Here is a 65,304-nt window from a genome sequence, read left to right on the forward strand (position 1 = left end):
AAAGCCGGAAGTTGTGCTATGGCTCAAGTGGCAGAGTGCTAGCCTTGAGCAAAAAGAAGCCAGGGACAGTGCTCAGGCCCTGAGTTCAAGCCCCAGGACTGGCAAAAAAAAAAAAAAAACCCAAAAAAACCCAACTATCCTGAATCAGGAAAGAAACTCTAGTTTGAATATAATTGTTCATAGAGAATCCCTTCCCATTATCCTTTCAGACAACCAGAAATGCCTTCAACCTACACCTTCAAACCAGCAGTTACATATTAATGGAAGAATTCTATTTGCTAAGTATTAAATTAAAACTTTACAATAATTCTTTCTTAGTCCTTTAGAGCTTTAGTCTCGACAATTTTTAATTTCTTATGACTTTGTAAGCTCCAGTGTAAAGATATTCCAACAGTAAACCTATTATCAAACAGATTAGACATTAAATCTATTATTTCAATTTATTGTTCCATAATTCATAACATAAAAAGCAATTTCTCTATAGAAGCTTAAAATACAACATTAATATAGTGAAATTCTAATCTTAGAAAGATGAAGCACTCAGTTTTTTTTCTGAATTCATTTCTCCAGAAGACCAGTCCTTAAAGACTTTTGGAGTCTAGCTATGTTGGCATCCAAAGCTGCCAGGCCATTTCTGAAGTCCTGTTCATCACGAGAGGTGAACGTTGAAAAAGAAGAAATGCTCCAGTCTGACATCAAGTCAGAATGTAAAAAGCTGGCATTGCAGACAGCATTAGCCTTGCCTTTTCCTTGAACGCTGGTGGCATGACAAGCTGCTGGACTGTGATGTGCAGTCTGGTCCTTTGTGTCCTCAGTGGCAACAGGAATCTTATCAATCGCTTCCTTTATTTTCTTGAGGAGCTGTATATCTTCCATATCAGCTGTCCTGGAAAGGTTTGGGTGTACATCTTCTGCTTCATTCTTTGAAGAATCAACTACAGGTGCACACAGTTTATTTTTTGATTCAGAGATAAGTGTACTGTTGCTGACTAGTTGTGTTGTAGCAACACTTATCTTGGGCTGAGGGGAGACTCTTTGAGGAAGTGGTGAATGCTTTTTAGAAGTGCTTCTAGCCAAAGGAATATAAACTGTATTATCCAAATTATACCCTTCTATTAAAGTCATGGTTTCACACTCCGTGTCAGAACCTTGCTGTGATAGGGTACAGAGATTCTCAGGTACAGATATTCCCTCCATGGCTCTAGTGTCACTATGTGGAAGGCCTTTGGGGGGCAGAACATTTTCATAAGGACTGTTTAGGTCTATGGTTTCCTCATTCTTAATTGTAGAAAGTAGTTCTGAGTGTGCAAAACTGTTATTTGTTTCTAATTTATTTAGGTAGCTCATGATGGAAGTGTGAAGAGGGGCTGGATTCTGTTCAAGTTGCTTATCATAAATGTTCAGAAGTGATTTGGTAAGGTTATTCCCAGGCTTGCAACGAGCAGTATCCACACTAAGATCTGAGAGCAGCTTTGCCATGCTATTCTGTAAAGTTCTGCCAAGAAGAATTTAGTGGCATAATTGTTAATATTTTACCTGTTTCTGTCATTTATACATGTGTCCAATCTTAAAAAAACAAAACAAGGATTTAAAACAAGTGTCTGATTCTCAATATGAGCCTAGCTATGAAAAGCACAAAATCAGAGAACATGCTCTGGTAAGAGTAAACTAAAATAACAAGTGGTAAAAGATGTTGGTTTTCAATAAATCTATAAAGGTTCATAATAGTTGTCTTTTGAGGTACGGAAATGATTTATTCTTGAGCAACACTGTAAACAGAATCACTAAGTAAAGACAAAAAAAGAAAACCAACCTAATAGTGGTAAGCTGAGGTACAAAGCAAAATGGAAAATGCACTTATTCATTTGTTCTGGAATTTATTAAAAACTATTTCCCCCTATTCAAAATGCAATGGACACTGGAACAATACTGGAAAAAAGTGGATGGTTAAGAGACAATTATCTGCCATAATTAGGTAATAGCAGTAAGCATCAGAAAAGTATACTAGAAGGAAAATCACCCAGGCTTAGAAGCTAGACAGTATGGAACTAAAGCCTGCTGCCATTAGTAATATATCTTGAACAAGTTATTCTTTCTGAATCTCAGTTTCCTCATGTCAAGCTCCTCTCTGAATTGTTAAAAATCAGACATCTCTTTTCTAAGAGATTTAAACCACAGGTACAAAAAGCAAACATCAATTGTCTAAAGTGACTCTAGGGGTTGGATGATGGCCATGCAGATCTGGCTGTGTTGTCCAGACTACTGTTTTCTCTTCTAATGTTAAAGTGGTTGTACTAGCCCAACTGGCACTTGAGATGTTCCCAACTGATTAAATTGCAGAAGATGCTACCAAACACACCATAAATTACCAGCATGGATGAATTTAGGTACAATTAAGTTCAAAGTTTAAACTTTTAAATTTAAAACACAAAACAAATCTATGAATACACATGGCACTTTGAAACTGTTGCTGAATCTTCAGAAAAATAAGTGCTACTAACAGATTTCTTTGTGAGACTCTATACTAAACCCATCCACCATGATTTCATAGTCATTGAAAGAGTGAAATTAATCATCTGTTAGTTGAGCATGAGGCAGGATTTGTGCCCAACATAAAACAGGTGCTTAATAGAAATGGAAAAGAACTGAAAATTTTTGAGTTGTATAAAAGACCAAAAAGTATGTATCTAACGTTTTGGAAATTATGTTTTCTAAAGGAAGGTAATTTCTAAGACTTGGTTATCTTCTCTTTCTATATTAGGTTAAATGTTAAGAAAAGGAAGGCTACAATCACAAGCAAACTTGTTTTCCTTCCTAATAAACAATGGAAAAGGCAGGCAGATGAGTGTTCCTTTGAAAGAATAAATAAGAACAATTGTGTTATCTACAAAGATAGAAGACTCCCTCAATATTAGATCATCTTCAGAGAGGCAGTCTTTTACAAACGAGGGAAGCAAAGGTGAAGAGAGAATGCAAATTCTCACTCAGGTTCCAGCCCAAGACTCAAACTAGTTGTGAGTTTATTCCCTTAGACTTCCATGTATAGTTATGTCTAGAATAATTATACTACAATTTACTCTGAAAGACTGCTCTTCTTCCTTTTTTGTTATCAAATTCGTTTTAAGTGCTTTTTACATGTGAAGTAAAAGAAACCCGAGATTGATCACTGTACATTCATTGTATGTGTGTATGAAAATAAAACAATTGGGACCCCTTCTTGTGCAATTAATATATGCTAATAAAAACCTTAAATCACACGCACACATAGAATATAACATTTAATAAATGTTTGTTAAATAAACAAGTAAGCAAACAAATCTATCAATTCATCTATCTCAGGTTAAAAATGCTAAGGTTTTCAACATTTTTATACAACTTGTGGGTGGGATGGGAAAAACTTGGGAGTGAGGGAAGACATTACATTGTCCAACAGGAAATGTACTCTGCCTGACTTATATAACTGTAAGCCCTCTGTTTTCAGCATTTTCAAATAAAATAAACAACAAAAAAGAAATGCTGACAGAGAATCAGTCTACTGACACACATCACCATTTCCCTGTGACATCTCCCTAGTCCTACAGCCTGCAAGCTCTTTAATACCACTCTAAAGTAGCATCACTTCTTCACTTTTTTTTTTAAGGTGGAAAAGGGTTTTATTTACCAAGGAGCTTTATTTACAACCTAAAACCCAGAACCAGAACAGCCCTCCACCTCCAAATACTGATGTACAACTACCTTGTCCTGGGTTAATTACCCAGAACCCAGACCAGACCTGACCTCTAAACCTCCACTCCTTAATTTCCAACCTCCAGAGGAGCAAGCTTCTTTCTATACCTCCTTCCTACAGGCCTCACCTCTCCTCAGGCCCCAGGCCTCCCCACAGGCCTCAGGCTTTAGGCTCCTTCAAAGCTCTGCTCCCTCCACTCTGGTAGGCACCACCTTGCTTTCTGCTTTCCTCCCTCCACTTTCTGCTTTCCTGCCTCCTCCCTCCCTCTCCCCCTCTCCTCTCCATAGCATCACTTCATACATGGTGAACACTATATATGGGAAAACTAAGGCTACCTAAGAATTGATAGAAAGTTAATACTTTTTTTTCTTTCGCACACATGACCCTGAATACTGGCAGGCCTGCACACATGCACACAAACACACATAACATCTAAGGCTTAATTAGATTCAATTAGGAAAAAGTTGTCACCAGAAATAAACTATTTATCAAAAACCACGTGTGTGAAAGAAAAAAAGTAGAACTAAGAGATAGGATTTCTAAGCCTAGATCAGGCATTAACTTTCTATCAATTCTTAGCCTTAGTTTTCACATATATGAAAATGCAAATATTAAAATTTTCCCTTCATACACCAGGGCAAATCAAAATAACAAATATGGAAAAGAGAAGGCTTAGAAAAATAATCAAAGCATTTTATAATAAGATATTCATTTTGATTCCGTACGCATCAAAAGGAGGAAAGACAAAACCACGAAACTAATACAGATTCTGCCTGGAATTGAGCACCATGGCATTTGGCAACATTAACTTATTTTCCTTTCCTCCAAGCACAAAGTAATGTGGAATGAGGAGAAAGAATCATTAGCCACCCTCATACGTGGTTCATAGCAATATTATATACATGTACTAAATACACATGTTGAAATACCAAATTATAGGTCATAAATATATTCAACTATTATGTGTTAATCAAAACATTTAAAAATATTTGATATACATGTTAACTATTCTGATTTGATCATAACATTATATTGTATGTACTAATCTGCCATACTATATAAATTTGTATGATTAATAAAAATAATCATAAAATTTTCTGAATGCCTTTTTCAGCCTCTGAATCAGGACTTTTTATTTTAAATGAGTTAATTTGAGTACTGAGCACATTTTCCACTTAGAACAGGTCTATCATAATATAACTCTTCGCAAAGTGAAGGAACTTCTGTATTTCTTTCTTCTGCCAAATTGCTCTGAGTAGGACTTCAATACTACCTTAAGGACTGGTAAGAGTTTGCAATCTTGTCTTGTTCCTCACTCTGAAGGAAGTTTCTAACTTTTCCCCATTAAGTATAATCTTAGCTTGTCATGTATAGCCTTCATTATGATAAAATAATTATTTCTGTATCTAATCTGTTGAGCTATTGTATTAAAATCATGAAAAAGTGTTGAATTTCCCTGTAGCTATTAAGATAATCATATGGCTTTTAATTCTTCATTTTGTTAATGTGTGGTTTATTGCATTTACTGACAGAAATCCTGTCATAAGTTTGAATAAAATTATGCTAGTAAATGTGAAAAAAAGCTATTTCTATATTAACATTATTTTCCTTATTTATTAAACTAAATTAGTAACTAAATATATACATGTGCATATATATTACTGCCTTATCTATGTCCCTCAAGATTATAATTCAAATGGATCTGTAAACAGAATATAAAGTAGAATATTTTATATGTAAGACTTTTATATTCTTTTTCTTTTTATTATCTATTTTTGTCAGTCGTGAGGATTGAGCTCTAGGCCTGGGCCCTGTCCCTGAGCTCTTCAGCTCAAGGCCAGTGCTCTACCACTTGAGCCACAGTGTCACTTCCGGTTTCCTGGTGGTTAATTAGAGGTAAGAGTCTCATGGACTTTCCTTCCTGGGCTGGCTTTGAACCTTGATCCTCTGATCTCAGCCTCCTGAGTACTAGGATTACAGACATGAGCCAGTGGCGCCGGGCATCTTTTTAGATTATTTATATTTGGAATTATGTACTTCTAGGATCATTAAAAGGCAAGCACAGATCTGATGTTTTTCAGGCCTAAACTAACTAACTTCTCAGGGATTTTAAAAAAATTGTTAGAAATCTAATTCTTAACACATTTCAAAAGAAAACTGAACTGTGGAGACAGTATTTTATTTATTTGGAAAAAAGACTGGCTAAAGAATGAAGATATATGAGGGTTTCCTGTCAACACATTTCATTGGTAAAATGAAGAAAACAAGAGTCAAAGAGGTTTGAATGACTGACCCAATATCAAATGCCATGAGGATTTAGAATGCAAAATGCTCTCTTTGAATTATTTCTTAAGTTTCCTCAACAACCTTACATACCTACTTTACAAATGAAGTTTAGGAAAGGTAAAAAAATTTATTCAAAGTTGTGCAGATAATATGCAGCAGAGCTGAGATTCCATCCAGGGATCTCAGAGCAAGAGAGCTTAACCACTTTGTTAAGTAATGTTACCTAAGAGTCACATTTTAAAAAAGCATTCGGACAGGTTTAAAATTTCCAAACTAGATTAATTGGAGCAGGAGAAAGCATAAGCAATTAGCAAAAGAAACCCTGGAAAAATAAGAGAAAAGGATACAGGAAAAAGAATGCAGATTTGACCTTATTTGAGGTTTACAAATACACCTAATGAAAAACCTGGGCTGTTGCAGTCAATTTTACCTGGTTAATTCTCTCAATCGAGTTACCTCGGCATCACGCTGGCGTAGTGTTATTCCCAATATCTGATTTTCTTTTTCAGCAGTTTCTAACTTAAACTGGGAGTTTTTCACATTGACCAAGGCTTCTTCCAATTCTAAAACAACAAAAAAAGTTTCAGTTTTTTTCATTCTTTTTAAAATGTGACTAAAACTGTAGTCCAAATACATACCAATTTTTATCCGTGTCATCTCAATGTCAAATTGCTGTTTATTTTCAAGAAGAGTTTGATCTTTGTCTTTAAATAAACTAGTAAATTTTTTATTTTCATCTTTCTGATTTTCAATCACTTTTAAGAGCTCTTCATTTTTACTCTGTAGTAATTCCTGACTCTTCATTAACTCCTGCAACTGATTTTGTAGTGACATGTTCAACGACTGAAGAGAAAACACTGTAAGACAAAACAGATCAAATAGTAATTTCCAAATGTTAAAAGACTGCAAAAGATTTGTCTTTAGAAAAAGCAAGCCCTAAAATTTATTGATTGTATGTAATCATTATGTGCATGAGCCAGTTCTAAATAAATACTAAATGTATTTTGAAAAGTCATTAGCAGAAGTCATGCTTTTCTCCTCTAATTCATACTTTAGGCATTATTTTCAACTTTCTATTTTTTTTATTTTTTTATTTTTTGGCCAGTCCTGGGGCTTGGACTCAGGGCCTGAGCACTGTCCCTGGCTTCTTCTTGCTCAAGGCTAGCACTCTGCCACTTGAGCCACAGCGCCCCTTCTGGCCATTTTGTGTATATGTGGTGCTGGGGAATCGAACCCAGGGCCTCATGTATACGAGGCAAGCACTCTTGCCACTAGGCCATATCCCCAGCCCCTATTTTCAACTTTTTAAATTAAAGAATAATACATGTGCAAAGCAAATATTTCAAATGTCACAGAATACTAATGACATTCTATGATTCCCTCTCAGTGCCTTGGCTCTCCTTCTAGATGCATTTATTCTGTTATCTTTCTGGAAAACACTTCTATACAGAATATTGTACGTAAAAACTCATATATTTGAACATAAAAGAGTTATACTATACTCACAAGTTCTCACCTTTTTTTTTCCTGTCAGAATGCTAGAGACCTGTTACATTGTTTTCATGGCACCATTTCTGTGTATAAGGCACTGTATTAGAATCTGGTTATACAGAAGTAAACACAGACATGGTTCCAGTTCTCACAGAGCTGGCACTAAACAAGAATGTAAAAATAGTAATAAAAAGGCTAAAATAAGAAGAAAACCAACAGCAATGGAAGTGGATAAGAGAACAAAAAGAGGTATCTCAACTTATATGGGAACTATTTATCCACTCCTTCTTCTCTTGGCCTCCTCTCTCTTACCCTCACTTTGCCTGTATCTTTGGTTTACAGTGGGACCAGAGTGATTTATCAGTAGTTATGAAGTCAACACTTTGCATTCTCTCTGGATACTCATATTTTTCTTATTGCTTTACAAGAGATGTTGGTATTAAGACATTAATTCTCTTGTCATGTATCAAAAAAGAGTTACCCCTTTTAATGCTTTTTGGATGTATTTTACTATTCAGCAATTGACAAAGAAATAGTAGCAACATATTCGATCAATCTGTTCCTTTGTAATATTTTGTTTTTATCAGGCTTAGGAAAAGCTCCTGACAGCTGTCAACTTTTTTAGAATGTGTTATAGTTTTTTATCTGCTAAGTGTTGTGACCCATAAGGACAATTTGGCAGCTGACTTTTGTAGAAAAAGAAAAGATTCTACTAACTGGGGAGGCAAAGGAGAGAGGAAGAGTTGAGCCCAGGAAAAATCAGCCTAGGCAACTACTTGACACCTTGTCTCAAAACCAAAGACAACAGAAAAAGAACACAAAGTCAATCTATCAAAACTGCATACATGTGCCCTTACCTTTGTCTCACAAATTCTAGTACTGTACATAGAGCCTATAAAAATGTTCACATTAGGGCTGGAGGCATGACTCAAGAGGTAGAGTGCCTGATCAGCAACTGTAAGGTCCCGAATTCAAACCCCTGTACCATTAAAGGGGAGCAAAAATGAAAAGGAAAGGAACTAATAGATGTGCACAAGGACATACTGTACAGGGATTTTCATTTCATTGTTTGCATGCATATTGTACTTAAAATTTTCAAAATTACAAAGACTGTAATATCAATCCTTACAGTTCTTTTACCTACATTCAAGATTACATTTCATAGTACTGGATGCCTTCGCAGTTATTTCTTGTTCTTTGAGTCGCTGATTCAAAATTTTCAATTGCCTAAATGAAATAACAAAGAACTATGAATGCAAGAATATCAAGTCCATTTAAGTGTACATTTGACAGTCTATCAAAAAAGACAAAATGAAAGTACACAAAGCTACCTAGTAGATCAGAAGAAATCCACTCAATACCCAAAACACTACCTTAAATTTTAATACAGAATATTATTCTAATTTTTAAGTTACTATTTTTAAAAAAGAAAATCCACTTAGACAAAAGAATTAGGAATACCATTCTTTATTAATATTTTTCAAAGATTGCTTACTTTGAATGATTTGTAGTATTATCCTTTTGGCACAAAATATGCCAAAATACAAATAAGCTAGTCTCTAGTTGCTAAGGGAGACAGTATACCTTCTACAAATTAGGATTTTGTGGTCTAAAATCAAATGGCCTTGGAGTTGACTCTGCAGTTTTTAGATGTAAGACCTAGTACAAAGTATTTAACTTTGCCAAGACTTTCATGGAACTGTCAGAGGAGTATTTAAAAACAAAACATGTATAAAGAACAAAATAAGCATTCAGTAAATGTTTGCACTGTATACTTTACCATCAATTATTTTGTTTCTTTTCCTTGCACTATTGAGATTTGAATTCAAGTTCTCATGTTTGTAAGGCAAGCACCTTGCCATTTGAGCTATACTTCTAGCCCTACACTAATAATCTCCAGAAAAATAATCCTAAATGAATAAATCTTACTGTCATGCTTTTGTAAGCTGCTGGTCTGTAAATTTAAGCTATTTTACAACTTGGAATACTATTTTCTTCTTGAAAATCCTTTCAGGTCCCTGGTAAGTACCATCTCTGACAGTGTCTATAGCTCATGCAACAGAAACACTTTCTCAGGGCACATTCACAATGCAGTGTAGAAGTACCTGAAAATATCCTCCAATTCCCTGCCAAGTACAATGATGAACAGACAAGGGAGTCATCACTGAAACACTCAAAGATAACATTAACAATATAGTTGCAATTTCTTTTAGATTTCAAGATTAGATCACTGGTTTAAATCTCTCTTAAACAAATTAAGAGTATTATTACAAGACAGCAAAAAAAAGAAAAGTATATAAAAATTTAAGTGAGCTATTTCCTACTTCTAATTGTGGTGGTGCTACTAGTAATTAGCTACTAGTAGGGGGAAACTGTGTCACAGGCTCTTATATTAGGAAGGCTAGGTGTCTTATTTTATACAACAAAATAATAAGAAGACAATCAGTTCTGGTCTAAAGCATATGAATGCACTAATGTTAATCTACACTTTCTTTTTCCCAGATATTGGACAGTGGATTCATGAAGTAAAAGGAGCCTGTATCCTCAGACAGATAGAAAGACACAGACATAAACACACACACACACACACACACACACACACACACACACACACTAGACAAGTTAGGGAAAATCTCTGGAAAATGGTGAAAAGTAGAATAAAGTAAAACTAAAAGTTTTCTGAGAAAGCTCATTTGAAATCTTGTTCTGGTTATGAGATCTTTGCCTACAGACTAAATAAACTTATAAATTCTTACCGTTGCAAGTGAGCATTTTCACTTTTTAATGGTTGCATGGCTAGTGCTATTTCAATTTGAGTATTTGTGTTTCCACTTTTTGCTAGAAGTCCAGATATGCATGCTTCTAATTCTGCTACCAACCTCTGAATTTCTGAATCCTCTATAAAAGGCAGAGATTAATAAAATCAGTATTTTAAATTGATTTTAGACAAGATTATTAGAATTATTACTAAAGGAGAAAATATAGTGTGCATACTTGCTATATACTTCAGTTATTTATGATTTAGTAAATCAGATTTTTCTTTCCTGTTTGCATTTGCTTACTCAGAACAGTTCTAAGAAAATTAAATTCCATAAAATAAAGATGAATCTTAAATCACAGTATTATTATATTTAGGATTTCTTTTTCAGTTAAGTCAACTAGTGATTGATTTAACCATCAAAAGTGGTTTAGACATGTTTCTTAGTTCAGACTTATCAAAGGTCTATAGTAAATTCCTATAAGTTACACTATTTAATTTTTGATTCTGGTACAAAAATAATTTACTTTAGATTATATGCCAAAATATTAAGTGAGGGTTCCGTAAAAGTTTCGTTTGATTTTATAAAATAGACTCAATATAATTGACCATACCTTTACAATTCTTAAAAAAATTAATTTGAAGAAGCAAACAAACACAAATAGAAGGTAAGTATTAAATATTTAGAATTAGGTATTAACTGATATAAAAAGTTGAAAGTATATTAAAGTTGTAATATTTTATTCAATTCTGAAAGTATTTGTAAAATCTTGATGAAAAGTACATGCACACATTAAATAAGATGCCCAATCACTGAGCAAACTCCTCAGAATTTGTAGAATGCTTTTTCTCATAGGCTGTGAGAGCAGGAACCTGTACTTTTTAAGAGCTACAATCTTAGTCAAATCATTTAACTTAAAAAAAAGTTTTTTAAAAAAGTGTTCACTTGGGGCTGGGAGTATGGCCTAGTGGCAAGAGTGCTTGCCTCCTAACACATGAAGCTCTCAGTTCGATTCCCCAGCACCACATATATGGAAAATGGCCAGAGGGGGCGCTGTGGCTCAAGTGGCAGAGTGCTAGCCTTGAGCAAGAAGAGGCCAGGGACAGTGCTCAGGCCCTGAGTCCAAGGCCCAGGACTGCCCCCCCCCCAAAAAAAAAGTGTTCACTTAAATTGCCACATACTTATTAAGTGTATTAAGTATAACATGCTGTTCTGACACTCTATGTATTTCTTGTAGTGAAAATACTGAAAATCCACTCCCAGAAAATTAGAATACATTGCTATAGCTATAGTTACCATATTGTACAATATTATCTCTTGAACTTATCCTTCCTATCTAGCTAAAATTTTTATCTTTTGTTTGACCCAAGCCTAGGGTTCTTCATGCTTATAGGAAGATAATAACAATATCACACTGTGTTGCTGAGAAGATGAAATAGGATGTTTTTCTCCAAGCCTCACTTTCCTTATCTGTGAAATGGAGAAAATTATAGTACTTCATAAGGTTTCCATGAGGATCAAATAAGATAATACAAAGAAAACAGAACAGTGCCAAGTACATGGTTAAGTATTCAATAAGTAAAACCCAATACTGTTACTACTATTATTGTTGTTGTCATGATTAAATATCTGATTAAGAGGATAGTAACATTTTTTTTATTAAGTAGTTGCATAAAAGGAGTTACAATTCCCTAAGTTGGTAGTCATAATTTGAAGGTTTAAAAACAAGGAGATTTGAACACACTAAACCTGTGGCTTACTATTCCCATAGTACTATCTGCAAATAAGTATTCACAGTGAGTGTTTTCAAAAGCAAGTCTGGAAAATACATAACTCATTCCAAGTAAAACTCATTAATTTTATGTGTTATGTTTGCATGTTATATATAAGAATATATAAGGGTGGAAAGTGGGAAAGAGAATAGGAGAGTGATAGAGGGGATGAGATTGAACATATTGTAAACATGTGTGGGAATGTTAACAATGAAATCGTCCTCTGTATTACTAATATAAGCTAATATTTTTATAAAGTATATACATATTATACGAAAGTATATAAATATTATAAAATGAAAGTGATTAGAGTCTGGCTCACTCAAGAAAATCTTTAAGAGGAAAACCCTAAAAGTAAACTAAGAAAGGCACACAAATGTTTGGGTTACTTCTCAAAATGCTATCTGTCAAATAATATAGTTGTTGGTTATTAAAGAAATGATGGAAAAAGGAATTTGAGGGGTTCCCCCCCCACCTGCATTTTCTTTATTTTGTCCATTGTGGGTCTTGAACTTGAGGCCTGGGGAGTCACTGAGCTCTTTTTACTCAAGGTTAATGCTCTACCAACTTTGAGCCAAAGAGACACTTCTGGGCTTTTTGTTGTTGTTGTTTGGTTGGTTGGTTTTTGTTTTTTGAGTAGTTAGTTGGAGATAAGAGTTCTCATGGGGACTTTTCTGCCCAGGCTGGCTTCAAACTGCACTCCTCAGATCTCAGCCTCCTGAGTAGTTAGGATTAGAGGCATCACCTGGCACCGGCTTTCCCCTGCATTTTAAAAATATAAATGAATAAGCCTATTGTAGGACATTACTCATCTTTAGGAATCATCTGAGCACTATAATTTTATCTCTACAAATTCTCTTTGACAAAATCCATTTGGATCAAACAGAATGAATACACTCTTGTGAGCAAGTCTGAAAGCCTGATATTTTCCAGTATATTTCAAATCCTCAGGAAGGGATAAAACCTAAAAATTAAAAATATGACCAACAGAAGTAATTTCCTTATCAGCTAGAAACATGGAAAAGCACAATAAATTCTATGTCAATTATTCAACATTTGAATGATGGCTTGATCATGCCATTGCTATTTAGCTTAACATCATGTTAGAGAAAATTACAAAGAAAAATACTCATCTACCTTGTTCTGATACCAGGGCCTTGAGCTCTCCCAACAAATAGTTTATAGTTCTAACTTTTTCAGCAGTCTGGTTCACATTTTTTGCCTTCTGTACATCCTTGACTATTTTTGCGTCTTGTACATGTATGTTTAAATACTTTCCTTCATTTGTGGCCTCTCCAACTTGTTCTCTGGCACATCTTTCTTCACTAGTGGCCAAGAAAGCTGGCTGTGAATGAGTGAGGCTTCCACATGTCTGAATGTCCGGGACAGATTCTTTTCCACAAGATGGAAACAGAGACATATGTGTTTGAAAACACTTTAGTAGGTCTGCTTCTTCAGAAACTGTTGGTTGTGGCAGAATCCAATTAGCAAGATTCAGCTGCTGGAATGTTGCAATATCTGCCTTTTCATTTTGGGGCAAGCTACATTGAACTCCACGATGGTTATTAAATGAATTCCTTGGAATATCCGGGTAATTCACAGAGGCTGTTTTATCTTGTGGTGCAAACTTATTATTATCATCTGTTTGAACTTCCTAAAGCAAGCAAGTTTAAAAAAAAAGCCTTCAAACATGTAAGCACTCACTTTCAGGTACTATTTATAACAAACTAGAACAGAAGTAAAATTTTTTCTAAAATTAGAAGCTGATTTTTAGCTTAAAAATAGCTATATTTCTCCCCAGACCAATAAAGAACTAGTATTTTAAAGTTTAATTACACTCTGCAATATGGGGATATTATAAGACCATAACTAAAATAGTGTTTACAAATAACACTCATACTTGAAATGCATTAACAATTAATCCACTTTTGTACTAAAACATTTCCATTTCAGAAATTGCCTTCTAAGAAAACAAGTTCAAGCTTACAAAAATCTTTCGCAAAAACATATTGGACTGGAGATGTAACTCAGTTGTAGTATAGCTACTATAGTTGTAGTATTGCTTGCCTGAAGAAAGCTCTGAGTTCAATCTCCAGCATTAGGAGAAAAAATAATCCACACATCCCCTTTTAAATGTTAGAGTGGTAGAAACCTGTCTGTTACTGAAATAGCTAGACTAAAGACAGACTATGGTATACTCATTAAATACAGAATTAATACTTACTAGTAAGATATATATTAAAAGAAATATAAGTAAAAAGCAAGATATGAAACTATAAAATTATAAGTCTTACATTAAAATGAAAGCAAGCTTAAAATTAAACAAAATAAAATGTATATAGAGAATAAAATGACTGAGAAACATTCTATATCAGAGTACAAGTATGGGTGGTAGGATGGCTGATATTTTCTACAGAGCTCTTCTTCTCTTACTCCCTAATATTTGTCCTTAATAATCACATAAATATTTTCTTTCTTTCTCTATTTTTTTTCCTGTCAGTTGTGGGGCTTGAACTCAGGGACTGAGCACTGTCCCTTAGTTTTTGCTCAAAGCTAGCCCCCTCCCACTCTGAGCCACAGCGCCAATTTCAGTTTTCTGGTGGTTAATTAGAGATAAGAGTCTCATGGACATTCCTGCCCAGGCTGGCTTAGAACCATGATCCTCAGATCTCAGTCTCATGAGTCGCCAGGATTATAGGCTTGAGCCACTGGGACCCAGCTCAGATAAGCACTTTCTAATAAAAAAAAAAAAAACCTGAAAGATTAAAGTCTTTATACTCTAGTACATTAAAATCCAATCAGTAAACTCAATATTCTCCTCCTACAGTGATGTTTACTCATAATATATGAAATACCCACAGAATGAACCATTGGAAGGCAGGATGGCCGCTGGGGTGACCGGGTTGGAGTGGAGGTACACAAGCCACAATTAGAGAGTGGTGTTGCCTGAGATTCTAAAGGTAAGAAGGTGGAAAAAAAAATCATTCACATCTCACATTGCTTATATGATCACAAAGCAATTTAATTATAGCTTATATTCAATTTTCTTAAAAGTATCATTCATACTAACCAGGACCACATACAGCAGGAGTCCCATTAGGGCTCTTCTTTGAAGCCAAGTTATTCATCAGAGACATCTGAGTCTGTACATGCTCACAGAGGGCTTGGTATATTATTGGTGAGTACATTCGATAATGATCTTGTAACGACCAATTTTGCACCATGTCTGATGTGTCTTTTTCACTTCTAGTCAAAGCATCTTTAGGTATCTGTTTCTTATTATCAGAAGATACTAATGTAGAAGAAAGAATTTCAAAAACTTTTACCATAAGATCTTAAGAGGAAAAGCATCACTGTCAGACATAGATTAATTCATCATACACTTCACAGAAGGGCTTTACCAATATCACTCTGTAAAGAAAAGCAACCCAAATACCCAAATTCTTTTAAGGGTAGATAAGGAATTAATTTTCCTTAGTCAAAATCATCTATATTAACTTAAAAAATCCTTAGTATATTAAAAATAATAATGTAACACCACTTGTTTTCATATCTTGGGGTTCATTTTGCTTAGCATCATCTTATATGATCATATGTACATAGTCATTGAACTACTGTGATCCTCTGCTAGAACTATCCTAGACATATGCTAATTATCACCAATGAGGGAAAACATAGAGTCTATATTTCTTTAGGTCTGGCTCACTTCACTTAGTATGATTTTTTTCCAAGTCTTTCCATTCCCTTACAAATGGAGCAATGCCATTCTTTCTGACAGAAGCATAGAATTTCATTGTGAATATATACCACATTTATACGTTTATCTGAATTAGGGAAGGGATGGAGAACATCAAAATGGTGAGACAAAGGATAAAAGATGAACCAATTCAATAGCGATATTTACAAGACAATATGTTGTAAAACCAACTTTACAACTGGAGGGGGGGTACTGTAAAGGAGGGAAGGTGGGAGAAAAATGAGAGAAGAGCTAACAAGTTTGACAAGAAATACACTCACTACCTTACATATGTAACTGTAGCCCCTCTGTATATCACCTTGACAATTAAATTTTTTAAAATCCTTATTAAATGCTCCCTCCCAAAAGTCCAGTGAAATTTTCACCTGCTCCCTTGCCCACTTCATTCTTTCATGGGAAACTTGAACCAGAAAGAAAGAACATTCTGTAACATCTTTATGTTTTGACAGTCTATAAAATACAAAACAAAAAAGTCAGAGCTTTGAGATAAGTCAGTAAAAAAGAGCACAATTTATATACTGGGCCACTGAAATAAACATCTTAACTTGGCATTGAAATTTCTCAAAGCCTGACCCAAACTTGTTTTTCTGTCTTTTCATCACCCTTACCTCAAAATTTTCATTCTAGTCATGCCAACTTAGATACCAAACAAGCCTTTTTTGCTTTTCTGTAACATTACTCACCATGAATCACTTATTTCTATTCACTCGCCAAAGCCTGAAAGTTTCCATCTTCCTTTAAGTTTGTTCCAATTTAACCACACTCCAATCTAGTAATTGCACTTCACTATCCAAAAGCATATACTGTCCAGTTAAATTGTGTATACCATTCACATATTATCCTATGCTGCTTAACGTCTTCTCTGTGGCTGAACTAGCTTCTCTAAACAGCACAGTATTTTACACTTTATTTCCCTCACTAATCTTCATACAAAACACAAATATGTTGTTAATTAACCAATGAGTGAAAAATTTTCTATATAGCATTGTTCTATAGATTAGAATAGCCATGTGTTGATGGTTCACACCCGTAATCCTAGCTACTCAGGAGGCTGAGATCTGAGGATTGCAGTTCAAAGCCAGACAGGGCAGGAAAGTCTGTAAGACACTTTATCTCCAATTAACCACATATAAAAAGCTGGAAGTGGAGCTGTGGCTCAAGTGGTAGAGGATCTAGCCTTGAGGGGAGGAAAAAACAAAAAAAAAGCTCAGGGACAGTTCCCAGGCACTGAATTCAAGCCCTAGGACTGGCAAAAAAATAAAAATAATAAAAATATATATGAGAATAAAAATACAAAAATATATTTTCTTGCCTTACTAGATTCCTCCTCCAAATGAGGTCTCAACACTATTAATAGAAATGAGTGCTCTGATAGTTCATAGGTCATCAAAGTAAATAATAACTAGAAAAATATATAGTGTATAGTAGTACCTATCAAAGCCAAGCATACTGGTAATCTATGACACTCCCACAAATATGAAATGAATGCTTATGTCTCTTAAAATATGTGTACTAGCTGAGACCTTGAGCAAATTTTCATCTTAATCTCTCTTTCCACTAGAAAAAAGTGGCAATAAATAAAAGGAATAGCACTTCCCCAGATCACAGTGATTTGGGTCCTGGCTGGGAGATTTCTAAAGTCTGCCACTGCCAAAAGTAGAGGCCTGGCCTCTAAGCTGACTTCATGTTGTTACTTCTGAGCCACTATTTCTGAGATCACAGACATACCCATAAGTCTTCCAAAAAGAACCCACTTGCTCTGTCTACCTAGACTACCTTATAGATTCAGTCACCACAGGCTGTGGGCATAGCTTATGCAGCCCTGTCTCTGTCTATGCTGGAAAGAAGTCCAATTCCTGCTTGTAGCCTACTATATAAGAAACGTCACAGCAGAGACTTCAAAACCAATTCTCTGCAGAATTTGATGTCTTTTACCAGGTGATGCCTGAGCTCTGGGGAACAGAGTATGACCCAAAGGTATGACCCAAAAGGAGACATTAAAGATCTGTGAAGAGGACGAGGACTTGTTCTATTTGCTCTCCTTCAACTCTCAGGAGCACTAGGATCACAACCACTGAGGAGTGTGGGGCGAAGCTCTTAAAGGAACGATCATTATGGGAAATTTTTCTCAATAATACAACAGGAAATCACAACATCATGCTATTTGAGGATGCTATTTAGACATGACCATAGATGCATCCTTGAATTCTCAGATAGAATTCTTTTGCTATATGGGGAACCCAACCCCGGGCTTCACCTCAAGGGAACATTACTGGAAATTGGATATGAACAACTCTTGGGGTTGGCACTCCATAAGTCTATAGAGATTCTGGGATAAGGAAGAATCCACACTGATTGAATGGGAGGACATATTCCATCTTATGAGAAGCAGGATAATCATTACATTTCTTGACTACTTCTCTCACTACTTTCCTCATTAGATAGAGAAATCTCTGGGATAGATTGATTTGTTCCTTGATTATGAGAATAGGAGCTTTTGCATATTGTCAGGAGTTCCTTTATATTGAGGTACCCTGCTGGATCCTTCAATTTCCTTGTCAGGCCTTCTCCTCCCAGCCCACACCCCAGTTAAATGTAATAAATAGTATCAATAATCTAACGGTATGTCTGGTAACTGTATATCTGAAAGAACCCTTCACAGTTGAAGAATAATACTTTATTCAACTGCCATTTTAATGTAACCTTATTTTGTTAAGTATGAAAAACAGAGTAAAATGAAACAAAAAAGAATGACTGCTTCATAACACTACAATAACGTGCAGCACATAGTAAAACCTCAATACAATTGATCACCACATAGTTACAGATTCAGGGTAGACAAATAAATTTTTTACATTCATAAATCTTGCTATTTGGCAATATAGCCTCAAATATGTTCCCCCCAAAGTAATTAAAACCCAAAGCAGGAATAATTATTTTTACTATCTTAACAGATATAGATGAACTACAACAAAATGGGTTAATAAATCTTGGTAAGCAAATAGTCACTCGTATTGGGAAGACAATTTTGAAATAAAATGGAAAAGCAACTCTAAAATATTATAACTGTGAAACTTATAATGTGTGTGTGTCGGGTGGGGGGGGGGGGGAGTCATATCCTTTGGCTGTCAGCACACTGCTAGCCCAGATCTTAGATCTCCTTCTATTCCTGGATTTCCTTTGGTCCCTTAGATAAGAATAGTTTAATTTGAGGAATTCTCTAATTTCATACGCAGTCCCAGGTAATGTTTCTCATTCACCTTCTTTCCAAGTAATAGTTTTTACAACATCTCATCAAACTGTCATGTACCATATTATGTCTGCCAGCAGATGTCATAATCTAACATAAAATAATAAAATCTAACAATATTTCTTAAAATTCAAAGCCTCTGAAAAAAACCCAAAGTCCTTTGTAAACTTAGTTCATATGAAACTCTACTGATGTTGAATTTTCTACTTCAGGTATAAAGTCTTAAATAATCCAAGTTAAACTGAATAACCATAAAGTGCACATAAAACAAAGACTGCATTTACATTACTACAACATTTTAGAACATACATATATACGTACACGTATCAAACATTAACAAAATATATCTGCTAATACACCAACACAAATAACACAAATGAAATACATGTTCTTGCTCTCATTAATTAATGATACCAAAGCACTTTCCATGAAAGTTTTACCTAACAGACCAGGATCACAGTATGTTTCATTGGTATTGACTAGAATTAATGAAAGGGAGTCAGTCCATGAAACCTTTCTGGTCTATGAATTCTAGATGTCATACAAGCAGTGGCTACTGAATGGATGTATAAATATCATTTGACACATTAAGTCCTGCCATATAAAAAGCAAATATTTAGTGTAGATAGTGTAAAGAAGAGCTTTGGAAGCCTGCTTTGGTTTGAAGTATATAACCATTACTTTCTGGCCTTAGTGGGCCTTTTTTCAATGTCATTCTGAGTTTGAACGTTTTCTCTGGAAAATCCAGATACTTTTCTGCTTAGAAAAATGACAGTATAAACCAGATATCTACTTAGTAATTAAAAGCTGGATAGTGAAAACAAAGCATAAATGTACATATACAACTAAAATTAAAAAAACAAAATTTTAAATGAAAGACAACATCATAATCCTGGCAATTTATCAACATCTCCAGAATTAAAGATTACCTTCAAATAAACAAGAATAAAATGCTTACGTATTTCTTTCCGAACTACTGAAGGAACATATTTTTCACGCCTTTTCTGTTTAGAATCACATTTTTTGCTTTCTAAAGGTCTTGAATTACATCTGTTTTCTGAATATACTGCTTCTGAACCTTTAATAATGAAAATAAAAATTTAGTAATATTAAAAAGAACTATTTCACTGAGAAAAGATGATCGAAGAAACATTAAAAAAAAAAAAAAAGACCTGAATCTTCATTTTTCAAAATGTCTCGCAGCAAAGAAGCACAACCATCAAGCCCCCGTACAGGTTCAATCTGTGAGGAAAACATCAATTAGAATACATTTGTATGTAAAATCATAATGCAAGGAAAAAAACAGATATTACAAAGATTAATTGCATTATTTGTAAATAATTTTGTCTTGATAAACACTTAAAACGAGATTTTTCTACTTCCACAGGGCAACTACAGACTAATAGTGTGTATTCTACCTATTTTAATCTTACCTGTCCTTCTGAATCAGAATAAACAGGATGGCCAGAATCTGCATTAAGATGTGATACTTTCCTTAAATGGGTTCTAGAAAACAAGATGAATATTCTTAAGAAACACAGTTTTTTTTTCGCTACATGTTAGTATGCAGTCATTGGCTTTTCAGCAAAATCTTATCAAACTATATTTAGAATGGCAAGGATAGTATGAAGATAGAACAACGGCTAAACACTCAAATGACTGATATAGGTAGATATGAAAAGCTACTCCCTAGAACTTCTGAAGGCAGAGGACCATTTAATTTTCTGGGGTTGGTAAAATGTAATCCAGCCCAAAGACCTAACAGTTCCTGAGTTGTGCTAGTATCATAATCTTCTTGAATTACTTACCCCTTTTTCCCATGTGTTATTCTGGCAGATCCAGGGGGCCTTCCTGAAGACAACACCTATGAAATATATAATATTACAGTGGATCTAAATATTAACTTGTTATATTTTCAAGTGCCATCTTGACAAACTCTGAACTGTCATTCCCGCTTTCCCCCACCTTCCTAAACTAGAATAGTGTACCTATCAAACAGTAACCTCCCATCTTCTCTCCCCATTGCCAATGACCATTCTATTTCTATCAATTTAACCACTATATAGTCCTCATATAAACAAAATAAAGTGTATGTCTTTTTGTGACTAGCATGTGTTCATGATTCATTGATATAACATGTATCAAAAGTTCTCTTTGTACAATCGAATACAATTCTATTGCATGTTTATAGCATGTCATTCTTTTTTATGAGATATATCCTAAAAATCCAAATTTTCAACTTAACCTTTATGTAATAAATGTGAAACAGGAAGCAAGGAACACACATATTTCATTCATTGTTTATTTCTTAAATCTGAAAACTAGTATAATTTGAAACCAGAAGTATCTACCATTGTTGAGTTTAACTATACAAACCTCCAAACATGTATGTAATCCTAAACTACATGAGTCCAATACTGAGAAGGTCAAAGTTCCAGGCAGTAAAAACAAGTCTTCAAGACTTCATCTCAATGGGAAGAAGCTGGGCATGGTGGTACATGTCTGTCATGCTAGCTATGACAGGAAGCAATCTTCTCATTTTATAATAGGGGAATTGCAGTTCAGTATACACCCAAGCAAGAAGTGAGACTCTAGCTCAAAAATAACAAGTGCAGAAAAAGGGTTAGAAGTGTAGCTCAGCAGCAAAGGACCTGCCTAGCAAGCACAAGGAAATGAGTTCCATAGTATTGGAGGAAATCTCATAGCAATATTGTAAGCAAGGCACAGGTGGCTCATGCCTGTAATCCTAGCTACTCAGGAGGCTGAGATCTGAAGATCGCAGTTTGAAGTCAGCCGGAGCAGGAAAGCCCATAAGACTTATATCTAATTAACCACAAAAAAGCTGAAGTGAAGCTGTGGCTCAAGTGGTAAAGTGCTAGGCATAAGCAGAAAGCTTAGGCATGAGCAAAAAGGTCAGAGACAGTGCGCAGGCCCTGAGTTTAAGCCCTAGAACAAGCAATGCTGTTTTGTCTTTTTATTTTTCCCAAAGAAAGGCTGATTTTAAAAGTAACATAGACGAGCTATCTTTCATGTATTAAAAAGAAAAATATATGTATTTCCTTTACATGTATCTTATGTCTTGGAATACTAGAAATAGTTATAGTTGTCTCTGGGCAGGGAAACTACAGTATGCATCAGACAGACCAATAAGAGGTTTTCTATGGTATAGCTTTTAATACTTTAATAATTTTGTATCCAATAAATACAATCACCAAACTGTCATTTTAAGATTTCAAAGTCCCTAATCCTTCCATCTCTGTATATAGTCACTGTCACAGTTTCATTCATATTTTGTCATGTTTACATTTTCTCACAATGCAGCTTTAAGCAATAATTACCAAACTTCCTTAAGTTATATGATATTCTATCATTTGCTTAATTATGTACTCGTCATTCTAGAAATGCTACCAAGGACACATTGGTGTGCGTGTGTGTGTATGCCAATCCTTAAACTCAGATGCAGTCCCTAAGCTTTTGTGCTCAAAGCTAGTGCTCTACCACTTGGGCCACAGCTTCACTTCCAGCTTTTTTGGTGCTTAATTGAAGAGTCTCATGGACTTTACTGCCCAGACTGGCTTTGAACTGTGATTCTCAGATCTCAGTCTCCTGAGTAGCTAGGATTACAGGCATGAGCCACCAACATCAGACTGAGAATATATGTGTGCGTGTGTGTATACATATATACATATACATATATATATATTTTTAAAGCTGAGTTGGGAAGAGTTATGATCCTTGAGACAATTTGGGATATCAAGCATCATAAAGCCAGCAGTGAGAATCAACTTTGTAGGAAATAAGGCTCCACTAACCTCTGTGTCACATTTTCAGAGGCTTTTCCTTTGTTATAGCTATATTTATATCCTGGTTGGAATCAAAATAAAAATTTAAGATATAGTACAAGATCAAGTCCCAAAACAAAACCTTTCAATAGATAGTTTTCTTTTAAAATAAAAGGAAAAAAGGCAGATACTGGTGGCTTACACCTATAAACATAGCTACTCAGTAGATGAGATTAGGAATGTCACAGTTCAAAGTCAGTCCAAGCAAAAAGTTTGCAAGAGCTCATCTCAACCAATAGTTGGGCACAGTGGTTAAGCACTTGTTATCCCAGCTATAGAGAAAAGTATAGAGGATCACAGTCCAGGCCAGCTCAAGCAAAAAATAAGATCCCATCTCAAAAATAACCAGAGCAAAAAAGGGCTGTAGTCATTACTCAAGAGGTAGTACCAGGAAAAAAATATACTGAGATAATTTATAGCCTAATTGTTAGTTAATAGTTTTTCTTTCCCTCCCTCTCTCCATTTGGTTAAAAAAAATGCTTGATAAAAGTACTCTGAAACAATTTCCTTCCATTTTGGGGGTTATTTTTTACTTTGAATAAGTAGCACAAAGGAATTTCTGTATATGCTTCAGCCAGAATCCACAATTCTGGACATTGTACATTTGCCCTATTTTCTCTGAATATAGACAAAATATTGTGGGCTTTTATTTGGGGTGGGGGGAAGGTCTGGCCATTACAGTTAAGGAAGAGACAAAATATCCTTAAACACTACATAAGAACAGACTATTATTTACCATAATCATCAAAATCAGGAAATCAACATTTAGTTTTATATTTTAATCTAGAGGCCTTAAGTTTCCCAATACTGACTTTTTTTTTTTGCCAGTCCTGGAGCTTGAACTCGGGGCCTGAACACTGTCCCTGGCTTCTTTTTGCTCAAGGCTAGCACTCTGCCACTAGAGCCACAGGGCCACTTCTGGTCTTTTCTATATATGTGGTGCTGAGGAATCGAACCCAGGGCTTCATGTAAACGAGGCAAGCACTCTTACCACTAGGCCATATTCCCAGCCCCCAATACTCTCCTTTATAGGAAAAGAATGATCACAAACTGCAATAAAACTCCCATAGACCTTAAGTCTCTTTAGTATCTTCTGATCTGGAATAGCTCCTTGAACTGCTGCTCATTGTCTTATAATAACCTTGACATATTTAAAGAGCCAGTTCATTTGTAAAATGTTCCTCTGGACATTTAGATGTGTCTGATGTTTCCTTCTGATCAAACTCAGGTTATATATTTCTGGCAGAAATAGATGTGTCATTTCAATACAGTGTAAGTAGACATATGTCAGCTTGTCCTGTAACTGGTGATATAAACTGCTATTAAGATGGTATCTGCCAGGTTTTCTTTCCTACAAATACTCAGAAGTGGAGCTGACTGGTCCACATGAGTACTATTTTTACGTTTTGTTTCATTTTATTTTTTGACCCATGGTATCACAACATTTATCCAAGCTAGTCTTAAACTTATAATCTCTTGACTCAGCCTCCTAAGTGCTATATCTGGCTCACTTTTAACTTTTTAAAAAATTGTTATTATAAAGGTGATGTTACTGTTTCTTAAGTCAGGCACTCATGTACTCAGTACATTTCTTTTAGGACAATGTTACCCCTTCCTTTTTTTCCCAGTTTTTCTTTCCTGTTCCTGTCCCTTTTAACTTCTTGAGGAAATCTCAAACTGTTTTCCATAGCAGTTGTGTAAATGCTAACAGCATGGTTTGTGGAGTGCTTACCTAGTAAGCTCAAGGCCATGAGTTTTAACCCTTATACCACAGCAGTTACACTTTTTATGTTTCTACCTAAAGGGTTCAATTTCTCAATATCCTTAACAACACCTTTTGTTAGGTAATATCTGTGGTTTTAATTTGCATTTTCCTGATTATCAGTGAGGTTGAGCATCTTTTCATATGCCTGTGGGCTAAGTACACATCTCTGGAGAAAGGTATATTCAATTCCTTTGTTCATTATTAGATTCTTTTTAATTTTTATGCTTTGGGGTTGTATTTTGGATATTAACTCTCTTCCAGATATGTGACTTGGAAATACATATATGATGGTCCTGGGGCTTGAACTCAGGGCCTGGGAGCTGTCCCTGAGCTTCTATTGCTCAAGGCTAGTGCTCTACCACTTGAACAGCAGCTCCAATTCCAGATTCTTTAGCAATTAATTGGAGATAAGAGCCTCATGGCCTTTCCTGTCCAGGCTGACTTCAAATGGAGGCCTTCAGATCTCAGACTCCTGAATAGCTAGGATTACAGGCGAGAGCCACTAGAGCCTGGTGACTTGCTTTTATTTTATCTCTATCTATAGGTTGTCTTTTCTTTGTTGTGTGATATCACTGGTGTACCTAGGCCCATCTTACAACACTTCTGCCTCATACCTATGGTTAGCCATTCCTCCAGAAACTATGGTTCCTTTAATGGACAATAGTCTTTAGGAAACAAGATCTACAAACTAGATGCAGACTTTGCTACTAGGGTTTTCTATCTTTGTTCACACGATTAAAAAAAAAAAACTTGGTTGAAATCTGGATAATGGTAACTTTTAATCTTGTGAGTTCTTTTTTAATTTTGGAATTTTCCTATATTAATATTCAACAAAACGTAATGGTTTTGTTTCCTTGTGTGTAAGTAACATGTTTGGCTTGCTTTCGCCATTAAGCAAACCAATAGACTTAGAGCCATCCTTTCTAGATAGTGAAAAATGTCTTTTTCATATTTAGGATTAAAAGCACAATTATCTGGTTAAAGGATTATTGGCATCTTACTGGTCTTTGCTACAGGCTATAAAACTTTCTGTGACAATGTCTTTCTCCCAAGGGAAAGACCTTAATTGGGAGACTTAAAAAGGCATCACGCTTAAAAGAGCATTCGGGGCAAGCCTGGGAAGGGCCGAGACGGGCTGGCTAACATGCGAGGCCATTCTCAAGCTAGGGGAGATTGTCACTAGCCAGGGGTGAGGCGGGACTGGAACCCAGCCTGACTTCCTAGCCTGCGTCCCGGAGGACAGCGACGACTTCGGACATGGAGCCTCCAGCGTCCCGGAGGGCCGCGACGACCGACACACGGAGCACAGCGACCCGCAGGCAGCCGCGCGAGGCGGGAGGCCCAGGGCCCCCCGCCCAGCCCACGCCTTCTCAGGGCCTACGCCAACGCCTCGCGTCCCCGGCCTGAAAACCAACTCAGGTCCCTCACCACCCCCATCCTACCACGGCAGACTTTTCCAGGTCCGCAGCCCTCACCTGGCCCGGTCGAGATCCGGACCTGACCATTGCTCGCAGTCTCAGAAAAACACAGACGGAGAGAAGAAAAGCTGCCCTGTAAATGGAATTAACCGCCGTGGACTTCCGATCCCCTTTGGCCCGCCCCCTCTTCTTCCGCTTCCGGTAAGGTGCCCGCCGTGCGGCGCGCTTCATGGCTTCTCTCACACTGTCATTTTTTTTTCTGACTCGGGATCCCGGGCGACTGGAACGTGCGCAGCTATCGACTCCTCCCCTCTTCTCGGCTCGTCGCATTCCGGTAAGAGAAACCAACAGAATTCACATGGGAGGGGCGGGGGCTTAGGAGGGGCGGAGCTTTGGAGGGGGGGTGCTAGGAGCACAGAAAGAAGGGAGGGCGGGGCCTGGTGAAAGGGGCGGGGCCACACACAAAGACGTGCGTAAAGGGGCGGGGCTGAGAGTGTAGATATTGCGCTGGGCGGAGCTGACTCCTGTAACACTTGAGTAGGTTCTCTTTTCCCAAAGGCTTTCTGTGAAGTCGCGCATCATCTTCATCTCCTGAGAGAAGTATGGACGAGGGACAGTCGGCGCTTCCAGAAGGGATTTGGAAGCTGGCACAGAGTGGCTCAAGTGCCAGACAGTCTGCCCAGCACTATTGTGAGGCCGAGTTTCAAACTCCCTTAGGGCCAAGATAGTGATAATTGGGGTAGAGAACCAAGTTTCAGAAGGAATTGGGCTCTGCCTTTTGGTTTTAGTTTGCAGTTTTATGTGCTGTGATAATTTCACTCTTTTTTTTTTTTTTTTTTTGGCCAGTCCTGGGCCTTGGACTCCGGGCCTGAGCACTGTCCCTGGCTTCTTCCCGCTCAAGGCTAGCACTCCGCCACTTGAGCCACAGCGCCGCTTCTGGCCGTTTTCTGTATATGTGGTGCTGGGGAATCGAACCTAGGGCCTCGTGTATCCGAGGCAGGCACTCTTGCCACTAGGCTATATCCCCAGCCCATAATTTCACTCTTGATATTCAAAAGTCAAAAATCAAATATCTTTATGTAATTCTGATGGTAACTTCAGAATTATTCATTATCCCACTGACCTAGAAAGGTGCTCAATAGTTAGGGTTTAGGATTTCTTTCCATATTTGGTTTTCTACCTTCTGACCAGGTGACTGTTGCCAATGACATGCTACACTAATTGTTATAGGGATTAGTCATTGGTTTTTAAGTCATTATAAATGGGGTTCATGTTTTCAACTTGGGAAAAATTAAGTAATTCAGTTGATTCCTATTATGTGAAAACAAGCTACCTTTAAAAAAAAGAACAGTGCTGCAACTAATATTAAAATCCAAGAAGTAACTTACACTTCTTCTTAACCAATATATTATATACTCTTAATTGAGGGGTTTTAGCAAATGGATATTTGGCAAAATTTCTTTTGAATTCGATTGGGCTGTGAAACCTTTACCTCAGCTAAAACCTTTGTAAATGTTTTTACTATATTCACTTGAGATTCCAGACAAAGATTCCAAATCAAGTTTTTATTTTTAAATAGATTTTTCTTAATGAGATAGATATTTTAGATACAGATAAGAAAAAAGAACATTCAATCCTACTACATAGAGACTACCACTTTTTAAAACTTTGGTGCATTTCTATTATTTTTCCACCTACATATGTGTGTGTTTCAAGTTAATATAATACAAATTGCCATAATTTGAGTGTTTTAACAGCTCACCAACATTGTTTTCTCATTAATTACAAAATGGCTGTATAAAGTTCTCTTATCCATTTCTCTGTCATTTGTAATCTTCCTTATCTAGAGGTTGGAGTATTATTTGCTATTAATAAACAGTGAGCTGAGATCTGAAGGTGAATTTGATGAAGAACTTGAAGAATATATTATACACATACAGGGCCAGGACAGCCTGATCAATGGTGAATAAGAGAGACTGAGTGAATATAGACAGTGGGGATGGAGATGCAGGGCAATGTGAACTGATGTTTCACAAAGATGGCTAACTGCAGCATATAGTAGGTATCCCCAGAATGCCTGTGAAAAAATTCAGTCAGTATTTTTGTTGTCGTTGAGTGGTTTTAGAATAGTTTGTATTTTTTTTAATCGAGAGAATATTTCATGTTACATGAAAATCTTGTCACAACGTTTTATTGAATTTCTTGTAGATCATAATCCTGAAACACAATCTCCAAATACCAAAATTTGGAAAGGTCAAAATCTTGTTTAAAATCCCCAAAAATCACAATGTGAAAAGATTGATCCCAAATGTTGAAATCTTGAAAGCTCAAATACCGAGAATGGCAATTCCCACTGAATAAGGAGGTATGGGTGGAGGCCATGCAAGAAAGGTACAAAGGGGATAGAAAGACAAAATTTAGGGGTAAATACATGTGGATTACATACGGTTGTATTCTGTTAGCAGCAGTAAATATCTAGAAACCTTACAGAACATTATTTTGGGGAGTTTGTAAGGGTGCTCCCAGAGTTTGTTTGAGTGGACTAGATGGGAACTATCCACCCTCAATGTAAGAAAGCATCGTCTATTACTGCAGCAGTCACATTCATTTTTTGTCCAGCTGTTTTTGTGCCACAATGGCAGAAATGTGTAGTTGTCACAGAGACCCTAATGGGCCTGAAAAGCTGAAACTCTTTCCTATCTGGACCTTTACAATGCAGAGACCATTTGGAGGGAAGACAAGCATGGATGTTAAGTCCCCACCCCACCACATCTTGTCTCTGACCTTCTCCTGTCCCAACGATTGGCCTATAAGGATAAGGATGACATCCAGATTTGTCTTATAGCTTTAAAAAAAAAATAGGTAACTTCCCCCAAAAAGCCGTTTTTTTCACCTTATTCCCGAAAACTAGATTTTGTGCCCATAGTCTGTGATGGAATGGCACCATTTCTCACAGTTATAAGTAGTTATGTGATATGTCTTCCAAAGCAGAATTTAACCTCTACAAATGCAAAGACCTTGCTTTATTCATTGTTGTGTTCCAAGATTGTTACAATGCCTTGTACATAGGAATTTTAAAAATACTTAGGACTATTGTTTAGACTTAAATGGAACACTGAGGCTGATAGCTACTTGAATGCCCAAGACTCAGGATTATCCAGTCAGTCCTGTAAACCTGATCTAGAAGTTTAGACTCTAGTATCTTGAAGTTTAGTCTCCTTGGTATCTTGAGGCTTAGTCTCTTTGGTATCTTGAGATTTACTCTCTTTAGTATCTTGGATGCACAACTCTACTTGTCTATCTAGTCTTTTATAACTGAGCACATTGGACCAATGACTTTTCCAACTGGCTCACCTCTGAATTGTGAAAGACTGTTCATTTTTTATCATATTCCAGATTATAGTAAAGAGCCAAAGTTACAAGTACATGAAGATCTAAAGTATAAACACAGATTTATATCCAGGATGTGAGTTTCAAAATTAAAAGGCTGAAGATAATTCACATGTTGGGAGCACGAGCTCAGTTCTGTACAGAAGGATCTGGAACTATTCTGTTATCTTTCCTTAAGATATTTGTTCCAAAGGTTTTCAACCTTTAGAGAGCATATAAAACGGTGAGAATATACTTAACGCTTTGTAATTTTCTCAGAAAAATGCTAATGTGCACATTTCTGAAGCATTGGTATGTAATATCATCAGAAATGTGCAGGAGTTGCTCCAAGGGTTTCAGGCTAAGATACCTCTTTTAACCTAATTCAAAATTGGCCATTCATACTGAAGTAATTGGTTAATTAGGGTTGGTAGGTCCCTGGTTGAATGGCCTAAAGAGAAGGGCATGAAAATGCAATTGAATCATGATGTTTGCATTTTCACCAAAGCTTTAAATGTATCTGCAGCCTTCACTTTAATCAAAATAGCTTAATTTAGGAAAGAGAGAGCCCACTTCTTTTTCTTTATAAAATCCTACTTTTATTGCTTCCTGAATATTTTTTCCCTTTTTTAAGGGAGAAATACAGACCATCTGTTCCTAGGTTCTCCATTTGACAGGTTAACTAGGGTCATGCTAGGATTCAGATATCGTTGGGCATGATAGGAAGGAATGGGTCTAGAAGGGTATGTTGGAAGCAAGGATCAAGAGAGCCCTTGGAATGCTCTCATCATGAGGAAGAAATAGTTGGGAACAATGAGGTTTGTAGGTCATGTGTGAATTTTGATACATCACCATGTCAATCACTTATTGCCCGAAAGCCCCTACGGACTTGTAGCTGAACCAAGGGCAGAAGCAATAATGATAAAAAATAAATAAATATTCAAGCAGTTTAGCCAGGTGCTGATGGCTCCTGCTTGTAATTCTACCTACTCAGGAGTCTAAGATCTGAGGATCACAGTTCTAAGCCATCCTGGGCAAAGAAGTCTGTGAGACTCATCTCCAATAAACTACTCAGAAAAAGCCAGATGTGGCACTGTGGTTCAAGTGGTAGAATGCCGGGCTTGAGTCGCCTCCCCTGGCGCGGGGATCAAGGCTCTGCTATGTTTCTAACAGCTCCCTTTTTCACCCTCTCCCCTGGTCACCTGACCCACAGGCAAGGCCAGGGTGGAGTCGGGGGCTCAGGAAAGATCTCAGGTGCATGGGGCCCTACGAGATTGCTTTACCTCCTTTCTTACCTGTGAAGAAAGCCAGGCATACTCCGACCTCGGAGAGCTTCGTGAGCAATCTGATTTACTAGGGCGGGGGCAAAAGCTAATGGTAGGAAGGGATGAAAGAAGGCTGATCGGCCAGCACGCTGATAGGCTGGCAAGCTTGCCATAGGACCCGCCCATGAGCTAACGTCACTCGGAAAGCGCCAGGCCAGGGGGAGACTGGGCGCATGGGCTGGCAAGAAAGTTCGGGGGCTGTTCGCAAAGCCGGTTCTTCTCGTTCTGGACCCAGAGAATTGTGGCCTGCTTCCGCATTCCCCAGGGCTGGGGGAAGGGCAGCGTCTTGGGCGCGCTCTCCAATGCCCATCCCCTGAAGGCCAAGGGTGAATGAACCCCAACAGTAGAACACTAGCCATGAGCACAAAGAGGCTCAGGGGTAGCACCTAGGTCCTGAGCTTGAACTCCAGGACTGACTTTGTGTATGTGTGTGGTCTCTGTAAGGCATAATGGCAAATGCTGACAGCTCCTTATCATATATACTCATGACTTCCTGCCTGAGACCATTTTCTGGAAAAAGGAGCAAAAGGAGCAAGCCAAACAAACAAACAAATACAGAAGGGTTAGATATTGATGGATGGAACTTCCTCACCTGTCAGACTGGGGTAACTATGAGACTAGTTCTACTCTGTCTCCAAGAGTTCCTCAGCAGTAATGGGGATTACAGGCATAAGCCACCAGCACCCAGCTCAGATACTTTTTTTTTTCCTGGTTGGTCATGGGGCTTGAACTCTGGGTCTGGGCACTGTCCCTGAGGCTCTTCAGCTCAAGGCTAGCACTATACCACTTGAGCCACAGCTCCACTGGAGATAAGAGTCTCACAGACTTTCCTGCCCCAGCTGGCTTTGAACTGCAATCCTCAGATCTCAGCCTCCTGAGTAGCTAGGATTATAGGCATGAGCCACCAGTGCCCAGCTATTTTTTTTTTTTTTAACCAGTGACATTCAATGACAATTTCTCTAAGATGGTTTTTTCCTTCTGTAAACCAGGGATAAAAGCACTAACGTCATAAGATCTACTTGTAAAAAACTTGAAAATGACACAGTGTTTTATATAATGGCTTGCACAGAGCAGATGCTTAATAACTATTGGCCATGAACATGAACTTAGCATTTATAGATCATTGTCCCAGTGGAGGGCAAAGCCACTCTTTTACCTTTGAGTGACTGACTGCTGAAGCCGATTGATTTGTCAAGTGTGCTGTGCAGACTGAAATTCTGGTGAGGACCAGTGACTTAGAAATGCCAGTAGCATGAAGGAAGCATTGCCATGGGAAGGCAAATGGTGACATGTTGCCTTAGAAGATTGAGGCGATGCCACAATGGGTTGTTTAGTCTCCACTGTGGTTACAGACATTTAAAAGAAGAAAAGAAGAAGGTGTGACATTGGCACACCTGATGCTAACAACAATAGTCGTTTAGCTGAGTAGCAATACTTTCATTGGATTCCTTTTCCTTCTGTTAGAATTCGTTCAGCTTTTTGTGTGAAGTCCATAAATTCCTCTATTAAGTTTTGGTTAGCCTCATCACGCTCAAGTATAGCTGTATGCAGGCTTTCAGTCGTTTCATTATGTTTACCAGTAATGTTTGTAGGGTATTTTGAGGACTATGGTCTAGGTTCTTCATTGATGGCTCTGTTGCCTGTTTATTTTGAGTGGGAGTTAGAGGTTTCTTGGCTTGCCATTTTTCTTGTTTCTATGGATTGTTCTGCCCATTTGGAAAGCAAATCCAATAGCACACCAGAACACAATTTTAAGACACGAACCAAACCAATCCCAGAGCCCTGTAGTTGAAGAGGATCACAATAGCTCAGTAGCTATTTACATATGATCACATAAGATGATGATAAGCGAAATGAACTCCAAGATATGGAAACAGGAGGGTTTTCATTGTTGCTGTCATTTTTAAGGTACTATATGAAATTATTTCTTTTTTCTTTCCTATGGTTTATCCCTTGCGGTCACTGTATTTGATTTTGGTGCCCTGGGTATTGATTATATGTTTATCTGAATTAGGGAAGGAGAAGGCAACAACAAAATGGTGAGACAAAGGACAAAGGGTGAAGCAATGCAACAGTGAAATTCACAAGACAAAATGTTGGAAAATTAACTGTACAACTTGGGGGGAACTGAGGGGAAGGAAAGTGGGAGAAAAATGAGGGCATGGGTAACAAGTTTGACAAGAAATATAATCACTACCTTACTATGTAACTGTAACCCCTCTGCACATCATCTTGAAAATAAAATTAAATTAAGGAAAAAACAATAATCGTGGTCTGTTCAACTCATCTGCTTCCTTTGAGAAAGAAAATTCCTTAAGACCTTGTACACGTACTTGTACTCATATTCAAGGGATTTTCCCCAGAAGGTCCCTTTACGTATTTGAAATTTCAGAAAAATCTGTTGGAATACTGATGCCTGGAACATTCTATTAGTACTTCTCAGAGCCACTAACATTAAAGCCATTTGTTTCTTACTTAGGGTCAAACTAACATTCCTTTAGGGAAGAATTCAGATATAACTTACCAGTATAGGCCCAAAAGTCAGCTTAGTTCCTGGCTAATGTTGCTGGGTTTAGCAAAATGAACCACTAAAATTTTTATTATTCATCTGAAATTCCGGTTCAGTTGACTGTTCTGTATTTTGTCTGGCAACTCTATTTTTGGCATATGACTAACCTAAATAAATATTGATGAGTAAGTGAATGAATGAGTGACTAGCATAGTATGAACAAATAGAGCACTAAACTATTAAAAACTTGACTGCTCAGATAAGAGATACTTGTCTAAATTACAACTAATAGTCACAAAAGATTAAAAAAAAAAGTCTCCCCTCTTAAAAGCACTCTCCTTTTTACAGCCCTTAAGTCTGGCTCTGGCCTGAAATGCAGCCATTCTGTGTACTTGCTGTTACTTCAAATCTACGTGGGATGAATTCTAACCTTCCAGTAACATAGGTTCCTTGTCCCACAATTTATCATCTTCATTCCACACATTTTTGGTTTCCTATTTTTGCCTAATTGTTTATTACTGTGTACCAGTTGTACAAGAAAATTGACTTTGGATGGTGTGTGGTTTCAGCCATTCTGAAGTACAATCATCTCTGTATCTTCCTGTAAAATTGCCCAAACTGTGCTTTTATTCCAGCCGAACCCTGGGGTTTTGGGTAAAGTCATTCACCTTGATCAAACCATCAGGACCAATTCTGTTTGGAAAAATAAATATGTGAGATTAGTTTGGTTAACAAGTAATCTTAAGTAAAACACTATGTAAAGAACTTGTTCACTCCAAATTAGTTCTACTGCTGCTTATTTATTGATTTGTGATGATACTGGGGTTTGAATTCAAGATTGAGCCATGTTTGCAGCCCTTTATGCTTTAATTTTTACATACTGTCTCACTTTTTGTCTTGGCCACAGTGGAACCATAATCCTTTATATCTAGGATCACAGGTGTGCCTCAACATGCCCAGCTTGTTTGTTGAAATAAGATCTCACTTTTTGCCTAGGCTGGCCTCAAACTGCGATTCTTCTGATTTCTGCCTCTCAAGTATCTGGGATTACCTGGCCTTTTAACTTTTTCCTCTTAATTCTTGATATCTTACTCCTCGTCATATTCCATGTTCTCACCATTTTTATGTTCTTAGAACAGTAAAACATAGCGACGGGGTAGTGTCTAGATACACAACTTGAAAATACAAGTTGAAAATGCATTTCCTATACCTAATATACTAAATGTCCTAGGTTAGAGTAGGAAGTGTGTTTCTCTGCTGAAATCAGCATCTCAAGACATTAGTGAGCTGTATATCACTGGCACAGAAAATGATCAAATTAAAAATTGGAGCCCAGCATTGGTGGCTCACGCCTTTAATCCTGGCTACTCAGAAGGCTGAGAACTGAGGCTGAGATCACAGTTTGAAAACAATCCAGGCAGGAAAGACTGTGAGACTCTCATCTCTAATAGCCTACTCAGTAAACGCTGGAATGGTGCTGTGGCTCAAGTGGTAGAGTGCTAGTCTTGAGAGAAAAAGCCTAGGGAAAATGCCCAGGCCCTGAGTTCAAGCCCCAGGACCGGCGCTCGCGCTCGCGCGCGCACACACACACACACACACACACATACACACACACACAATTGGAAACTTAATTTCTACTGAAAAGATAATGGTTTTGTACCACTATAAAACTGGAAAGTTGTAGATCAAAATCATTGTAAGCTGGGGATTGCCTGTAGTATACTTAACCCCCAATGGAGAAAAGTTGACTTACACTTCATGTTCGATGTAGTTTAGCATTCTGCTGACATGGGATGCAGAGATTTCCCCATCCACTTCTGCAATGTATGTGTAGAGAAACTGGAAGGTACTGAAAGGGATCCGGGGAGGTCCTCCATCATGGTCACAGGACAAAACTTCACACACTATCTTGAGAGTTTTAGCAATGGTCTATAAACCATAAGATAAAATGAGTAGAAAGTCACTCGTGTAAGCTAGGTGCTTGAAATCAGTTTAGAGAAAAGAATGAAAACAGAAATATTGCCCTTATAAAATGCATCAGGAATGATTTAAAATTCTAGGAAGTACAAATATTTTACACTCAAATGCTAATTGATTTTAAAAATATTGACTATGAGCTATCATTTTTCTTTATTGAAGAGCTCAAAGAGATATCTTGTGGGCTGGGGATATAGCCTAGCGGCAAGAGTGCCTGCCTTGGATACACGAGGCCCTAGGTTCGATTCCCCAGCACCACATATACAGAAAATGGCCAGAAGCGGCGCTGTGGCTCAAGTGGCAGAGTGCTAGCCTTGAGCGGGAAGAAGCCAGGGACAGTGCTCAGGCCCTGAGTCCAAGGCCCAGGACTGGACAAAAAAAAAAAAAAAAAAAAGAGATATCTTGTTTCTGGACATGAGCTTGAACTCAGGACCTAGGTGTTGTCCCTGAGCTTTTTTTGCTCAAGGCTAGCACTCTACCACTTGAGTTGCAGCTCCATTTCTGGAGCTTTTTTGTAGTTATTTGGAGATAAGCGTTTCATGGACTTTTCTGCCCAAGCCAGCTTAAACTATGATCCTCAGAGCTCAGCCTCCTGAATACCTAGGAGTACAACTATGAGCCACTGATGCCTGGCTTAAATAGATATATTTATATTTTTGAGGCCTTAGAGAATTATCCTTAGGTAGTTGTACAAAGGAGTTTCAGTTAAATATAACAGTTTGTCAGTACAATGCATCTTTAAAAATATTTTATTTTTAAGTAGTTGTACAAAGGAGTTTCAATTCCACAAGGCAGATGATGAGAGCAATGCATCTTAATCAATGTCACCTTTTTCATTATTCCTCCTTACCTTTCCTAATAAGGACATACATTTATAAACTGCTAGGTATTTTTATTAGTTTTTTCCTAAATATTTTGGCTATTTATTACTTTAACCAGAGTAGCCTCAATAAAGAATTGACCTTACATTAATATAAAATTATAATCATATAAAATTCTTATTAAAATGATTATTTCTATGAAATTAAAATTAGTGCCCACCAAGCTTATCTCTAAAGAGTTGAGGTTATTCATCTAGTCTGTATATTCCAGCAAGGTAGTTCAGGCAAAGCAGTAGGGGAAAGGAGAGTAAGAGAAGGAAAATTCCAGTCCCAGATGCTAGAAAAATGATATCAAACATGAAGATAAACCCATTCTTGAAGGGTGCCAGTAATCATGCCTGTAATCCTACATACTCAGGAGGCTGAAATGGTTGGATGGTACCTGGGAAAGAAAGCCTGTGAGACTCTTAGCTCAAATTAACTACCAAAAGCCAGAAGTAGAGCTGTGACTCAAGTGGTAGAGCACTAGCCTTGAGTAAAAAGTTGAGACACAGTATCCAAGCCCTGGGTTTAAGCTACAGGACCAGCAAAAACAAACAAAACAAAAATTCTTCTGTGTGAGGATGCACCTAAGTAAAATCATTTAGTACTTCTTGTTGCATAACACTAACCCTGTTGCTGGGGGGAAAGATTAGATGAGTGTCACAAAGTTTTGATAATAGAAGGGATGATCAAAGGGGCTGTGCAGACCATGTTCTTAGCTTAAAGAAACCCTGAGTCAATCCCCAGCTTCAGAAAGAGAGAGAAGGAAGGGGGAAGAGGGGAGAGGAAGGGAGGGAAGGGGGGATGGAGAGAGGGAAGGAGGGAGGGAGGAAGGAAGGAAAGAATGGAGGAAGGAAAGAGAGGAGAAGAAGAAGAAGAAGAAGAAGAAGAAGAAGAAGAAGAAGAAGAAGAAGAAGAAGAAGAAGAAGAAGAAGAAGAAGAAAGGAGAAAGGAAGGGAAAAAGAGAGGGAAGGGAGGGTAAGTGGGAAGGAGGGAGAAGAGGAGGAAGGCTTGTTACAGAAGCAAAAGTTCTTTCCAATGAAACCTGAACATCAGTGGTGTTCAGAACTGATCCTGTCTTTAAATATAAGACCTTTGCATAAATTTCACAGGTGAAATGGTTGTGAATGATAGACTAAAGAAAAAGAATAATTCAAGGAAAAGACTGGTTCTGAATTAGCAGACAGGTCAGCATGTAGTTCTTCATGGTTTGCTGAAACTGACAATGTACAGATTGCACACACACCCTCCAGGGAGCTATGGAAAGAGTCCTGAGTGGCAAGCTAGGTGTGACTAGGTGGCTGAACAAGCAGCTGTGCATCCCACAAATGACTGGCCAGAGGCTGGTCCATGTTCCCTGACAGGTGATCACTGTTCTGCTGTCATCATCTCCCTGAGTCTAATGAGTGTCTATGGGGAGTGTGCTGCTTTCTTTCACTGTGGTACGTGTCATACAGCACTGGAAGTCTGTGTGTCAGGAGGCATATGAAGATGTGAATAAACCTGGCCCAGCATCTTCCTGAAGTAACTACTTTACTTGATGGCAGTGAATTTAAACATCACTTGCATCCATTAATAGTTACTGAGTTATTTCCACTTAGCATTGCTATTTTATGAAATAGAATCTTGGCAATCATTTTCAAATGATAAAGCAAGCTGGGCACTGGTGGCTCACACTTATAATCCTCGCTACTTAGAAAGCTGAAACTCAGAATTACAGTCAATTCAAAGCCAGTCCAGACAGGAAAGTCTATGAGACTCTTATCGCCAATTAACTATCAAAAAATAAAAGTGAAGCCACAGCTTCACTTCCAGAGTTTTGTTTTTTTTTTTTAAACTTGTTTGTTTTGGTAGTTTAATGGAAATAAAGACTCTTACTGACTTTCCTGACCCAGGCTAGCTTTGAACCACAATCCTCAGGTCTCAGCCTCCTGAGTAGCTAGGATTACAGTTGTGAGCCACTGGCACCTGGCAAGACAAGATCATTTTAAAAGCTAAATTGAAACGAAGGCATCAGGGTGTGATCTAATCCAGCATAACTGGTGTGCCTATTGGAAGAATAGGATAGAGAATATGACAGGAATCACATGGACTCAGAGGGACACAGGAGAAGATGGGCCTTTATAAGCTAAGGAGACAAGAAATCAACTCTGCTGACACCTTGATCTTGATCATCTGTCTCCAGAACTGAGACATGGGTGCTTTGCTTAAATAGCTGTCTTTGTAAGTGAGTATGCACTTGGAACATTTGGCCCCAAATGCTATCACCTATTGATTGATTATTCAAGCAGCACACCTTCAAATCCTAAAGCGCTCATAAGATTAGAAAATATTTTTACCAAGTGTGGGTTCAAACCTGTAATCTTAGCTACTTGGGAGGCAGAGATCAAGGGATCATGGTTCAAGGTCAGCCTGGGCACAGAAGTTCTAGGGACTCCATCTCAACCCAATAGCTGGGCACACTGGTGTGAACCTGTTGCACCAAGCTGTAGGAAAACACAATGGGTGTAGTGGTATGTATCTGTCATCCTAGTAACAAAGCACAAATAGGAGGCTCACAGTCCAGGTTAGGGCATAAAGGGATACTCTATCTGTAAAGTAACTAATACAAAGATGAGCTGGTGGCATGGCTGATATGGTAAAGCAGCTGCCTAGCAAGCATGAGGCTCTGAGTTCAAATCCCACTATTGCCCAAAAAGAAAAAAAAGCATTATGAAATACTTTTAAAGATTTACTAACTAGGGCTGGGAATATGGCCTAGTGGCAAGAGTGCTTGCCTCATATACATGAAGACCTGGGTTCGATTCCTCAGCACCACATATATACAAAAACGCCAGAAGTGGTGCTGTGGCTCAAGTGGTATAGTGCTAACCTTGAGCAAAAAGAAGCCTGGGACAGTCCTCAGGCCTTGAGTCCAAGCCCCAGGACTGGCAAAAAAAAAAAAAGATTTACTAAATAGATGAATGGGTAAAGAACTCTTAAGAATTGGAGGGTTTTTGGGGGGTTTGGCTCACTTCACTTAGTATAATTTTTTCCAAGTCCTTCCATTTCCTTATGAATGGGGCAATGTCATTCTTTCTGACAGAGGCATAAAATTCCATTGTGTATATGTACCACATTTTCCCGATCCATTCGTCTACTGAGGAGCATCTGGGTTGGTTCCATATTTTAGCTATGACAAATTGTGCTGCAAGGAACATTGTTGTGCTGGTGGCTTTAGTGTGTTCTTCTTTGTGGTCTTTTGGGTAGTTGTCCAAAAGTGGGGCTGCTAGGTAATAGGGGAGCTCAATGTTTAGCCTTCTAAGGAATCTTCATACCGCTTGCCAGAGTGGCTGAACCAGTTTACATTTCCACCAACAATGAAGTAGGGTTCCCTTTTGGCCACATCCCCTCCAACATTTATTATTGTTAGTTTTCTTGATATAGGACATTCTTACTGGGGTGAGGTAGAATCTAAATGTTGTTTTGATTTGCATTTCTTTTATGGCCAGTGATATAGAGCACTTTTCCATATGTCTCTTGGCCATTCTCATTTCCTCATTAGAGAAGTCTCTTTTTAAGTCTTTAGCCCACTTGTTGAGGGGGCTGTTGGTTCTTTGTGGTTTTGTTTTGGAGGAATTTAATTTTTTTAGTTTTGCATATATTTTAGATATGAGGCCTTTCCTCATAGGGAATAATTAGCCCAGGTTTAGGCTAGTCACAGCAGAGGCTCACAAGAGCCTAATAGCTATGCCCCTATGAATGCATAAGATAATGCTAAGTGAAATGAACTCCATGTTATGGAAACAAGTGATATATCACTGTTGTAATTACTTTCAACATGCCATGTAAAACCGTAGCTTCTATTGTTGATGATCCTCTTGTATCCCCTTCCTGTGGTTGTACCTGCACTATCACTGTATATTATCTGAGTACATTGGAAATTGTATATACTGGTATTAGAACTAGGAAAGTGAAAGGGAATACCAAAATCGAGAGACACAGGATAAAACAACAAACGACTACAAAAGCAATACTTACAAAACTGTTTGGTGTAAACCAACTGAACAACTCATGGGGGGAGAGGGAAAGAGGGAGGGAGAAGGGGGGAATGAGGGATGAGGTAACAAACAGTACAAGAAATGTATCCAATGCCTAATGTATGAAACTGTAACGTCTCTGTACATCACTTTGACAATAAATAAGAAAAAAAAAAGAATTGGAGCGTTTTGATAAACTCAAACAAATCTAAAGTGAACTGATCTTCATTTCTTCCCCTAGATTTTTTTTTGTCAGATGAAGATCCACATTATAGAGGTAGCCTCTGACATCTTACAAACCTCATCTTCAACTTCAGAGGTGAAAGGTTCAAAAAGTGAACTGTGTGCTGGGTGTAATGGTACATACTTATAATCCCAGCAACCCAGGAGGCTGAGGTAGGAGAATCATAAATTCTAGGCTAGCATAGGTTAAGTGATGAGACCCTGGCTCATTAAAACAATATTAACCCAAAGGAGGTTACTCTCCTTAGGAGAGCAACACAAAGACACAATGCCTATGTGCCTCAGATCATATAAAATAATATTTATAAGAATGAACTCCAGGAAATGGATACAAGAGGTTTTTTTTCTTTGTTATTTTTCTTTTCTTTTCTTTTCATCTTGTTTGTTCATCCACCTGTCTTTGGGAGTGTAAGGGGGATACAGAAATGGAGGGAGAAAGGGTGAACAAATGCAGCAATGGTACTCAAATGCAGCAATGGTACTCACTAGTCAGGATATTGAAAATGAACTATACAACTTGAGAGAAAACTGGGAAAGAGTGAGGTAAAGGGTGACAGTATCTAAAAAGGAATGTACTGATTACTTGACTAATGAAAGTGTAACCCTTATGTATATTACCTTTATAATAACAATAAAAATATTTTAGAACAACATTAACAATGAGAATAAAGGTGAAAATGTTTGCTAACAAGATATTTATCAATCTTTTAAGTAAACACAATTGTTTATCCAATATATGCTCTTTTCAGTTTTATAACTAGTTTCAGTGGGAAAGGAGATGACAAGGACAGTCTGGAGAATGAAAAGCTGAAAGGAGAGATCACAGGTCCACCATTACATTCAGAACTACACCTTAGATCCAGAGGGCTCAAGACTGGAGACAAATGCTCCTGTTACTGGAACTAGGCTCTTCTACAAGAAGCAAAATGCTTTTCTAGATATCAAACGATCACGGTTTGCTTGTAAAAGAGGGAGAAAAGCCCGGGCTTGTCTTTAAGGACATATGGCCATCAGTAAATGTTGATGCCTTGTCTCTATTAGCTTGTTTGGGCTGCTAGAACAAAATATCATAGACTCAACAATTTATGAATAGAGATTTATTGCTCACAGTTCTGGAGGTTGGGAAATCTAGGGTTATGGTACTTAGCAGGCTGGCCAGGACCCTTCATCATAAATAGTGATGCCCTCTCTGTGTGTCCTCTCAATGGAAGGGGTAACCAGGTTCCCTTAGTCCTATATGAGAATTTAGAAGGGCTCTACCCTCATGACTTCATCATTTCTCCAAGACACCACCTCCCAATATTGTCACCTTGAAGTCAGGTTCCAATATGTGGATTTGGAGGAGACATGATTTTTAGGTCATAATACCAAACAACCCCATATTCAGGCTCTCAGAAACAATGTGACATGATGCTCCCCACTGGCTCATCTCTGGTCTTACTGGCACAGGGCCCCCAGGAGTCTGGGCTGCACTGTCATCTGCTCCCTAGCTTTGGTGGTTCACCTCATAGCCCGTCACTACTTTTGAGTAGTTTGAGATGCCTGAAGTTATCTCTTTGTCCCATAGCCCAGAGTTACTCCAAGTGTGACTTTCGTAAGTCAAACTGCCTCTCTCATACTGTTTTCTAGCTTTTTTTTAAAAAGCAGAGTAGATAGCCAGGCTGACTTGACCTCTGGGTGTTCTTTGCCCAGGAGAGTAAGGGGAAAGTCAGTGATCTCAGGATATCACAGAATTGGATCTCTGCAATGGTAGACATGAGGGTGTCTCAGAAGCAGAGACCACATGGAAAGAACCACATGGAACATTTGATCTCATCTTCTTAGTTTAGCTCATATCATGGTTGGTCTCTCCAGCCTGGAAAACAAGCATAGCAGAACAAACCCAGCCACAGCGTTCTGAGCACACGGAGTCGGCTGTTTGGCTTTCCAAAATCACACTTGGCAACTGTGAGCTATGGGGCAAATAACTCGGACATCTATTTCAAACACCTCAAAAGTGGTAAGGGGCTGTAAAGCCAGAGAGCAAATGACAGTGTAGCCAAGATTCCTTGAGGCCCAGTACCATTGAGACCAGAGATGAGCCAGTGAGAAGCATACTTTGATCACCTGTTAGATCTGTTGGGAGATTCAGCACTTGTTGGGAGATTCATCACCTCTCCTGTGGTTTCCTGTTCTCTTTGGAGGACAGCAATTTACTTATTATACAATGCAGTTATCAAAATGAAGAAACAAAATTACCACAAACTAAATTTCTTCTTTCCTTCTCATTAACAAAAAAAAGGTTATTGTGGTTGCAGGAGAACTCATAGGAAAAACCATAATCCCATAAAAATCACACCATTTATTCTAAATTTACTCAGAAACAAAAAATTCCAAATTTGTGTCCCAAGACACAAATTTTTTCTTGTGTTGAAGAACATATTTGGATATGCTGAATAATTCAAGCTCCCCTTTCATAGCCTGTACTTTGAACACAGGCAATGATTTGTCCTCAGTAATTGTTAAACTCATTTGAATGTTAGAGATTTTTTAATGCCATTTCTGATGATGTCCATATAAGTTATTATAACAGTGATACATATATATATAACAAGAGAGAGTCCACATAATACACAACAATGTTTTAAGCATATGTAAAAGCAGCTTTCAGCAGCTTTCTCTTCAAAACAGACAAATGGTTCTTCCAGTTGTCAAATAAGATACACTTGGGAAAGGCATGAATTTGTATGAACATCCTGCAGCCATAGTGATCTCATGACTGTAATTCTAGAAATAGCTTCATCTGTCTTCTTGCTTTTCTATTATCTCTGTTTTTGCATCCAATTATGTTTATCAGTTTTCTATAAGGCTGAACTTTTTTTCAAAGTCTCTATTAGTATATCTTGTAGGTGTCTGGAATCCCAAATCTAGCAAGCTTTGTTCTATAATTGGCTCTTGGTTATCTCTGGGCATTAATAAGAAAAGAGTTGGGCGCTGGTGGCTCATGGCTGTAATCCTAGCTACTAAAGAGGCCGAGATCTGAGGATCACGGTTCAAAGCTAGACTGGGCTGGAAAGTCTGTGAGACTTGTATCTCCAATTAACCACCAGAAAACAGGAAGTGGCACTGTGGCTCAAAGGTAGAGCACTAGCCTTGAGCTATAGAGTTCAGGGACAGTGCCTAGGCCCAGTGCCTAGGGCCAGTTCAAGACCCATGACTGACAAAAGATGGAGGAGGAGAACGAGGACGAGGACGACAACAGTTGGGTAAAGTGAAAATAAGTCTGAGGGCAATGGTTGAAATTCATAAATAATCCAAAATCCATACTTTGGCCAACTCTCCCTAGAGCCTGGTGATAATTCTCATTCTCTCTCTCGCTTCCTAGTTCCTACTTTCAGCTGATGAGCACAGAAATGTCATTAATTCGGAAAGGAGAAGATTGGAAGAAGACTTATCCTTGACTGTGTATGCAGGTAGAGTGCCCTTTCTAGGCCTAGAGACAAGTTTTCTCCTAAGGAAATAAATGCATTTTTTTAAGTCATAACTTTTTTACTTACAACTCCAAGAGAGCTACAAGCAAGGGCCAAAAACTTCAGCCACTCGATCTCCTCTGTGAAGCGACCCACGTTCATCACACTGTTGAATAAGTCTGTTGGGAGATTCAGCACCTTCCACATCTGGGCCAGCTCATCTGCATGGATGATCAGTCTGCCAGCAACCTGCAGACAGGGAACAGACACGGCACAGGAGATGGGGAGGACAAGAGATGTCCCGGTTCTTCCAGCACAAACAGAGGAGTGGGAAGGTATTGGGGGAATCAGAAGACACTGTTTGGCAGTTTTTTCAAGGTCTAGTGATAGTTTAGTAATTTTTAATTCCAGATGTCATAATTGAGGGAAATACATGTTTATACTATATTAATTTTACTTTATTCAGTGCTGGTACTGGGGCTTGAACTTAGGGCTTTCTACTTTTTTTTTTCTTTTTCTCTGCCTAAGGCTAACACTTGGCTACTTGATCCATACTGTCATCCACTTCTGGCTTTAGGGTGGTTTAGCGATAAGAGTCTCTTAAACTTTTCTGCTCTGGCTGGCTTCAAAACTCAATCCTCAGATCTCAGGGTCTCCTGAGTAGCTAGGATTATGGGTATGAACCACCACTGCCCAGCTTATGTTACATCTAAGTTGTTTGGTTTGTTTGTTTTACTGATAGACATATGATCTCTGGGTTTAGTCCTTGCTTCTCTGCATAATACAGACAGGATGGCCTGAAAACAGAACCAGCAGGCAGAAGACTTTCCTGAGACCAATAATGGGTAGTGGAATGAGATCAAGACATTGCTATTGTGCCTCCACACTAGACTTCAAGTCCATCCCTGCCATTTATGTGGAGTGCTTGGCTGACCCACAGGAGTTTAGGATGCACACCTAATGTTTAGAACTCTGGCATGACCTTGAAAAGGGGACACTTGATAGATCAGAGGAGGAACTGGTTGCAGGTCAATGATTCAGCGAGGGTATAGATTCTCCAGTGGAGCTCCCCCAACACCCTCCCTAGCTATCTAATTCTGTGTGTGCACCCCAGTACTGGAGTTGAACTCAGGACCTGGGCACTGTCCCTTAGCTTTTATCTTCAAGCCAGTGTTCTCCACATAAGCCATAGCTGCACTGCCAACATTTTAGTGGTTAATTAGACTTTCCTGCCCATGCTGGCTTCAAACCTTGATCCTCAGGTCTCACTCTTCTGAGTATCTAGGATTAAAGATATGAGCGACAGGCACCTACTCCCTCTAGTTCTAATGAAATGATATGCCTCTAGACTGAGGTAGTTAGGAAATGCAAGTCCCAAATCAACCCCAAAGTCCCTCTGTCCAAATTCAGGAAATGGTGTTACTCATCTGTTTCCTGGGACTTGACCAAACCACAGATATCTGAAGCCAGCCCCTCCTCTTCCATCCACAGGGAAACTCCTAGGATGGTGTAGGCTGGGGATAGAGGAAACTAGGCTGTGTCTGTACCTGGAGAACTACAGTGGGGGAGCTACAATGTATTCCCCCTGAACTGCAGTTGGCCTCATCTCAGGGTCTTGATGCATCAAGAAGATGCTGTCACACTGGAGAGACAGCAGACCACACCTTTCAGGGGAGAAGACACCAGCATCTCACTGAACCCCTGCATATCCTGCAGGTCTGAGGGATCTGTGGTCACCTGGTGGCACTTCCAAAATGATTCCTCAATCTCCCTGACTGTCAGAGTGACAGACGATGACGATCTTTGTACCCCACCGGGGTGAGGTACAGTGATGCCCCCACATGTCTCTTACCCGAGAATGCAAGACCTTTAAGAGCTCAGGTGTTAGCTCTGCCCAGTTGGACAAAGTGACTCGCTCAGATCTCTCTCTCACAGGAGGAATCTCTCCACGGGACATGGCCCCAAAGTACCTGCAAGAAAAAAGTCTGAAGGTAGGAGATTGTCCCATACTTCAGTGGCTTCCGGCAGCTGCTTTAAGGATTCCCCCCCGCCCCCTTTTTAAAGGAGCAAAGAGAGGAAAGAACATTTGTCAAGTGATTCGTTACTGTGTTTAGTTTCCTTTGCATATGGGAAAAGTTCTGATTGCGTTACTTTCTAATTAAGGAACAAAGAATACTTAAGGGATAAAGTTATTCTTCTCTAAGGAGGAGGAACAACCAACAGAAGTTTGGTTTGCACTTACACTTTTCCTGGGGCATATTTGGCTAGGTTTTGTTTTCTTCCCCCCGCCCCCCAGCCATCCTTCCTAAGTAATATGTATATATACATATACAGAAAGACATATATCCTAAGCTATAAATAAGATATATACATATGTATGTGTGTGCTTGGTATTAGGCAGTGGGTGAGAAAGAGAAGCTGGGAGAGAATTAAAATGACTTGCAGGAGAAGGGGAGGGGTGGAAGGGTTCCTGGCTTGAGGTAGTGAGTCCTGGGGCTTCAGCAAGGAAGACTGAAGGCTGTCAGGACACTACGGGAAGCTCAGGAATGAAGACAAACCAACAAAGGTTGGAAACAACTTTATGTGATACATATGAATCAAAACCTTGCTCTTCCCTCAAAAATTTTCAACAAACCATGCCTGCTCCCCATTTTGTGGAGTGAGTTGTTTCAGCGCAATGTCCAAGAAAATCTTACTTCAGGACTGGCATGAAATGCAGAGGCTGCCTGGAGCAGGGGACAGACGTAAGCACTGGCTTGAGGGTGGTCAGGGGTGTGTGACAGGGTCTCTTTCCATCAAAGGCCTTGCAACTATATCTGAATCACAAACTTCTGCCTCTCTCTAAACACACACAGGGCTGGGATGTAGCTTAGTGGCAAAGTGCTTGCCTAGCAAATGCAACGTCCTGGGTTCGATCCCCAGTACCAAAAACGAAAAGACAAAAAAAAAAAAAGTACAGGGCTGGGAATATGGCTTAATGGCAAGAGTGCTTGCCTTGTGTACATGAAGACGGGGGTTCAATTCCCCAGCACCACATATATAGAAAACGGCCAGAAGTGGCGCTGTGACTTAAGTGGCAGAGTGCTAGCCTTGAGTAAAAAGAAGCCAAGGATAGTGCTCAGGCCCTGAGGCAAGCTCCAGGGATGGGAAAAAAAAAAAAAAAAAAAAAGTAGTTTAACCCACACACCATTACTTTCTCTAGATCCAAACAGTATAAAAAGAATATGAGTTAAAAAAATAGATTTTCACAGTAGAACTAATTATTGCCTAAGACAAAGTAATCAGATCAAATCAGTATATTCCAGTTTCCCCGTGGAAGTGAATCAGCAAGGCAGGCAGAGGAACTAATGTAAGGACACCTTTGACAATGTGCATAAGAAATCTCTACAGATAGGTCCATTGGGGTGGGGGTGGGGCAGTGTGATCACTGGAGGGGGTGTGGCCTCAGGCTTTGTAACCCAATGTGGGCCATTATAAATAGGTGGGACAGTGATACCATAGCCCTCTCATTCTACCAAACTGACTGCCCAGGTGAAGAGACACACTCAGCACTTTCAAAATGCATTCGGACTTTTTAGTAGAATTGGTTAGAAAACACAAAATTGAAGTTATTGTCATGGATTCAGTCTTTGAGCACCCTTGGCAGTGAGCAATTACATGGCATGAACAATAATAAATTTCTGATGTCACACGTATCTACTTGCAGAACAAATAGGTCTACGTCCTGCTGATGCCTGGAAGGGGCTTTCTCTGTTGAAAGGATCTGTGTGGGAAAATTCTTGCTTTCAATTAAATACACATTTTGCCTTGGCTATGTGGAGTTTTATTCTCTGAAATGCTAAAAGTTTGTAAGTCACATAAAACAATCCGATAAGTGCTTTTGATGTCTCCAATGGACTAGAGAGTGTTCTTAGGTCACACTCTTTTTCATTGTAGTTAAAAGTACAAACTGATCTTTCATGGATGTCTGAAAAATTTATAGCACATCATACAATATGGAGCAAGTAGGCTCCAATAATGGAATGTTTTTTTTCCATAAATGTCAAGGACAATATGAATAAATGCCATTTTTCTTACTATAAATGCAGTAGCACAAGAACAATAAAACAGAGCTGTAAACTATGCTCTAGCATAAGACAAAGTTTGTCTGAATATGCCAAAAGAAATTAGTCTTTTGATGTTTCCAATCTTAGAGGTAATGTATGAAACTTAGAATGGAAAACTGTGGGGCTGGGGATATGGCCTAGTGGCAAGAGAGCTTGCCTCGTATACATGAGGCCCTGGGTTCGATTCCCCAGCACCACATACACAGAAAACGGCCAGAAGTGGCGCTGTGGCTCAAGTGGCAGAGTGCTAGCCTTGAGCAAAAGAAGCCAGGCCCTGAGTCCAAGCCCCAGGACCGGCCAAAAAAAAAGAATGGAAAACTGCACAGGAATCATGATTAGGCAAAGCAACTACATTTATGCCTTTCTTCATAGCTTACCCTCCTTCCATTTGTAGCAAGGTTTTTGTTTTTTTTTTGTTTTGTTTTTTTCTGGCACAGAAACACCAGACCACAGAAGTGCCAGAGCCTTGATCTAGAGACTGTAAACTCTACTTTGATGGCATTTTGTGTCCTCTGAAAAGTTTTAACAGCTTCTCCCTACTTACACCTCAGGCTGAGGTCACCTCCTTCCCCCAACCTTTATCTCTCTCCCCACCAAACTTCCTTCCCCTTCTCCTCCAAGCACTGCTAAAAGGGTAATCAGCAAACCCTAAGAACATCCCTCAAAAGGTTCAGGAGAGAGGTCTACTCAGCTCCCAACTCCTGTCCCAAGCCTGCTTCCCCAGTTTTAAGTCACTAGCATGTCTAAGAAGCAATTTCATAACGGAGGGGCTTTCGGTATGAAGCTACTGCAATGCAGGTCAGCAGCTGGTTGCAAGTCCATCCATAGCTAGCGCAGCCTGCACGTGTCTCTGGAAAGCAGCACGATGCGGGAGGCAGGCAGCTTCTTCAGGCCTGACCTCCTCACTTTACTCCGCCTCCTTGTCCAGGGTAACCATGTGACTGAACATCTTTATGTTCAGAACCATTCCAAGAAACACTGAGGCAAACAATAGTTTGTTTCCCCAAAGGCAAGAAATGAAGTGTGTTTGGTCAGAGGGAAGTATGAGTGTTCCACAGCCTTGAAGGAAGAGGTGTCTCCTTAAAGCAGAGAGCCAGCTTGCTGGGGTGATGCCACCCCTCCCATCCCAAGGGCTGCCCCATGGCCACCCTCCAGGTGCACTGCTGCCATCTGGCGGTGAGATGGGAGAATGAGGTGTGTATGTATAAACCTGGAAAAGCTGCTGTCCCAGACAGGACTGGGGACCAGGTGGTAGGGGTGTGTGTGTATGTGTGTGTTTGTGTGTGTGTGTGTGTGTGTGTGTGTGTGTGTGTGTGTGTGTGCTGATGTGACATGGTAATATACCCTGGACTCAAGACACTTGGCCCATTGCCCTGGTGACTTGCTACTCAGTCTGGCTCACTTAGGGTAGGACATGGCTTCCTGGCTCTGTCTCATCAAAAAGCTGAACATCACAAAGATGATGCTAATCAGCCTGAGCTTTGTGCAGCCCTGTGAGGACCTCTCAGTTTTCCATGAGCCCCCCTTTTCCTCACCCCTGCCCTCCCAGACGCCTGGAGGTGAAGGAACACCTACTCGGCCGCCCATTGGATGAGATCCTGCGGCTGGGTCCGGATCGCAGCTTTGGTAAACTGCTTCAGCAGTTCGGGCAGCTCCGGCGGGATGCATATTTGCTTGTCTGTCTGAGGCATTGATTGCTTGGCCTATGTGTAGGAGAAAAAAAAGGAAAAGAAAATTGGAGTCCTTGAATCCTAATGTGACAACAGTCCTGAACAGAAGGTGGCCCATTCTCTGTTTGACACTTCTCACTTGGGGAAAAATGTATTCAAACGATAGACAGGTCAGTTCTAAGACATGTATTGCCATTCCCTTTTTTGTTGTTGCAAATAATTCTGACCTTAAGAAAACACACAGCACTTTAAAAAAAAGTAAAAATCAACACAAGTAAACAAAAATACTCCCTTGTCATACCACCCCAAAATACTGGATGGCTTTGTCTAGAATTTTATCAATCTAAACATGTGTGTTTGTATAAATAAAAGATGGGGCTTCAGAGAGCAGCTTATTTAGGCAAAGCTGTGTTATGCAGGTCTTTCCAATGTCACTTCATCTCGTATTAGGTGGATAAGAGTTATAGCAAAATTGACTCCAAAACATTTCCAAAGAAAAATAATTAAACAGCTGTCTTTTTTTCTGTGTATCACTATCTACTCTAATTGTAAGAGAGTGAACATTGTCATGTGGAAAATGCCAAGATGTACAAAAACAAAACATGACAACGTACAGATGGCATACAATTCTACATATAAATAAGCCACAGGTTAAACAATGCTGTTTGTGTTTTATTGTTGTTTCGTTTTGCCACTGCTATGACTTAAACTCAAGGCCTATTCAGCTTTTCCCTGCAAGGCTGGCACTCTACCACTTGAGCCACACCTCCACTTCTACCTTTTTGGCTGGTTAACTGGAGATAAGAGTCTCATAGAGTTGTCTGCTCAGTGACTCTGAATGGAGATCCTCAGATCTCAGCTTCCTGAGTAGCTAGGAATACAGGCATAAGCCACTGGCATAAAAATTTCTGTTTTTATTAGAGAAAGAGACAGATGCAAATGCAGCTCTCAACCCTCCGACTTCAAACATCCCTAAATGCCAGGCAGATCTCAGTAACATCCTCAATTTGCCCACACTTGCACCAAAGTGAAAGGAATAATAAAAGACCAGGTAAAGTAAGTTGAAGCACATTTTGGAAGAGTGAGCACAGAAAAAGGTTAGGGCTGACCTGGGAGGGAATGAAGGGGGCAGAATCTAGAATCTTAGGAGACCAATATCTAGGCAAGGAGGGAAAAGACAAGAGCTTGGCTCATAAGTCAGTGACTGAACTAAATGACACCTTTTCTGGCCTAACCTTGAACCTCTCTAAGGGGACCCTCAGTGTGAAAAGGTGGACTGTAAACATCTGCTATAGCAGGGTTAATAACAGAGTTGGCTCCATCATTCACAGCTTCTGGCTAGAGGAGAAATAACCACAGACTACATCTAAGTTTAGATCTATAGCAACAACAGTCTAGTTGAAAAGCCCAAGACAAAACACTAAAATGGCCTTAAACTATTTGGTGCTCTATTTCCTCTAACTTTATGTTCTTTTATCCAAGAGAGGAGTGCAATGCTAATAACTAATTTAAGGTTTTATTTTTTTTAAAAACCCAAATTTGTACCCAGTGCAGTGGCTCACACCTATAACTGCTGCTACTCGGGAGATGGAAATGGAAGGATCATTGTTCAAAGGCCTCTCTGAGCAAGAAGTTAGGGAGACCTACATTATAACAAACTATGAGGTGTGGAGGTTCACACCTGTGATCTCAGTTATGAAAGAGACAGAGGTAGGCAGATTGCAGTCCCCAGCAAAAAGAAAAGTGAGACCCTAACAAAGGAAAAAGGGCCTGGGGGGCATGGCTCAAGGAGTAGAGCACCTGTCCAGCAAACAAGAGGCCGAATTCACACTCCAAAGATGAAAACATAAAAATCATGTATGCAAACGTTTTACTCTGCACACATGGCTTATGGTTCCTGTTTTCCTCAGCACTGCTGCTCTGCTCCTTCCGCCCCTCTTCCTGCCCCCTGCCCAGCACTTGGTCCTCACACCGGAGTTCAGTTTTTCTGTCACTGCTTTTGGAGAGCTCACATTCGTGAGTTTTTGTTTGTTTGTTTTTGTGCTGGTCCTGGGACTTGAACTCAGGGCCTAGGCACTGTCCTGGAGCTTTTCTGCTCAAAGTTAGCATTCTACCAGTTGAACCACAGCTCCACTTTTGGCTTTTTTGGGACATTCTGTCCAAGCTGGCTCCAAACCTCGTTCCTCAGATCTCAGCTTCCTGAGTAGCTAGGATGACAGTCATGCGCCACCAGTGCCACCTCCCTCTGCTTCTTATTGCGCTCCATAGCTAAGCACCCTACGCTGCTCATGGGAGAATGGGTTACAGCTGTGCCATGAGAATGGATGGCGGTTAAGCATTTCATAGTGACATGAAATTTACTACTCTACAATTCACCAACTTACAACATTTAAAATTGTATTTGGATACTGTTTGGCACACTCCATAAGCTACCAGATTTCAGCAGTTGTTTTTATGCTGAAGGTTTTATGTGTAACACCTGCCACCCAAGATTCTTGTATAGGGCTTTCCCCTTCTTCCGCCCCGTTCAGGGTTTTTTGTTTTGTTTTGCCAGTCGTGAAGCTTGAACTCAGGGCCTGAGCACTGTCCCTGGCTTCTTTTTGCTCAAAGCTAGTACTCTACCACTTGAGCCACAGCACCACTTCTGGCTTTTTCCATATATGTGGTGCTGAGGAATCGAACCCAGGTCTTCATGTATAGAGACAAGCATTCTACCACTAGGCCACATTCCCAGCCCTTCCATCACTTTCAAACCAACTCAGAAGTCTGATGATTGTTTCCACTGCAATACATTATCAGTGATAATCTTTGGGCATACATGTTGCAAATACCTACCTTTCCTTTGGATTGGCTTGCATTTTTTATATTGCTTTCCCCTAATTGTTTTCATCATCATCACTTGTCTCTAATAAGACCATTTTATTCATATTTGTTCATGTTTTTATTTTTGCACCCCTTCCCTTCCCTTCCTCTCTCCCTCCCTCCTTTTCTTTGGTGCTGAAATCAGAATGGAGCCTTATTCACACTAGGTAGGAAAGCTACTGCTGAACTTCATCTGTGCCCCCTCCCCCCCCCCCCTTTTTTGAGACAGCCTTGTTGTGCAACTCAGGATGGCCTGGAGCTTTTGATCCTCCTGCCTCTCTCTCTGGTGAGGTGAGATTACAGGTATGTGTCACTACACTGGGGTATTCTGGGGTTTCACTATTCTTGGGTTTTAATATTTGTTAATATTATCTCTCGTTAGAATCACTGGAGAGAAATACTTGGCAGAATGTGAACTGTCCTGCCCCAAAAGTACCTAAACAAGCTACTTATGACGCAGTAATTAGTAACAGTTTAAAACAAATAAGATGTTTGGAATTCCGGATTGGGGAATGTGGGTGGCAGGAGGTGGGGGTGGGCTCCTCCTCTTCTCCGCTTGGAGGCCTGAGGTGTTTCACCCCTTAGGTTGACCTTAGGTTGATCACATAGACACTGTTGTCCCAACTTGTGGATGCCAAGTCCACCTTAGGATGGTAATGATAAAGCCAGGCCACTGTGGATCCGTCTGTTTTTAGCGGAATGTTTTTTGTTTTGCCAGTCCTGGGCCTTGGACTCAGGGCCTGAGCCCTGTCCCTGGCTTCCTTTTGCTCAAGGCTAGCACTCTGCCACTTGAGCCACAGCGCCACTTCTGACCGTTTTCCATATATGTGGTACTGGGGAATTGAACCCAGGGCTTACATGTATGCGAGGCAGGCTCTCTTGCCACTAGGCCATATTCCCAGCCCAAGAGGAGCTGAAAGAGGAATTTTTTTTTTTGGCCAGTCCTGGGGCTTGGACTCAGGGCCTGAGCACTGTCCCTGGCTTCTTCTTGCTCAAGGCTAGCACTCTGCCACTTGAGCCACAGCGCCACTTCTGGCCATTTTCTGTATATGTGGTGCTGGGGAATCGAACCTAGGGCCTCATGTATAGGAGGCAAGCACTCTAGCCACTAGACCATATCCCCAGCCCCTGAAAGAGGAATTTTTAAAGATGCCAATTATCTTTTACAGGGCAAATGGAACAAGCCAGGCTTTTATTCCGGGAACATTGGACCTGCCTTTCTCAAGGCCTGGGGTTCAGCTGGTTCAGGGTATTCCTGTAATCTTGAGTCATGTACACATGCACTGCTTTAGGTACCACTGTGCGTAGCCTTGAGATTGGGTGCACATGCTCTGTCTGCTTTGTGGGACCATCCTTAGCCAAGCGCTACTTCTGTCTAGAGGAGATATAAACAGGCACCATTGGAAGGCACCATTGCAGCCACGTTGGGCAGTGTGTGGTAATGTTCTGGGCTCAGCTGTTGTCACTGTTAGTGATGAAACGATGGGCAGAATACTGTGAATAAACATGACCTCCATCCTCACCTTGTCTGGCATCTTCCTGTGGCCTGACTGAATCCAAGAACCTGCAGCACCCTAACTCTAAAAGCTAAATCGAAAAACATGATAGTGTCTCGTTACTTAGAAATTCTTGATGTAATAAAGTTCAATCATACTGTAAATGTTTTATATTACTGTGAACATTTAAATGAAAGAAAATGAAGTCAATTATATGAATTCTAGTTAGTAAAGAGAAGAGTTTGACAGTGAGAGAGGAAAAAGCATGTCCTTTTACAGTAGGATAAGAATATGGATTAAAAAAATTTTAATCTGAAATTTTAACACAAAACTTGTGCTGGAGTGGTAGAACACTGTCCCAGTAGGTGTGAGGCCCTGAGTTCAAACTTCAGTCTTGCAAAAAAGCAAAACAAAACCCACCAAATATATAACCAAACTCACGAAAAGCTGTAAGCTTGATATCTCTTCTAAAAGAAAATGTGTATTTGGAAATTTTATTCAAATTAATCATTTAATATCTCCATGCTTCTCTACACTTTACTTTAAAAAAAATCAAAACAGGGGCTGGGGATATAGCCTAGCGGCAAGAGTGCCTGCCTCGGATACACGAGGCCCTAGGTTCGATTCCCCAGCACCACATATACAGAAAACGGCCAGAAGCGGCGCTATGGCTCAAGTGGCAGAGTGCTAGCCTTGAGCGGGAAGAAGCCAGGGACAGTGCTCAGGCCCTGAGTCCAAGGCCCAGGACTGGAAAAAAAAAAAAATCAAAACAGTGGAATAAGAATACACTAGATTTTTTTCCTATGGCCAGTGTAAATCATCCAAGGCTTCAACATCTTAGCCCAGTGTGCTTTACACATTTTTATCTATGTGTGCAAAAAAGGCAAGAGAAATTCTGCTCATAAATCTATTATAAGGTATTTCTGCTTAAAAACTTGTAAATTTTGCTTTGGTGTTTTAAGATGTGTTATAGAAGAGATTCTGGTGGTTATTTAAATTGACTTCTGGAAATGACTAAGATTTATATAATATAAAAATAACATTCATTACAAAGTAAGCCATAAAATAATAGTGGCTGTTAAAGGAACAATTAGCTTCTAATTCTAATTTCCATCACTCAACTAAAGCTTTGATTAGAAGCTAGGAAGAAAGTGAGAGACAAATTAGCAATGTAGATAAACTTCTTTTGATTGCAAGGAAATAAAGTTCATACCTGGCTAAAATGACACCTAGTACTTTCTAAAGAAAACAGGAACCAGGAGAAAGAACTAGGAATGTTTTGGCAGAAATTCCCTTACTGAAAGAAGCTTTGTAAAACTTAACAATTTTGCATTACTTTATAAATAGCAAGGATGCTCCGGTAAGAACTGAAGTTGTAGGCAATGAGATTTTTAATGTTTTAAGCACCTATTGGTTTTATTAAAGCAGGAAAGCATCAAGAAATTTTGAGGTGGTCATTTTGAGATAAACTGAATGAGTCTGAAAGAACTAATATAAGCCAGGTGCCAGTGGCTCATGCCTGTAATCCTAGCTACTCAAGAGGCTGAGATCTGAGGATCAAGATTCAAAGACAGCCTGGGCAGGAAAGTCAATGAGACTCTTATTTCCAATTAACCACCAAAAATCTGGAAGTGGTGCTGTGGCTCAAAGTGGTAGAGCACTAGCGTTGAGCAAAAATGTTCCCAGGCCCTGAGTTCAAGCCCCGTGACTGATGATGAAGAAGAAAAAAGCTAGTATAAGCCTACTTCTTATACTCTTAACATATGAAGTAGGGTGTGCTGGCTCTTTTAACTTCTTATATCTAATAAGTTGACATCAAACTAGGCTTAATATAACTGGTAACCACATTTTGACCCAGATTGTTCTTTAAGCTTCGTTCTTGACTTTCAATAAAATAGTCACAATATATTACTTCTACTATTTAGTGCCTTCCTTCCAGCTTTTCCACTGACAGCTAACCTTCCTGAACAAGACTTAATTCTGTTTCTTATTTACACCCCAGTCTTCTTCTCCAACCATTATCCTCACTATTCTCAGTAGATGAAGTCATTTCATACATGAGTGATTTCACCAGTCAGAATGAATTAGCACTGGCAGTGGATTCCAACCTCAAGCTCTTTGATCCTGTATTTCTTCCTCTATAACTGAGACTTCTTATTCTGTTTAGACCTAAGAAACAACACTATGACATTTATCCCTCTACATTCTCCAGAGAGTGTTTTTTGCCATCTTCGTGGTTCCTTGTCTTCCATCAAGAAGTACAATCTTCCCTTCTTTTTCCTCTTCCTCTTCTTCCTCCTCTTCCTGCTTTTCCTTTTCCTCTTCCCCTCCTTCCCTTTTCCTTTATTTTGGTGGTGCTAGAGTTTAAACTCAGGCCTTTGTGCTTGCTGGACCACTGAGCCATGACACTAGGCCTTTTTTGTGTGCCAGTTATTTTTGGAATGAGGATTCACTTCCTGGCCAAGTGCATGCTTGGACTACAGTCCACCTATTTTAGGCTCCCATCATAGCTGAGGTGACAGGTGCACACCCAACTTCTTCTGCAGAGATTATTTCAGACTTTTCTTCCCAGGCTGTGCTGAAACCATAGTCCTTCCAATCTCAGTTTACCCAGTAGCTTGTATTTTGGGTGAGCTACTGGTCCTGGTTTAAAATACTTGGCTTTAATTTTCAATCTTACTAGTCCTCCAGTGATCTAATTCTCTTCAATGTGAAACTTCTCAGGCTCCCTAAGACTAACTCCCTTTCTTCTCCACAGGATATCTGTCTTTTAATTTCCTGTAGTATGTCTTCCATCTTGATAATTGCCCTGACTTTCACAAACTTAAATACCAGTCTCCTTCACTTCAAAATCTCATGATTTTTCCCCTAGTACTTATTCTTTACAATTCTTGATTGCTTTAAAACAATTTCTCAAGAAATGCTTTATTCCATTGGATAAAGATGAGGTTTTTCTTTTAGTTTCTTATGTTCATTTGTCTCTTCCATCATTTTTTTAGAAAAATTGTCTTAGGCTCAGTTCCTGATCATATGTGTGTAAAAGTTCTACTATTTTTTCCTCAGGTCACTATTATGAATTTTGTTGAATGTGCCACCTATACCTGGACAGGATGTAGTTGTGTATAATGAATATATGTGTGTGTGTGTGTGTGTGTGTGTGTGTCAAATGAAAATTTTCATATCATTTAACTTTCTGCTTATTCTCTCTGTGACTGAGAGTCGTGTCTATAGCATACTTTCTACTTTTTTGTTTTGTTTAAATTGTCAATTGTTATAATCTTCCTAATAATGGGCTTTATTATTATGAAATGTCCCTCTTTGTCTCTTTAGCTGTACTTCTTGTAGTGTGTGTGTGTGTGTGTGTGTGTGTGTGTGTGTGTGTGTGTTAGTATTGGAGTTTGAACTCAGGACCTGGATGCTGTCCCTGAGCTTTTTGCTCAAGGCTAGTGCTCTACTACTTAAGTTACAGCTCCATGTCCAGATTTTTTGGTGGTTATTTGGAGATAAGAGTCTTACAGTTTTTCCTGCCTGGGCTGACTTTGAACTGTAATACTCAGATCTCAACTCCCAAGTAGCTAGGATTGCAGACATGAGCCACCATGCCAGGTGCACTTGTCTTTTTTTTTTTTTTTTTTTTTTGCCAGTCCTGGTGCTTGGACTCAGGGCCTGAGCACTGTCCCTGGCTTCTTTTTCCTCAAAGCTAGCACTCTGCCACTTGAGCCACAGCGCCACTTCTGGCCGTTTTCTGTATATGTGGTGCTGGGGAATCGAACCCAGGGCCTCATGTATACGAGGCAAGCGCTCTTGCCACTAGGCCATATCCCCAGCCCACACTTGTCTTTTTTGCTCAAGGCTGCTGCTCTGCCACTTAAGCCACACCACTGCTTTCAGCCTATTTATTTATACTTTTAATTAAGGTAAGAGTTTCACAGACTTTCTTGCCCAAACTGTGGGCTTCAAACTGTGATCTTCAGATCTGAGTAGCTAGGATTACAGGTGTGACCCACCAGTGCCCGGCCTCTCGTGTCTTTAAAATGATTTTTAAAATAATTTTTCAAAATTTAAAAAATTGTTGCAATGGGAATCTTGAGTTCCTGCAGTTCATTATCATGTAGGTTGGAGGGAGATGCTGATGTTTGTGGCTTTAACCAGAACTCTGTGATGATGACCCTCAAACCCCCAACTGAGATCTCTCAACCATGCTACAGTCCCATCTGCCAGCTCCCTCCTGCAGAGTTCTCCTTTCCCAGAAAAGCATCCACAACATACTTCCTCTATTCTCTGTCTTTGTCTGATGCATATACCATGGCCATTTGACGTTCATCCTCTCATTCCTCCATTTCAGTCCACAATGGACTTCATAGAACATTTTTTTCAGTGGCTCTACCTAGCAAGCACAAGACCTTGAGTTCAAACTCTAGTACAGCCCAAAACAAAAGCAGGAACAAGAATTGCTAAACAAATAAAAAATTAAAAACACTTTTCAAACAATTAAGAGGCCTGTAGTTTAGTATCTTCGTTCAGTTTACGGATGAGAGGTATCATGAGGTTAAGTGGTTGGCATAAGCTGACCACTGTCTCAAGACAGGTCTATTTTACTGCTGTTTCTGAATAAGATAGTTACACATCAAGGATTCTCTCTGTCCCACCAATTCCAAATATATCCTCCCAAGGCTGGACATGTGGCTTAGTGGTAGAGTGCTTGCTAGCACTCAGTACCACATAAACAGAAAAAGCTAGACGTGGCACTGTGGTTCAAGTGGTGAAGTGCTAGCCTTGAGCAAAAGAAGCTCAAGGATCATGCCCAGGCCCCGAGTTCAAGTCCCAGGACTGGCAACAAACAAACAAAGAAGCAAAAGCCCTAACCAAATATGTCCTCCCATCCTCATGAGTGGGTGAAATATCTTGGACAAGCCCATGTGAATCATTAAAAGTTCATTTTTATTATCTGAAACTCTTCCAGATAATAAAGAGTGAAGTTTGCCTGCAAGTAAAGAATTGAGAGTGTGTGCAAAGCTTATTTTCTTTTATCTGGGCAACATTCCTTGGAACAGAGCTGTTACTGCCTGTTCTGCAGAGAGACTTTTCTTTTTTGAGGTCTGTGGTGAATGGATGAACATACAAAATAAAACTGACAACTATTTTAAGAATATATAAAACACAAAAGTTAAAGTAAAGTTGCTGGTCAGTCTTAGCATTTTACAGGATTTGGGAAAACAACTGTTACAGTGTTCTTGCTCTGAGTAACTGACAAGAAAGGAACAATTCACTCTCTATAGTGAAGGTGTCACACGCAAACCAGCACTGTGAATGCAAAGTCAGATGGTTTGCCTCATTCTCCAGGAGCCACAACTCAAGCTGAACTGTGAAAGTGGTTTAACACTGTATTCTAGGCGGTCCTTCTTCCTCCTCCTGTTTTTTTGTTTGTTTTATTTATAGTCTGATTTAAAACAGTCAGATTCAAGCTGGTTAATTTTAGTTATGTACCAACCTGACATGATGGAGGAAAACAACCTTTAAAGGGATTGTGTCTATGGTCTGACTCACTTAGAAATTTTATTTTCTTATAACTTAAGTGCAATAAAATGTGTTTTTTCATGTTTTAAAAAAGTTCATTTTAGCATCTTGAAGCTGACGAAAATTTACTTGTCACAGTATACCCTAAAAAATATGATCGTTGTCCCCTTATATATATTCTGTACATTTGTTTTTTTTCCTTTTTATTTTATTTTTTTATATATTTTTTATTATCAAACTGAATTACAGATAGGTTACAGTTTCATACATTAGGCATTGGATACATTTCTTGTACTGTTTGTTACCTCGTCCCTCATTCCCCCTCCCCCCTCCCTCTTTCCCTTCCCCTTCCCTATTCTGCACATTTGATACACATGGAAGGATGCTATCCTAGGATGGGCTTAAGCACATCATTTGCATATTCATTCTTTTGTTTAGTCCTTACAACAACCTCTACGTAGGTAGAGTTGAATATTAAAATTTCCAGTGCCTAGAAATAAAAGGCTCAGTTTTGCCAATAAAACGTCTTAACCACTCATGTTATCACCTCACTCTCAAAAATCTTTAATGGCAAATTAACTCCATGAAGTGCAAACATGAAAAGAATCTTCAGTGGCTATTCATTCTTTTTTCATCAAAATGATGTCCTGCCTGACCTTTAAGATAGCCACAATTTGTCTTATTCATATCAACTCTGCATTTCCAAGTCGATTTCACAGAAGTCTGGATCTTTTCCTATCCTGGGCCAAATCCATGGTCAAGCCAACAGCAATATTGTGACTAGCGGTCCTACTTGACCTTGTCCTTATTCTGAGTAGTCATTTTGGCTCTGCTATTAGCAAACTGCTCAAATTTGCTATGTATCCTATGAGAACCACCTCTTGGGAGTCGCAGGTCCCATATGGCTATTATTTCATAGGTGAACAGGTGCCTTTTTTTGACTGAGGTTAACTTAACCATGTTTATATTTGAAAGCTTTCTCCATGTTCACGTTACGGTCCAGGCTTTCCAGGCTTGTTTATAGAATGTCACATGTAACAAAAGTGTGGGATGTAGTACAGATTTGGAAATCTGGTGAACATACTCAGGGGTCACTTTGGCCTTGTCTTAATAGGTATATGAAAAGTTTTTATCATCAGAGTGAAGTATCAAAAAAAAAAAACCAGGCTATTTTCATCCTTTTAGTGTTCTCCCTGGCCTCTGGCTTAATGATAACATTCCTATGATTCAGACTCAAAGTACACAAACAAGGGCTCTCACAGTTTTCACTACAAGCTCAGGGTAGTTTCTGTCCTGTTTCCATTGCTATTCTTGGTGACATTTAACATTGTATTGGTCCTTTCTAACACAAAGCACAGAGCTGCTGTCTTTCATAGCAAGAACTCGAATACCCAAAGCACAGATGAAGCTTTAGTGAAGAAGCACCCTGGCTGTTAGGCGGGAGACCAGGATTCTGACCATAGGCCTAACTTTGACTAATCATGCAATCCTGGGAAAAACCATTAATCCAATAATACCTGTGTGTTTGATTGGAGTTGAGCTTCATGCTGGAATGCAGAAACAGATAAGTCACATACCAGGAATTCATGAGATTACAGACTAATGAAAGGTATTGAAGGCAAAAAATCAGTGATTAAAATAGGGTCTGATGAGTGTTAAGAAGTCTGCACTAAATATACAGGAGGATAGAAGACGCTCTTAGACTTGTAGCTTATCTAGAGATAGGAGAAGGTAGAAAATATTTTCCAAAGTGTGGTGGTATTTGAACTGGAATTTAGTGAAGCCTGGTGTGCTCATTGCCACATCTCCAGCCGTTAGAAGAGTGCCATGAACAAAGTATTCGATGAGCCTCTGTTAACTAGAAGAGTAAGGAGGAAAGTCCATGTGGCCAAGAGGACTTAGAGGTGTGGAGGTATCAGAAACATGGCAGACCTGGGAAGTGCAGTAGCAGAGTTCTAGAGTGGATAAAGGACAGGAGTCTAAGGCTGGAAATAGAAACCAACACCCAAATACAACTGGCCTCATAATCTTAGGCTTCTGAAGACAGTAAGAAGCAATTAGAATATGTAAGCACTAGAATCACAATCATAAACTTTCTTTTTGAAAATTGCAAAATGAGTAAGAGAAAAGTAAAACAAGCTTTGCTGGGGGGGGTGTAGGAAGGGGGTGGAATAGCATGAATGTGGTCAGAGTGCTCTGAATGTATGTATGAAAATAGAACAATGAAATCTGTTGAAAGGGGAAGAGAAACAACAAGGAAAGTGACCAAGTGAACAGGAACACATTATTTGCATGAATAGAAATGTTAAGGCAATGTCTTTCCCTGCCTGGTACAACTAATACATGCTAATAAAATGTTTTAAATATTTTTTTCTTTTTGAGGTAGGATTTTACGGCTTCAAATTCACTGTGTAACTCAGGCTGGCTTGAAACTCATAATCCTCCTGTTTCAATCCCCTGAGGATGGAGGTATATCAGGTGTATAGGTGTGCACCACCATATCTAGCCATAAAGTCACCTTTTGCTATTAGCACGATGATCCAGATATCAATATATTGCTTCTCAACCCGCAAACACCCTGCATTTTCTCATCAAAAATAGAACTAGGTCCTCTGAATACATCTCCTTTGACAGTTATTGTAACATTAAGCTTCGTCAATCCAGGGCTTTGAGAAACAAACACTATAGGGTTTGGATGTCCTTGTCTTTCTGGATTCTAGGGGCCCTACAACTTCTCTGGTGCTAAACCCTGCAGCACTCATCTTCTGTGGCATCTAGTTCATATAGTTTGCCTTCTCTTGAGTGCCTGACTATTATAGTGCAGGTTCATAGCACTCAGTGGTTAGCAGTTTCCCCTGTGCTACCACTTAGATGAATGTCCCCCAAACCCTGTGCATTAAAAGACTTGGTCCTCAGGGGATGTTATTGGAAGTGACAGAAGCTTCGATGGGTAGAAGATTCTTAGGTCATAGGCATGTGACTTCCCTTCCCCTACCTAACTTAACAAGTAGAACTTTGGCCTGACCCTTTTCTCCCTTGTATCCTGGGTCATGAGATGAATAGTTCATTCTGTTAACACATTCTAGTCATGATGTGTTACTGTCCTCAGATTCCCAAAGCAACCAGGCCACTTGGTCTTCAACTGGAACCTCTAGAACTATATGTCCAAATAAACCTTTTGATAATTTAATTTCCTCAAACATCTCATTACAGTGTTGGAAAGCTAATGAACAAATACATCCTGTGCCCTTCTTGAGAAGCTTTGTAGCAGAGTGCTGCCATCTTGTAAATGGTTTCTCTGGCTTCACAGTGACTAGATTTTGCCTGCACCACAGCATGCCCTCCAGTGAGCTGTGATCATACCCTTTGCAACACATGCCTCTCAAAAGAGTTCTCTCCTGGGGTTAATCTATCTCAAGGGTAGTAACGATTCCTTGTGTTTATGCTTCTTGTAAACTTTAGATCTTGCCTTATATCTTATTAGCCAATTCTACATTACTCCAGTCCCATTATTGTTAAAAATTCTTTCTATTGAACGTTCTTCATTAAAATTAGTAGATGTCCTGAGTGTCAGTAGCTCACACCCATAATCTTAGCTACTGAGGATGCTGAGATCTGAGACCTATGATTTGAAGCCAACCAGGACAGACAAATAAAAGTGCCAGACATGGAGGCATAACTCAAGTGTGAGAGTGCCAGTCATGATCGAAAAAGTCAAGCAAGAATGTGAGTCCCTGAGTTCAAGCCTCAGTAACAGCATGCACGCACACACCACACACACACACACACACACACACACACACACACACACACACACGCTAGATGATTTTTTTTGTTGGTCTCTGAAATACATTAATTGACAGTTGTGTGGCTGAAGGCAGGGATCCTGGTCAGGGAAACGTGGCAGCACTTTGGGCAACTACACAGAACAGGAGGGTATAGGAAATAGTTCTACAGATCTTGGTAACCACTAGGGGAGAATGAGGAGAAAAGAAATTTCTAGAGTAAGACACTATACTATGTTCTAGCCTAGATGAGTAGGACCTGGTAGGAGTACCTTTGGAGAATCCTTTGGAGAATACCGAAGGAGAGTAAGCTCAAATTCTCCTTCTATTGTCCTATTGTCAGGAGTTCCATGCACTCTTGAGTCACAAAGTCTTGGAATCCATAAATTCCTTGGATTGGGAAAATATATTCAACTTTTTTACCTTTGGGCTGTTTGGACCATTTGTTCACATCAGATTTTGGGGAAAGATATATTACATCTTAGCATTCCAACACTTTATAAAGTTCTTTTCCATTCTTAAAGCTCTTGCTATGGTAGGCCTTCTTCATTATGCAGTCTAGGGCTTACCTCCAACTCTTAAAATGCCACACATTTTCTATTAACTGAAACCCACATGCCTCCCTATTGGAAACAGCAGGCCAACACATTCTTGCTAAATGCTAAAGAATATAGATCTTATCAAATATTAACTGTGGGGTTGTTTCTGGAATTTCTCCTTTGGTTTTATTGGTGTAGGCTAACTAGGGCTTCAGTTATACAAATGAGACTCTCCAGTTACATGAATAAAAGGCTCCCCCAGAGTCCCAGAGTTAGTTCTTATGTAAACCTCTTAGAACCAAAGACTAGGAGTCTGCATACCCTTGAGTTTGGAATAGGAGGCAGTGGGGTTGGGCTGTGATTAAAAAAAATTTTTTGGTAATGCAGTTGGGACTCAGAATTCAGTTTTTCTAGGGAAGTACTCTACCCCTTGAGCCATACTTCCAGCCCTTTTGCTCACTCCTTTTTTTTTTTTTTTTTTGTTAAGAGATAGGGCCCCTGATATCTCATAAACTTTGTTGCACTGGCTGGCTTGGAACCATGATCCAACCAGCTTCTGTTTCTAGAGGAACTAGGATGATAGGCCTGAGCCACCAGTGCCTGAGGACACACGATTTCTCCTGATTAGAAGCACTTACCTACATTTCACAGGTTAATTCTTCTAGAGCTCATCTGGTCCTTCCTTGACCTCCCTGCCAGTTTCATGCCACCCTCTTGGTGGCATTTTAGATCTGATTGAACATAATTAGTGCAATTCTTTGATTAGCCCATGTCTCCCCCAATAGCCTGTAAACTCTGCTCAGGAAGGCTCAGGTTGTAGAGTGTGGTGAACATGAAAGGAATGGTATCAGTTTGCAATGTACTAGCCATTTCCATTGGTCCTCCCAACAGTCCCTCCAAAGGAATTCCTCCATCTGCGTTACAGATGGCCACCCAGAAGTTTGGCGGTACTGAGATGCACGCTGATTTCAGATTCTATTGTGTGTATTAGTATCCTCGGGATAAGAGATACCCCATATAGTACCTCTGGGTACTAAGTACACAGCTTGGCCAGAAAACACTCCCTCAAAGATCACTGTGCCATCCCCCAATTCTGTGAGCAAGGAAGTGTTCAGAATCCAAATGGACCCAACCAGGAAGGGCTGTTCCCCTCTGCTCCCACTGAGCCCCCCGGGCCTACCTCCACTTTACCTCCGGGTTGTACCTCAGGCTGGCTCCCAAAAGGGCTGTTTGGGTTCAGGCCACCCCTCTGCGCCTGGCCTCAGACGGGAGGTGTGAGAAGAGCTCCAGGGCCTGGCAGCTTTGGCAGAGAGTGAGAGCAGCAAGACCTGGTTAGGAAGGGCGGCACTGGCCTGAAGGGACTAGAGCAGGGCGCAACCCGGCTTTGTTGGGCGCTACGCCTTCATTCACCTGGCAACGCGAGTGGGCTGTTCACCTGGACACCCAGATACCGGGTGACGTCATAGAGACGTCCCCTAATCTCTGGCACCCACATACAGAGTCTGCGC

The 65,304-nt window shown here is 39.3% G+C and overlaps 2 protein-coding genes across 2 annotated transcripts; both read right to left on the reverse strand.

The window, feature by feature from the left end:
• Positions 1 to 426: 426 nt before the first annotated feature.
• On the reverse strand, positions 427 to 26,395 carry Ccdc14 (coiled-coil domain containing 14). The gene is made up of 13 exons (XM_048346784.1): positions 26,125 to 26,395; positions 20,851 to 20,906; positions 20,476 to 20,548; positions 20,215 to 20,284; positions 20,001 to 20,120; positions 15,106 to 15,327; positions 14,895 to 14,989; positions 13,173 to 13,689; positions 10,261 to 10,402; positions 8,649 to 8,731; positions 6,652 to 6,870; positions 6,444 to 6,576; positions 427 to 1,495 (listed from the first exon to the last, which is right to left on the reverse strand). Exons 1-13 carry the CDS (start codon positions 26,296 to 26,298, stop codon positions 559 to 561), a joined length of 2,841 nt encoding a protein of 946 aa, XP_048202741.1. The 5' UTR covers positions 26,299 to 26,395; the 3' UTR covers positions 427 to 558.
• A 7,501-nt stretch (positions 26,396 to 33,896) lies between these two features.
• Ropn1 (rhophilin associated tail protein 1) lies at positions 33,897 to 49,618 on the reverse strand. Its single transcript, XM_048345994.1, has 5 exons — positions 49,503 to 49,618; positions 45,674 to 45,791; positions 43,909 to 44,070; positions 35,024 to 35,199; positions 33,897 to 33,963 (listed from the first exon to the last, which is right to left on the reverse strand). The coding sequence occupies exons 1-5, from the start codon at positions 49,616 to 49,618 to the stop codon at positions 33,897 to 33,899; spliced, it is 639 nt and encodes a 212-aa protein (XP_048201951.1).
• Positions 49,619 to 65,304: the final 15,686 nt, after the last annotated feature.

This window comes from Perognathus longimembris, chromosome 5 (genome assembly GCF_023159225.1).
Source record: "Perognathus longimembris pacificus isolate PPM17 chromosome 5, ASM2315922v1, whole genome shotgun sequence".
NCBI lineage: Eukaryota > Metazoa > Chordata > Mammalia > Rodentia > Heteromyidae > Perognathus > Perognathus longimembris.

Coding starts and splice junctions, on each gene's coding strand:
- Ccdc14 (XM_048346784.1), bottom strand. CDS start 26,298: ATGAAGCGCGCCGCACGGCGGGCACCTTACCGGAAGCGGAAGAAGAGG. Junction 20,549..20,850: donor ATAACACATGGGAAAAAGGG/GTAAGTAATTCA, acceptor CTTGTTTTCTAG/AACCCATTTAAGGAAAGTAT. Junction 10,403..13,172: donor GGCCCTGGTATCAGAACAAG/GTAGATGAGTAT, acceptor TGCCTTTTATAG/AGGATTCAGAAATTCAGAGG.
- Ropn1 (XM_048345994.1), bottom strand. CDS start 49,618: ATGCCTCAGACAGACAAGCAAATATGCATCCCGCCGGAGCTGCCCGAA. Junction 45,792..49,502: donor CTCATCCAATGGGCGGCCGA/GTAGGTGTTCCT, acceptor TTTTTCTTGCAG/GTACTTTGGGGCCATGTCCC. Junction 33,964..35,023: donor AACTACATCGAACATGAAGT/GTAAGTCAACTT, acceptor TTTTCCAAACAG/AATTGGTCCTGATGGTTTGA.